Source organism: Lupinus angustifolius, chromosome LG15 (genome assembly GCF_001865875.1).
Source record: "Lupinus angustifolius cultivar Tanjil chromosome LG15, LupAngTanjil_v1.0, whole genome shotgun sequence".
In the NCBI taxonomy this organism is placed as follows: Eukaryota; Viridiplantae; Streptophyta; class Magnoliopsida; order Fabales; family Fabaceae; genus Lupinus; species Lupinus angustifolius.
Genome location: NC_032023.1, coordinates 2695010 through 2757246, shown reverse-complemented (window position 1 = coordinate 2757246; position 62237 = coordinate 2695010). Strand labels below are relative to the sequence as shown.

General features: G+C 31.5%; 6 protein-coding genes and 1 long non-coding RNA gene across 12 annotated transcripts; 4 read left to right on the top strand and 3 right to left on the bottom strand.

The window, feature by feature from the left end:
- Positions 9106 to 27629, bottom strand: LOC109328262. Its single transcript, XR_002105414.1, has 3 exons — positions 27616 to 27629; positions 18562 to 18569; positions 9106 to 9190 (listed from the first exon to the last, which is right to left on the bottom strand). It is a non-coding gene; the product is annotated as an uncharacterized LOC109328262 (long non-coding RNA).
- Positions 9187 to 14975, top strand: LOC109328259 (CBL-interacting serine/threonine-protein kinase 23). Its single transcript, XM_019561643.1, has 15 exons — positions 9187 to 9531; positions 11659 to 11721; positions 11829 to 11900; positions 12020 to 12127; positions 12234 to 12314; positions 12397 to 12450; positions 12528 to 12653; positions 13233 to 13322; positions 13452 to 13571; positions 13666 to 13791; positions 14053 to 14169; positions 14338 to 14394; positions 14473 to 14547; positions 14637 to 14709; positions 14862 to 14975. The coding sequence occupies exons 1-15, from the start codon at positions 9334 to 9336 to the stop codon at positions 14879 to 14881; spliced, it is 1380 nt and encodes a 459-aa protein (XP_019417188.1). The 5' UTR covers positions 9187 to 9333; the 3' UTR covers positions 14882 to 14975.
- Positions 15727 to 16947, top strand: LOC109328261 (transcription termination factor MTEF1, chloroplastic-like). The gene has a single exon (XM_019561645.1). The coding sequence runs from the start codon at positions 15799 to 15801 to the stop codon at positions 16720 to 16722; it is 924 nt and encodes a 307-aa protein (XP_019417190.1). The 5' UTR covers positions 15727 to 15798; the 3' UTR covers positions 16723 to 16947.
- Positions 18743 to 21258, top strand: LOC109328260 (DNA-directed RNA polymerase II subunit RPB1-like). Its single transcript, XM_019561644.1, has 4 exons — positions 18743 to 18928; positions 19577 to 20281; positions 20724 to 20763; positions 20861 to 21258. Exons 1-4 carry the CDS (start codon positions 18871 to 18873, stop codon positions 21129 to 21131), a joined length of 1074 nt encoding a protein of 357 aa, XP_019417189.1. The 5' UTR covers positions 18743 to 18870; the 3' UTR covers positions 21132 to 21258.
- On the top strand, positions 38954 to 45930 carry LOC109328336 (protein MEI2-like 5). 6 transcript variants are annotated; one of them, XR_002105428.1, is made up of 15 exons: positions 38954 to 39107; positions 39203 to 39289; positions 40819 to 40863; positions 40947 to 41093; positions 41179 to 41648; positions 42035 to 42193; positions 42311 to 42427; positions 42519 to 42670; positions 43189 to 43280; positions 43388 to 44339; positions 44430 to 44514; positions 44619 to 44687; positions 44919 to 45098; positions 45344 to 45531; positions 45633 to 45930. XR_002105428.1 is itself a non-coding variant. In XM_019561753.1 (14 exons), the coding sequence occupies exons 1-14, from the start codon at positions 38969 to 38971 to the stop codon at positions 45470 to 45472; spliced, it is 2823 nt and encodes a 940-aa protein (XP_019417298.1). In that variant the 5' UTR covers positions 38954 to 38968; the 3' UTR covers positions 45473 to 45930. The 6 variants fall into 6 exon arrangements, 5 of the variants coding, with proteins under 5 accessions (XP_019417298.1, XP_019417299.1, XP_019417301.1 ...); XM_019561753.1 differs by having other exon boundaries at positions 45344 to 45930; XM_019561754.1 differs by lacking the exon at positions 45633 to 45930 and having other exon boundaries at positions 45303 to 45419.
- Positions 49011 to 50656, bottom strand: LOC109327505. Its single transcript, XM_019560679.1, has 3 exons — positions 50623 to 50656; positions 49632 to 50305; positions 49011 to 49577 (listed from the first exon to the last, which is right to left on the bottom strand). The coding sequence occupies exons 2-3, from the start codon at positions 50297 to 50299 to the stop codon at positions 49259 to 49261; spliced, it is 987 nt and encodes a 328-aa protein (XP_019416224.1). The 5' UTR covers positions 50300 to 50305; positions 50623 to 50656; the 3' UTR covers positions 49011 to 49258.
- On the bottom strand, positions 59311 to 62119 carry LOC109327907 (mannan endo-1,4-beta-mannosidase 4-like). Its single transcript, XM_019561074.1, has 5 exons — positions 61739 to 62119; positions 61381 to 61575; positions 60768 to 60890; positions 59943 to 60145; positions 59311 to 59665 (listed from the first exon to the last, which is right to left on the bottom strand). Exons 1-5 carry the CDS (start codon positions 62117 to 62119, stop codon positions 59311 to 59313), a joined length of 1257 nt encoding a protein of 418 aa, XP_019416619.1.

The following is a 62237-nucleotide window of genomic DNA, read 5'->3' as shown; positions in this document are numbered from 1 at the left end:
TACAAGCACTTCTTCCAATTACAACACTTAGACATTCACTTGAACCCAAAGAACCTTATTCTATGGTTTGATTCCCTTCCTACCGACAAAGAAAACATTTATTTCGTCGTAGCCCCAGCCAAGAATCTCTATTCTTTCCTTATCAAGAACTCTAAGCAATATGAAGATACAACTCAATCTCTTAGGTGATACGACACCTTGAGATTTCCAATGTTACAACAATTTTTCACACAAAATTCTAGAGTAAACTTAAGCAATTACAAAGCTCATATATGACACGTAAGGCTTTACTCTAAACACCTAATACAAACTCATGCAATATGACAATGTATTAGTTTCAAAACAGAAGTTACAAAATGTAAAAACTTCACAAAAAGCATCAATAATATGCATGAACATGTAAGATGAATGATGAGAAATATATCATGAAATGCCACTCAATCCTAAAGCATAGAATTCTCTCCTTTCTAAACTCACAAATGCACTAACAACTAGATGCAACAAATATCACGAAAAATGCTCTAACTCTCTAATAAATGCAACATGTAACTTATGAGATCAATTCTGAAAACGCAGTTTATAAAGAATCAGTTCTGAAGCCCAGTTAATCGATTAAAGCCTTGGTTAATCGATTAACGTTGTTCAAAAACGTAACTGATTCTGTTTTCCATGGTTTTCAGTTTCAACAAATTTTCAAACAGTTAGGTTAATCGATTAACGTATGCCTTAATCGATTATTTAAAAGATTAATGCATATGAGACATGTATTAGGTGACCTAAGCCTTAGACTCAACTTACACTAGTTTCTAGTCTAAGCCTAGTACCAATCAAAGACTTAAGCACGTTGATTTGTTGGTGATCTTCAAGCTCTTATTAGCACAAGTTGTCCTCATCAAAACCATGACATATAAAAAGAGCTTTTCAAAGTGTTCCTCTTGACATGCACACTTTCAAATGATACCAAAAAATAAAGAAAATGTCATATGCAATAATGAAGAGGAGATTGACCCACCAACATAGTACTTGAAGAATTAATATCGACAAATCATATTTTCCTTCAAAATATGATTATGTTTATGAATAAAATATTTATCTATGTTACTGTAAATGTTTATATATAGTCAGTACATTATCTATTATTCGTTTGTATTACTTTTTTTGAAGAATCAATAATGATTAAATATGAATGATGAATGATGCAATAACAGTGTAAAAAATTGTTAAACCGTCAATGCATACTTCTTTTTCTCAAATTTTATACACAATCAATCTATTATCTAGGGGTGAACAAGACCCGTCCAAATAAATTAAAAATGACAGACCTGATTAGGGTGTAAAAATTCGGTTCGGTTTGGTTTTTGATGCATTTTAGTGATCGAACCGATCAAAAACATATGGTCCGGTTCTACTCAATTAACTGCAAATTTAACTATAAGAACCAAACCGAACCGCTCTTGAATGGTTCGGTTCGGTTCACGATTTTTCCATTTATTTTTTTATAAAAAATCTTGCATCAATTGAAAATTCAATATGTATTACAAGAGATATTGTTTATCCATAAAAGGATAAACATTACTACTATTATTATAAAAAATTATGAATCATATATAACAATACAATTCATGATTAGTAACATATATCAATTAGTAAAATATATAATAGTTACATTTATAACCTTACATTTCATAATTAGTAACACATGTAACAATACATGTATAACAATATATGATATATATTAGTTTCAAACTCAATATCATAAAAGTTGGAAAATATGTTCCAAATCATAAGACATTAGGAAACAATTTAGTAACTAATAACATATATAATATTAACTTAATAGCAATTTAGTAACATATATAACACTACAATTCACACAAAAATTTATAATTTAAGCTAGAAAATTGGTTGAAGAATTTAAACAATAATAAAACATTATTCTATAATCCCTAGTATATATTTTTTTAATATGCGGTTCGTTCGGTAAAACCATAAATCAAACCGAACATAAACAGTTCCTTAAAAAAATAATTGAACTGAACCAAACCACATTTTGCAGTTTGGTTTGGTTCGGTTCCATCGGTTTTGCGGTTTAAACCGGAACCGCTTACACCCCTAGACCTGATTAAAAGGGACAGACCCATCATCAAAAAAGGACGGATTGGGTCTATGTCTGGGTCACTTGGCTCGTCTCTATTATATATTAAGAATAGTTGAATAAGTAACTATTAATACACATTATGTTCAGCCTACATAACTCAAATACCTACAACCCCATGAATCTTGATTGAAAGAAAACTAGTGAATATTTAGTTTTTGTGTAATTTGTATGAACTCCAATTTAAGTTTCATTTTTCAGTTAATAACTAGTTATTGTATTCATTTTTGTGTGAACTTTTGAGTATTGACTTGTTATTGTCATTTCAGTTCTCATATGTTTTTATCATTTATAAGAACACTTTAGTTCATGTTGACACTTGACAGTTTAAATTGTTTTGAAATTTTCAATGGCTTCTACAATTTTCATTCATGTCATTGTGATAGTTTTTAGTTTGAATGATGCAATTTACAGTTTGTAGTTTATATACTGATGTATGTAGATGTAGATTTTAGTTGAGTTTATATATAGATGCTTAACTCGTCTCAACCCGTCTCTCGCTCACCTATACTATTATCTACCATTATTTAGATTTTTTTTTTGAAGAGTCAATGCCAATTAAATATGATAGATATATCATAGTGACAAATATAAAACTTATATACTATCGATGTATATATTTTTTATCAATTAATAATTAATTGATAAAAATATGTAGAAGAAGATATCATTTTTCAATTAACATAACATGATATAATATGGATAGTACATTTATGAACATGGGGTATGCTTTGTGTATTCAAATGATATAAATGAATGAGTCCATGATTTCAGCAGTTAAATCTACTTTAATTGGTTTCTTCTTCAATAAAATTATAATAGTCAATCAATATAATGAATTATTAACTTAATTATCCTACATCACCTGCATTGGGCATCGCATCAGGACTTGCTATGTGGCATTGTGTTACGTCTATTTTTTTGACTTTTTTCAAAGTTTAGTAAACATAATCCAACACGTCTTAGAAAATTGATTATAATAATCGGAGTTGTCTCATAACACAACTACATTGGAACACTAAAGAAAAACTGATTATAAGACAGTTATCTCGTTGGTACATCTTGACTGAAATATTAAAATCTTATTCCATCTTTTAAATTAATTATGGAAGTAGTGCTGGATTGTCGAGTTTCCTTCTTTTTATTCTTTGATATAACTCGGCATTAAACTCGACGGCTACATTACCCAGTTTCTTTTCTTTTTTCAAACCAAGTTGGAGATTTTGGGGGAAATTATTATTTTTTTACTGAAATCGGCTCTCCCACATCCGATTTTATTTACTTCTTTATCTTTGTTAATAGGCAATAATTCAATTGGCTTGAAGTGTTTGTTTTTTTGGAAGTTGGAATTGTTTTAATATAATCCACTTGTGCAGCATAAAAACAAATCTACAGTATTTCCTAGACTTTTTCAAATTGGAATTATTTTCTAGATCAACCCCTTTCTTGCTTTCACTTGTCCATATATATCCTTAACTAACTAAGTTGGGAATTGTCTTCCATATAAAGACAACATTTTCTTCAATTGAATAAATATTACATTAAAACCTCAAAGATAAAAATAACATGACTAGCTAGCAAGGTTTTATACGCCTGAGTTATAATATTAAATTTTCCAAGATTGCAACACAGGCATGGAAGACACTCTCAGAATCATGCTAGGGAAATATCTAACATAACTCCCTACATAATTCTTTGATTTCTCTTGAACATAAGTTTGGAAAATACTGCAGATTTGTTTTTATGCTGCACAACTGGATTATATTAAAACAATTCCAACTTCCAAAAAAACAAACACTTCAAGCCAACTGAATTATTGCTTATTGACAAAGATAAAGAAGTAAATAAAAATCGGATGTGGGATAGCCGATTTCAGTAAAAAAATAATTTCTCCCAAAATCTTCAACTTGGTTGCCTAGTTTGTTGTAGGGTTTGAAAAAGAAAAGAAACTCGGCAATATACACACCGAGTTTAATTAAAATATAGATGGAGAAAACTCGATAATCCAGTTGCCGAGTTTGTAATATTTCAGTCAAGGTGCATCAAGAATGTAACTTTGCCCTAATTATAACTAACAAAATGTTGATCTAATAATGTACGGTCCTATAAATTTTTAGATAGATCAAAAGTTAAGAATTTAGAGAATGATACTTGTTAAGAGGTAATCATACATTCTGAAAAAACGAATTCATTATCCATAGGGGTGAATAGAAACTGTTATAATATATAGTTTTAGAAACTTACCTAAAGGTCCCTTGTCCACGATTTTAACATACAATCACAATTTAAGTAGATAATAAAAAATATTCCCTTCATTTCTCTTAATGTTTTACAGAAAAATACGTTTTTTCCTTATTAATCTTCAGTTTACTTTTTGGACCTTCTACTCATCAATATATATTAAATTAATTCAGTCTTCACGTTATCAACTCCTTTAAATATACATTTCCTAATGTAATAATGGTGGTTTGATTAGAAAAATGATGTTCAATGTATCTATGGCAATTGGACATTGTTGTAATACTGTCCCATGTAATCATGAAACATTTTATAGTATACGTCAAAATCAGCAAATAAAAAAAAAACACCTATCACAATCTTACGTTATAAACTTATAATGCCGTTTCATCTCATATATTTTCGTATTTAATGATGGTATGATTAGAAACTTATGTTACCATATCTATCTAGGGACGGTGTTGTATATGTTTGAGGGTGTACAAATGTACACCATCAATATTTTTTTTTGAAAAGTATTTATACCACCGATATTTTTACAAATGCTAAATTTATTTTTGAGTATAATATCTATAAATTGTTACTATAAAGATTTATACATAGTCATTATATTATCCATAATATTTATATTTTAGTTGAGCTAATGATAATTAAAAATAAATTGTGGATGGTGGACTGATAGTAAGAAAATTCTTGCACTGTTCGTGCACATAATATTTCTCTTTATTTTTTTTCACAACAAACAAATAATCATTGCGGAGTTGAATTATTTTATAATATTGTGAATATACAATTTAAGGAATTTCATGATTGTTTCTCCAAAACTGTTAAAGATGAAAATGACCCATTCTTAGATAGTTTTCGGTTATGGTAGTTAGGATTAGTTTTACTTTAAATGGTAGCTTCAGTTTCAAGCAACTACCAATTTTCTTTTGTATAAATTCTTTGTAATTTGCATTTATGCATAATTCAATTTCAATAATGAAAGTTCAATATTTTCTTCTCTTTTTGCTCTTTTAATTCCCTTCTTTTCTTTCTTGCATGGTTGCTAAGAAACTAAGATGGTATCAGAGCAAAATATATATATTTCTCAAACTTTCTTTTATTTCTTCTTTCAATTTCTTGGAGCTGCTTGATTACATTGTTGAGTGATGGTTGTTCCATTTAGAAATTATATTGTTCAACAGTTGATGGAAATCTGCAATTTAGTGCAAAGGACTCTCATCATTTTGAGGATACAACTTCAAACACAGAAAATATGTCAACCTCCCTAGAGCACTCCTATTGGTAGTTGTTGGATCCTTTCTTCCATTCTCTCTTGCCTTATTCATCGACATTATCATGCATTAACCATCAAAGTGAGTGAGTGCAAAAGAATCAAAACCAAGAATTCCAGCACATACGGTTCACCAAGCTGTATCTTATATTGAGGGTTCATCAATTGGTACACTTGCTCTATCATCTTTATCATTGGGATTGGAATATTCTTCAACAAGTTTCTTTCTATTCTTTCTTTATCATATTCTTGAGCAAAAAAAAATTTGCCCATATTTCTCTTAATCTTTTGCCAAGAAACCCAAATGGTTTTCTTGAGCATTCATTGAACAAAAAAAATGTTCATATTTGATGACATCCTAGTTTTCTCTTATTCTTTAGCCAAGAAACCAATATGATATTCTTGCGATAATCTCATTTCATCCTCGTTCTATTATGTTAGTTCTTGATGAACAACTACTTTCAATTTCAATTCATTCTCTTCTAAGAATTCTTATATTTCTTCTATTAATTCTACTAGCATAATATTCCCAGTTTCATGTGCTATATTTTGAAGAATTCTTATATCTCTTGAAATTTCTTTAAGACCCTAATGACATATTTGGATCATTACTTTCTTTTTCTTCCTCTCGTTCCTCGATATTTCTTGTTTTCATCTCCAAGATTGTCACTCAAGATCTGATGACTCTAAGGCTACATGTAATTTTGCTTTTGAGTATTCAGAGTCTTCACCAAAATTTCTCCAATCTTGACATAACGAGGGATGTGACAAAGGTAGATACAACATTGGCTTATAGTATTCTTAGTCCAATATCAAATTCTGATATTCGTCTCTCTTTAATTGGTGATTCATTCTTTCATTGGTGGTTCTTCCAAACTCGGATCTGACTTTTCACGTTTTCTACCTTATACCCAAGCTGAGAGTTAATGGTATTCACTCTCCAGCTTGAGAGGGAATGTTAAAGATGAAAATAACTCATTCTTAGATAGTTTTCGGTTATGGTAGTCATGATTAGTTTTACTTTAAATAGTAGCTTCAGTTTCAAGCAACTACCAATTTTCTTTTGTATAAATTCTTTGTGCTTTGCCTTTATGCATAATTCAATTTCAATAATGAAAGTTCAATATTTTCTTCTCTTTTTGTTCTTTCAATTCCCCTCTTTTCTTTCTTGCATGGTTGCTAAGAAACTAAGAGAAACAATTATCCAATTATTTTTTGTATATCTTTTCTGAGTCTAGCCAATTTTTTCTTTAGTTTTAATATGATAAAATTGATTGAACTTACAAAGTTTTAATCACATAATTTTTGTTCAACTAAATTGGTGATGTTTGACAATCAACCTGAGACTTACATAATTGATATGCATAATAATATTGAATTTGATTTTTTGAAATGAATCAATCTTTCAAACAAGTTGGTAGAGAGTGGGAGACGTATTGTTTACCCGTTAATTTATATTCTTTTGAATTTAGCAATACAATTGTAGAAAGAGTTTTTTCAACTATGAAAATTGTGAAAAATAAGTTGCGTAATCGAGAAAGATGTATCAATGAATGTTTGTCTAGTGATTTATATTTTGCGAGAAATGTTCAATAACATTTATAACGAATTGATAATTCAACAAATTCAAAATGTAAAATCACATAGAAATTAATTAAGAAATATGTAATTTATTTGATTAAGTATATTTGAATTTTGCAATTTTAACATTAATGTTCTCATACTTTATAATTAATAATATTTATTATTTAGTTTTTAAGCTATTTTGCACACCCTATCTCAAGGTCCTAGATTTGTTATTGATAATAATCCATCACAATCGGATACAATATTTTTGTACATATTTCCTTATTTAATGCTCAATTTGCTTACCCTAACTCGAACCTAAATAGTGAGACATGTAAATGTTAGTATATGGATGACAACCGAATTCATCGAAACTTAACTATTAATTTAATGAACAAATCTCGTTTAACTGAGTTTGGGTTTTTCCATTTTCAAATAATAGGTTAGAGGATGTTTCTAATATAGGTGATACTTGATCCGAGCCCAATTTATATGCTAAATGTCAATCTAGAAAAATATTCTATATACAAATAAATAAATATATATATATATATATATAATAAAAAAAGAAAATGTACCAAAAAATAATATATATTTATATATATAAAATACTAAAGGGTAATGAGAATGTTTAAATGATTAGAGTGGAGGTTTAATATATGGGTGAGCATGACTTTATCCGCTTTGGTTTGATTATGATCGGTCCAAATATGATCAAGTTTAAAAAAAACTAAGTAATATTAAAAAAACTTTATCGAAAAGAAATATACATTATATTTAATCAAATTTAGGTCGAGTTCTAGTTCAAAGGTTAGTCAATCAGCATTTGTGGTCGAGTTAGCTTTGGGTTGAAAAAATAAACCGACCAACATCTAGGATCTTGCAAGGGGCATCTTACCCGGCCCAACTCACCCCATTCTCACCCCTAGTTTATACAATCAGAGATAATGATTTTTTTTGCAACCTTATTGCATTCAAGATCAGGTTTATGAATTCGGATTTAGAGATGGGTAAGCAACCTTTTTGTAATGAGCTAATTGAGAAAGACTTGTGTGGAGACATATGTATATGAAGACAACCAATAAAACATTGTCAATACATTAAAATTTTTATTCCAATTAAAATTTAACCACAAATGATAGCATAAAAAATTGTAAATACAATTATATCTAAATATGACATAAAGTCCATTTTGCCAATAACAATAAAATGGTATGACCCATACCATATATTTAAAAAATTAAGGGTTGAATCCACCTTTTTTGACCTATAGTCCGATGGTAGATGTGCCTTCCCCATAAGGTACCCAAAGCTCACGTGAAACTACATTTCTTCACCTCTCCTTTTCCTCTTATAATAATATCATTTTCCTCTTATAATATCCTTTGCATAAACCAACAACCAAAAAATAATAAACTTCACAAACCTCTATATCTAGAAGATGGATCCTCTATCCCAAATGAACTCTATTTCTATTCTATAATATTATATTAAATAATATAAAATATTAATTTATATTTTTTATTCAATTAAATAATATATTTTAATTGGTTTGTGACATAATATTAATAAAAATTCAGAAATAAGTTGATTAAGTTCTTTCATTCCTAGATCTCAACCACATATTCCATTCAATTCCCTCTTCCAAAAAGGGAAACTAAAATCCCTACTTAAAATTCAGTGCCCCCTTTTCTTTTTTATTATTATTATTACTTCTTTTCCCAAATCTCTTACACCTCGTGAAAATATAAATAACTCATACTCCGTTTTTCTCCGAATTCATTTCTCTCTCTCTCTTCCAAATTCTCTCATCCGTTGATTCATCTGAATTCATGGGCTTCTCGTTTGATCCAACAGTCAAATTTCCCCCACCCCTTTTCTTTCCAATTCAGAAAGATTAAATCTTTCTCCCGTTCTTGATCTTCAGAATCAATCAAATATTTGTTTTTCTTCTTCTTAGAATCTAAGGAAAATGAAGATGACAAAATCTCAGGTGTGGCAACCATGTAAGAAGAAGAGGTACTTTTAACACATAGAGAGAGAGAGAGAGAAGTTTCTTCATTTTTAGAGAGAGAAAGGAGAAAGTGAAATAAAGAAGATGACGTCACGTTCAGGTCATGGTCACGGTGGTAGTAGCGGTGGAAGGACCCGTGTGGGGAAATACGAACTGGGTAGAACACTTGGTGAAGGAAATTTTGCAAAGGTGAAATTTGCGAGGCATGTTGAAACTGGTGAGAATGTTGCTATCAAAATTCTTGACAAGGAAAAAGTTCTCAAGCATAAAATGATTGGCCAGGTTTTTTTTTTTATTAAATTGTTTATGTTATTAGATGAATGATTTGTTATTTTGTTTGAATTGATATGAAAGTATTGTAATTCTTTTCTGGGTTTCAACATTTTTTGCTTGTTCAGCACAAGTTTTTGTTTATTAATTCTTGTTTGTTTATCAGATGATTTATTTTGTGATTTTGTTGGCATATATTTTTTTTGGGTCTTGGATAAATTTTGTTTTGGAGAGTTGTGGTTGGTGATATGGGTTTTTGGGAAATTGAGAAGGGTTCCATCCATAGAAACCAGATTAGCTAGTTTGGCCGGAGAATCGCGAATTGGTTGGTGAGTACCGATTCATGACGCGAACGCTGAAGACATTATCTTCCTCATCCCTATGAGGAGGTTGATAGCCCTAGCAAAAAATACGCAAAGGAGGAGAAAAGATGAGTTGCTGACAGTGATTGGGGCATGAAGAACAAACAAATTTGGGTTAGAATGAAATTAAGGTTTTAATTCCACTTAAGTAAAAATAACCAAATTATGAAATCATATTAGATCATAAATAACTCAAATTAAAATAAATAATATATTATTAATTAATATTCAATGATACTAATATAAGGATAAATAACATACCAAACATATTAACTACATACAGCTCTAGCATAGAGGTATTTTGGCAGGGTAACATGCCACGTATTACCTACCCATATCTGTACGAAACAGAACTGCGTATAAGGTTACTATGGTTCAGTCATATAATCTTTATCCGAGAGCGGTAGCTCGATTGTTAAAGATGTGACATATAAAGTGTTAGTAATTGATTTCAAACCAGTTAACTGCACAGTTTCCTCGCATGTCATGGTTGGGGTGTTACAATGACTGTGCTAGAGCTTGTAATCTGTATTCTTTAATAATATCTTGGTTGCTCTCAACGCTCCTAGAAACGTAGGCACAATTGGGTGAATCTCGTTAACAAATTCTCTTGTCTTTTTCTCTTCTATTTACCTTTTGCACTTTATTTGATTGCTAGTGGCCATTGTTTCATAACGATCACTTCCACTGCACCAACACATGAATTGTAGAGGCACAAAATTTAGTGTCCTTATTTCTACTAAGACTTTTATAAAACAAAAGAAAAACGTTCTACACTATAATAGTAGCCATGCTAGAATGCAAATATAAATTGTTGGCAATTTGTGAGCTTATTATGTGCACATTACGTAAGTCATATATTGCGAGAAAGAGTGAACAACGTCTTTTACCACTAGATGAGATTGGTTACATGGGTCAAACAATGCCATTATCTATTCTTGAGAAGAACAATTTAAATCTAAGCGATTTTTAATGGTTTTAATTTAGGTATTATTGGTCTCCCTCTTCCTCTAACTATTGAGCTATCTTCCACCGATCTACTCTGTTAAATTGGGCGTCTACAGGTCTTCTCACATGACTAGACCATCTAATACGAGATTCCATCATCTTTTCCACTATAGGCACTACCCCTATTTTCTCTATAATGCATCCATTCCTTATCTTATCATGGCTCGTCTATCCAATCAACCAACACACTAGAGGTCCACAATTTTGCAGCAAGTCACATGTGTTGACTCTTTGTAAGCACCATCCCAAACAATGGATTCGAACTTGGAGGGAGCCATGAATTTCCAAGGTGTTTGTGAAGAAGGAGCCTTTGACGGTTTAGTGAGGTGTGCTGGAAATTGAAAGAAGGATTTTCAAAACATTGGCTCATTTCATTGGGTGATTAGATTCATGATTTGTCCAACAACTATGCTCTTTTGGGACTAGTACTAGTGGGCCTATGGGAGATCCCACCATTGGACTAGTACCTAAGGCGCAAGGGGTGGGGGATCATAATAAGTAGATTGAACCTCCTACTCTCAATGCCAGCTAGTCTCCAACTCCATTGAGCCAATGTGTCATCGACTTGGGGTTAAATTCTAAACTTGGGTGATTTCCTCTGCACTCAGCATGACATCATATTCATAATAAATCTTGCTGTGAACAGCTTTTCTTCTGCTAAATTTCTGAGTGTATTCTTTGAAGCATGAATACTCTAGTCTTACCTGATATTGTGTTTTTTATTTTTTTATATATAACCTGATATTTTTTGTTGTTCACCATTATGCAGATAAAACGAGAAATATCAACAATGAAACTGATTAGACACCCAAATGTTATACGTATGCATGAGGTCAGAAGGCAGTAAATGATTTATTCCTGTCTTCAAATTTTGCTGAGTTTTATTCCCAGTCTTTCCTAAGTGCTTTCTGCATTGCAAATGACAAATTCCTTGTGTAGGTGATGGCAAGCAAGACAAAGATATACATTGTATTGGAATTTGTGACTGGTGGCGAGTTGTTTGATAAAATTGTAAGGCAGTCTTTACCGTTCTGTTTGCTTCTGATGGCTAACCCGTATCTTCTATATTAGCATTGCCTTTTTTCTAACCCTACTACTTTGGTTCTCTTATTGCTTTTAACTTGATCCAGGCACGCAATGGGAGGTTGAAAGAAGATGAAGCAAGAAAATATTTTCAACAGCTTATATGTGCTGTGGATTACTGTCATAGTAGAGGTGTTTTCCATAGAGACCTAAAGGTTTATCTCTTGTGTAATTTTTCGTTTTCATTTGTTTATCTAGTATGTCTGTGAGAGAGACAAGGAAAAAGAATGTTAACATGTTACTGTGTTTTATCTTTTAAAGCCGGAGAACTTGTTGCTCGATGCTAGTGGATTGCTTAAAGTATCAGATTTTGGATTGAGTGCATTGCCTCAACAAGTCCGGGTGAGTTTGTTGACTAATTTTCAAAACAAAAAGGAGAATATAATTATGCACTATTGGCAACTGATTATCTTACTGTTAATAGGAAGATGGGCTGCTTCATACAACATGTGGTACACCAAATTATGTTGCCCCAGAGGTATATTAGTTGTCATATCTTTTATCTCAAAATTCTATTCTATTACCATTGTTTAACATGGCTCACTTATCATCTAGGTGATCCACAATAAAGGATATGATGGTGCAATAGCTGATCTCTGGTCATGTGGTGTTATTCTTTTCGTTTTAATGGCTGGCTATTTGCCCTTTGAAGAAAACAATCTTATGGCATTGTATAAAAAGGTGATTTTTATTCAATGTTCATTCTCTGCTTTCTCTTGATTGAACGCAGTTTATAATTCTGTTAGTAAGAATGTTATCTTTATGTTCTTTGTTGATTCGAATGCATAGAAATCTCAACCATGAAGCAGTGCATTGCCTAATGATGAAAGGAATTATCTTCATACTCATAATTCTTCTTTTCTATTTTTTATTTTTTAAAGCTATTATTTCAGATTAGATTTTAAGCATAATTTGTTTAATACCATGAAACTTTCTGGAACCACCAATCATATTAACTCCAAACCTCTGCTCAAAATTAAAATAGAATATTAGTAATATCCTTCTTGCACTTGCATCTAACAACTTACACATTTGGAGTCTTTTTTTTATATATTGTCTTGAAGAATATGCTTTTCGGTGGGAGAGTTGATGCTTACAATTATGTAGTTTAGTTTTAAAGCCTGAAAATAAAATATTACAAATGAGATTCTTGCAAAAAGAGTAAAGCAAATTTAGCATCTTTTCCTTGCACACAGTCCTTTGGTTTCTGTTTCTTGATAGTTCTGCCTCATATGGTTTAGCTTATGTTGTATTTTGCAGATTTTCAAGGCTGAGTTCTCCTGTCCTCCATGGTTCTCTTCCAGTGCTAAGAAACTAATCAAAAGAATCCTTGATCCCAATCCTGCTACAGTACGCCTTTTTGTTCATTCTCATTCTGCTATCCTACTAATGTTGTTTTTAGCAAATACTCTTATTTTTGCTTCATCACATAAAATATATGAAACCAATCTGTATTTCTATTTTACTGATATGAAACAGCGAATAACAATTGCCGAGGTCATTGAGAATGAATGGTTCAAGAAGGGATATAAGCCTCCTAGATTCGAGCAGGCTAATGTTAGTCTCGATGATATAAATTCTATTTTCAGTGAATCTATGGTAAGACTTTCGTCTTTGCTGTTATCTTTATTAAACTTTGTTCATTTGAGTTTTGAATTTGAACATTGATGTCAATGTTCATTCTGGAGCACAGGATTCACAAATTCTTGTGGTCGAGAGGCGCACAGACGGGCCTGTGGCACCTGTGACCATGAATGCGTTTGAGCTTATCTCTACATCTCAGGGCCTCAACCTAAGTAGTCTTTTCGAGAAGCAAATGGTATGTTCAACTTTATTAGGAAAAAGGAATTGTATGTTTTTCTTTCATTTGAGTTTTGCATCCTAAAGAAATTGATGTGGATTGGGTTGAGGGAATGAAAAAGTATATAAATTTTTTAATACCATGATTAGATGACAGTACTGTTCATATTCCCTTTTGACACTATTAGGCCATGTTGTTTGTTGATTACGGGTTTCACGAATTAAGAATACTCAATTAAATTTGTGATGATTGAGATTAGTTCATATTTTTGACTGCTAGGGACTTGTTAAACGGGAAACGAGATTTACATCCAAATGTTCAGCAAATGAGATAATTTCAAAAATTGAGGAAGCAGCAGGGCCTCTGGGTTTTGATGTTAAGAAGAACAACTGTAAGGTAAAGAAAGCTATGTTTATTCTTTGTTTCAAGTTAAGCCAGTACATTAGTTCCATTATTCAATGTTTTAGGTATTTTGATAATGTATTAAGATAGTGCTGATATGTGACAACATTAACATGCTGTGAAGTTTCCACTTCTGATAATCTTTCCTATTCTGCATTTCAGTTAAAGATTCAAGGGGAAAAGACCGGTCGTAAAGGTCATCTTTCTGTGAACACTGAGGTATATGATTTGCCAATTTTCTCTCATGATCTGTGTTGTCCATTATTGTTAATTTATTTGATAAGTGTTGTTTTCCAGATCTTTGAGGTGGCCCCTTCGCTTTACATGGTCGAGTTGCGTAAGTCTGATGGAGATACTCTGGAATTTCACAAGGTGAGTTTATCTCACAAGTTAATCTCCCCCCTCTCTCTCTCTCTCTGTTTATTAGCTTGTTTGGACTGAAGTTATATCTTTCTTTGCAGTTCTACAAGAATCTAGCTACTGGGCTGAAAGATATAGTTTGGAAAGCAGAACCTATTGATGAAGAAAAAGATGGTTAGTTTTCTACCTATCATGAATACTTTTAATACTCTAAAATTGTTTTGGGTTGGTTGGCAAGTCTCGATCGACATAGCAGTAAGGTTGTCTGTCTTATAAATACCTTGTTCCCGTAAGATTGTCTTCTAATTGTGAATTTGTACTTACAGGTAGCAGTGCATCAAAATAAATATTATTTGTAGAAACACACCTACCTGTATTCTTGATAAGAGTGTGCAATAGCTTGAAGGATTTTGTTATGACTTTGTTTTCTCCCCTTAATAATTTATAAAAAATTGTCTTTATTGGAATTTATGGGGAGGCTTTATTTTTTTTTCATAATTTCATGGATGTAAGGTTTGTTTGCAAACATTTGAAATTAATGACAATAATATTGGAAAATTTTAGAATATTAGTCTTTAGATAATAAATTTTTTTTATAACTTATGTGCTCTTTCAAGTCTTAACTATTATTTTTATCATTCATAATAATGAAGGTACGAATAATATATTGAAATTGTAAAAATAATTTAAAATGACAATATAGTGATATTAAACTCATGCAGAATGTACTTTTATAGTTTTATGTTCTATATCCAACCAACAATAGACATTTTTAGAATACAATTCGGAAGATATAATCTTTATATACTTATCTAATTTTAATTCAATTCTAATTATAATTTTTGAAAATGAATAAAGGAAACATCATATAATAGAGCAAGTATCACGACTGTTACGAATAATTCATTAGGCCTGTCCTATATTCCGATGATGTTATTTAACTGATCTGAGGAATCCATAGAGGACCTATCTCAAAAAGTAGTTTTTTTTGTTGTAGAAACTAAAAAATAAAATTGAAAGTGAAAACAATAATTTTTTTTTTTTTGATATACACATCTCTATAAATTTTCTCCTTCTCTCATTCATAGTTGGAAGTGAAAACAATATCTGAAATCAGTTTGAACCAATGAAATTTCAAACATATCCCCACGTGTCATTCCATAAAGCCATAACATCTTCATATCCATAATAAAAAACTCACTCTTCCATCTTGTTCTTTTTCTCTCTCTCTCTCTCTCTCTCTCTCTCTCTCCATTCTCCACCATGCACCCAGTTTCTGGATCCATAACTCTTCATTCTTCACTATGCACATTCTCTTCTGATAAACCATCATCATCATCTTCTTCTTCTTCTAGATCAACCAACAATCTCTCTGTTGCTTCCAAACCCAAAACACTTCTCCAAAACCACCCACTTTATACACCCATCAATGCAAAACTCTCCATTCAATTCAAAGAAAAAATCTTGTGTCTTGAGATATTGGGCATTGATGCAGGTAAAGCATTGTCCCAAAACCTTGAACTTCATGCAGCTACAATGGAATCCATTCATTCCATTATCTCATTCCTTTTATCCAAAGGTATCCATCAAAAAGACTTGCCTAGGATATTTGGCATGTGTCCAAAGATTCTAACTTCAAATATCAAAACTGATCTTAACCCAGTTTTTGATTTTCTCTTACAAGAACTTAATGTCCCAGATCATAGCTTTAGAAGGGTTGTTAAAAAGAACCCAAGATTGCTTACTTCAAGTGTTATGGATCAGCTTAAACCAGCTTTGTTCTACCTTAAGAGACTTGGGTTCAAGGATTTGGAAGCATTGGCTTATCAAGATTCTATTTTGTTGGTGTCTAATGTTGAAGGGACTCTTATTCCTAAGCTAAAGTATTTGGAAAGTTTGGGATTTTCTAAAGATGAGGCTAGGATTATGGTTTTAAGATGTCCATCATTGTTCACTTTCAGCATTGAAAATAATTTTCAACCAAAGTTTGAGTATTTTTCTGTTGAAATGGGTGGGAAATTGGAGGAACTGAAAGAATTTCCTCAGTACTTTGCTTTTAGTTTGGAGAAAAGAATAAAGCCTAGACATTTGGAGGTTGTGCAAAGTGGAATTCAATTACCTTTGTCAGTGATGCTTAAAAGTACTGATGAAGCTTTTGTGGAGCTGATAAATCAAGTAGGTGGATGATTATGGTGTTAACATTGTTTTCTATGTATTTATTTATGTAAATGCATACCATGCCAAGGAATTATGAGCTTTAATAATTTGTTTATAAGCTGTGTTTTCAAATTTGTTTATACATAACTGAAATTGTTGAGTTGCTATTGTAAATCTTTTGCTGTCTTTTTATGTTTATATTGATTATACCTATCTTGGAAACTTTCCAGTGGAAAGCAAAGAAAGATTAAATGTAATGTTACTATCAATAAGGTTTTAGTAATTTCATATTTTCAATGAAATTTTGACATTAGAAAAGCAACTTCTGCAAGAATGGAAATTTGATAAATTTTCAGAGATAAAAGTTCAACAATGAAGAAATTATTACATGTGGTTGGTCTAAGAAGTTTCCTTATTTTTCTTTCTATCAGTAGGTTCAAGAATTGAAATTTCTTGTCCATATGCAGACACAAGATTCTCTATCTTTGTTTGTGAGTTGGGTTTTGGAAGCAAAGAGAAATGACAGGTTTCAGAGCATCTCACTATATTTAATGACTCTCAAGCCTTCATTTCACTTCCTTGGTTTTAAAAATTAACTCATAAACAGACCCCTAAAAGAAGAGTTAAGGATAAAGTGTTAAACAATTGAATGGCTGCAGTCAGATGAGTTTGGAATGGAATAGGGTTTCATTAGAATAGCAAAAAACTTATTTCAGTATTGATCCTTAGACTATACTTTATTTCCTGAGAAATTTAATAATAAAATTGCAATATATGGTATATATTTTACATACCTGAAGAATGGAGAAAGCCTTTTCTGCTATAATGCTTTATTATAAATTATGTTCATCAACAAAATATTGTCTATCATAAATGATTGAATCATAATGATGCAATTGCATTGGACTCGAACTGTAGTTCAACTGCATCGAATCGCATTTAATTCAAAAGTATATTTTAATCATAAAATAATTCACATCGCAATAACCGTCATTCACATTACAATAGCCACAATAACCTCAATTATAGTAACTATAACCATAACCCGCAATTCGAACATGAGCCACAATTTAAAACACTATATAACATTAATCCTACACTTTCATTTAGTAGCACTTACATCATTGTGGTTTTGTAGGATCCCTCTCTTCTTCATAGCTTGATAGATAGGCATTGTAGGACCCCTCTCTTCTACACTTCATGAACACACATCCATACTCTTAATAGTCACCCCTCTACCGTTTTAAGGTTCGTTTGCGAGTTGATTTTTTGAGGGGAGTAAGGGAAATAGAAGGCATCCAAGCCATCTCACATGTGTGTTTCATGGCTCTGAAGCCTTCTATTTCCCTTCTTTCCCTCCAAAACTCAACTCGCAAATGGACCCTACAAGTGTGAGTTCTTCAATCTTTTTCATTTTTTTTACTGAACTAATTAAAGTTCACCCTGAAAATGGCTTCAATGTAGCACGGTAACCAAGATTAGTTCGATATCCTTACATATGAGAATGTTTGTGATCAAGTCCTAATAGCATTTTGATGGCAGTCTCGTGCACTGGACTTCCCTTTCTCCTATACAAGATACAATAAATCATGGAGACAAGGTAACTTAAGAATGACATGTTCAAGCCAAATTCTTGCTGGAGAAGGCAACATTCTTCATTACAAACCTAGAAAGGCAACAAAGTATAAAACCACAGTTTAACTTTTGGTTTAGGAACATGAAGCTAACAGTTGAAAAAGAGAAGCACAAAAGACCAAAGACATTGTGCAGATATCATAATCTACTTTTATATTTATATATTTCAGCTCCTAAGTATCATCAGAATTAATACTAAACATATTACACTTTTTGCCTTTTACCTTCATGAACCTTTTTCTCTCTTTTTGAAACTTCTCTTGCTTCCTAATTTCAACTATCCAATCCCTCTTTTCTCAAGTTTTCTTATATTCTTCCTTCTCTCTTTGATCCAAGAAAGCTATGATTCTAATTCTCAAGGTTATACATACATATATATATAGTAAACATGTTGATAAAAAGATAAGTTTTTCTTTCAGAGAAACACAATAGGTGCTTCTTTTGTTCAGCAAAACTCAGCTTCTCAAACACTTCATATATATATATATATACATAACTGAGAAGGACAAATCTAGAGGCAAGCATAGAAGCCAACCTGCAAATATGAGAGTTAGATGTTGGCACTTTATGCTATTCTGCTTGTGTCTTTTCATCAATTCAGGTGATTCTGAAACTTAGCTTCTTTATATTCTATTACTTACATGATTGCTGACAACAAAAACAAGAACACTTGATTCAAAATAGTTGAGTTTCAATGTGACTTCCAATAACCAAGTCCAAGGGTCTTCAACCAAAAAACAAGAGTGTTTGAAGTGTATAACAAAGATGCAGAGCCACAAATACTGACAATTATTAATTCAGAGTCAGAGAGAGTTTCAAGCATGAATGATGATGTTTTCCTATACCACAATCATAGTCACACACTTTAAGTTTCATTGCAACTAACCTCATTAGGTTCAATTAAAGATTATGGTAGGCACACAATTATATTACAACAACAACAGCAACCAAACTTTTATGCCACCAGGTCGGCTAAATGGATCGAACTACGTCGTAAACTCGTAATGCTATATCATAAATCATGTTCATTGACACAATTATATTACAACAATAACAACAACAACCAAACTTTTATGCCACCAGGTCGGCTAAATGGATCGAACTACGTCGTAAACTCATAATACTATATCATAAATCATGTTCATTGGCACAATTATATTAGCGCGTGCACACACAAACATATATATATATATATATATATATATATATATGCAGCAAGAAAGTATCCATTACTTGGTTTCTTTTACAGGTCTAGGTACAGCCATAATATCAAGAGACACAGAAAACAAGGAAACTTCATCATATGAATTTAGTACTCAACTTGATTCAGTTCCTATTATCAACCCTACAACACCAGACACAGATAATCCATATCCTACATTAAACCCAACATCTCCTCAACCACCTGACACAACAGGGCCAGTTCAAACCCCCACAAGTCCTTATACTAACCCTACAACTCCAGATACAACCCCCACAAGTCCATATAATAACCCTACAACTCCAGATACAACCCCTACAACTCCAGATACAACCCCTAAAAGTCCTTATAATAACCCTACAACTCCAGACACAACCCCCACAAGTCCTTATACAAACCCTACAACTCCAGACACAAGCCCCACAAGTCCTTACACAGACCCTACAACTCCAACAAACCCATACACAACCCCAACTACTACAACTCCACCCATTCCTGCTACTGCATCAGCAGGTGGTAAATGGTGTGTTGCAAGCCAATCAGCCACTGAGAAAGCTCTGAAGGTGGCTATTGACTATGCTTGTGGATATGGTGGTGCAGATTGTTCAGCACTTCAACCAGGAGCAAGCTGTTATAACCCAAATACTATTAGAGACCATGCTTCTTATGCATTCAATGACTACTACCAGAAGAATCCAGCACCTACAAGTTGTGCATTTGGAGGAACAGCAACACTTACAAACAAAGATCCAAGTAAGATTTTCATCAAACATACCTGATCATGTTGTTTCTATCTCAAATATACCTTTGTAGTACAACTTGTATGATGCATCTTATAATTCAGACTTTTCTATTTGCATAATACATAATTATTTTCATGCAATCTATATATCATATATCTTTCCTTACCCATCCAACACTTTTTCTAAATGTTGTATCCTGCATATGCTACCAGTTGAGGAATTCATACATGTATGTGTGCAACATAGTAACTAATAGTATACGACTAGAAAAACGTCTTGTCGGTCTTGAATGCATCAATTAATGTCATTTTGTAGAATCTTATATGCTGAAAATTGTTTCCCATCATTTAACTTGGACATGATTTCAAAGTCCATGTGGTGAGCACTTTGTCACTTTGCCCTTTGTGGTTTTTTCTGTTATCACTCTGCCTAAACAGTTAACATTGTTTCAGGTAATGGGAACTGCCACTATGCATCATCAAAAACAACAAGGTGAGAATTTATATCACATATACATTATCTTATTCACCCTATAATGAAGAAAAAAACATGATGATAATCTTATACATTATCTACATTATTCATGCAGCACAAGTCCACCAACAATTCCACCAAGTACTATGACCCCAACTGCACCAAATACTATGACCCCAACTGCACCAAATACTATGACTCCAACTGCACCAAGTACTATGATTCCAACTACACCACCAAGCATGACAATTCCTGGTGGAGCATCAGTCTCTAACTTAGGACCAGAAGGAAGTCCAAACATAGCAACATCTGATTCTTATTCATTGTTGCTGATGTTTACCTTATTTGGTCTATGGGCTTCACATTATGTTGAAAATTACATTTAGATCAAAACCAAGCCTCAGCCATTTGTTATTTGTCACAGAGCCAAGAATGCTATATTTGTTGTTTGAAGTCTGCCATTAAATTTAGTACCATCTTACATCAATGTATATATATAGGTTCTTGGAGACAGATTTCTTACAGTATTAGCACAATAAATTATTGGATCAATCTACTCTTATTTTCCATTTAGATTGTAGAAATATAATATGCGGTCCTCTTTGATACGAGTATGGATACCTGATATGCAGTATACTACCCTATCAAATATATGATACGTTAATATACTTAGTTGATACATTTTTATTTTATTTTAGTGAGTACACTTTAATTTTTTATAAACTCATTTATATTTTTTATTAGTAATTTAACAGGTTAAAATAAATGTATAAGCAATTTTAAAGGATAAAACCATATATTGCTAACACTATTTTATATCATCAACTTAAATAAAACTCAAATCTATTAAAAAAATCATATTAAATTAGAATTTATTTTTCCTCACCTTCTATAATATTTTTGCTCTCTGTTAGAGAACATGGTATCCCATATGAAAGAAGAGAACAATCTTTTGAATTCTTTGTTTAACTGAATTTTCTTGTTGTTTACAAAAGGAAGAATATGGGTCTATATATAATAATATAAGTTGGTTAGAATAACCAACTAAACAAACTGAAACTTAACAAATTACTAAAAGAAGAAAATAAAGGAAAAGGGCTTCCCAAAATAAAAGCCCAAACCAGAGACATTTGCACAACTCTAGTTTATTTATAATTTCTTTAACTTCATTCTTCTTTGTCTTGCTTCTTCCTTCTTCTTGATTTTCCAACTCTAACACTCCCCCACAAGCTGGAATGTGGATGTCTAACATTTCTAGCTTGGAATCTAATTTCGTGAAGATGCTGGGAGACAAAGATTTGGTGAATATATCAGTAGTTTGAGACAGAGTTAGGATGGAGAGTAAATGAATGAGCCCAGATTGAATCTTCTCTCTTACTGAGTGACAATCTACTTCGATATGCTTAGTTCTCTCATGGAAGATGGGATTTGCAGCTATATGGATGGCAGACTGGTTGTCACAGAATAGAGCTATGGCTTCTGGATGTGTTATCTACAAGTCCTTCAAGAGATATGCTAGCCACTGTGCCTCACAGGCAGCTAAAGCTATGGCTCTATACTCTGCTTCAGCAGAGGATCTGGCCACGACTTGCTGCTTCTTGCTCTTCCAGGAAATGAGAGCATTTCCAAGATAAAAACAATATCCAGATACAGATTTTCTAGAGTCAGGACATCTTGGCCAATCTGAATCAGTATATCCCTTTATCTTGAAATCAGTTTCTGCAGGGAAGAAAATTCCAGCACTGATTGAACCCTTAAGATACCTTAGTATCCTTTTGGCTCCCTCAAAGTGAAGATTAGTAGGCTTAGCAATAAACTGGCTAAAATGCCCAACTGTGAAGCTTAGATTAGGTCTAGTATGAGTTAAGTAAAGAAGTTTATCCATGAGTCTTCTATAGATAGTAGGGTCATTTAAAAGCTCTCCATCTTCAGAACTGATCAGTCTTTTAGCATACTCCATTGGAGTAGAGCATGGTTTTGATCCCAACATTCCAGTGTCTTCTAGGAGATCAAGAGTGTATTTCCTTTGATGTAGGGAAATTCCTTTGTTTGATCTAGCCACTTCCATACCTAGAAAAAAATTTAATTGACTAAGGTCCTTTATACTAAATTCAGCATCAAGAAGCTTCTTGATTTTGTTAATTTCTGTGATGTTGTTTCCTGCCAACACAAGATCATCAACATATACTAGAATAGATGTAAAGTCAAGATCAGTAGATTTAATGAACAATGAATGATCATCAAAAGATTTTTGGTAACCAGATTGGAGAAGGAAACTTGTTAATTTGGCATGCCACTGTCTGCTAGCTTGCTTAAGTCCATAAAGAGACTTTTCAAGCTTGCAGACCAGATGAGGATTGTCAACACATAGCCCTTGAGGAATTTTCATATACACTTTCTCCTTTAGATCACCATGGAGAAAGGATGTGTTGACATCTAATTGATGCAAATGCCATTTGTTGGCTGAAGCCAGAGCAAGAATGACTCTAATTGTTGTCATTTTGATCACAGGACTAAAGGTTTCCATATAATCTATCCCATCGGTTTGAGTAAAACTTTTGGCAACAAGTCTTGCCTTGTGCCTCTCAATAGAACTATCAGATCTATATTTGATTTTAAAAACTCATTTGTACCCTATGGCTTTCTTGGTGCTAGGTAAATTGGTCAATGTCCAAGTATTGTTTTCATTGAGAGCCTTTAGTTCATGTTGCATAGCAGTTCTCCAACAAGCATGCTTAATAGCATCATTATAAGAATTAGGTTCTTTATGAGAGGATATATTAAGAGAGAAATGCTTATGAGCTAAAGACAATCGGTCATAGGATATGCCCTTTGATAAATGGTATTGTACCTTTGAAGACTTGGATGGGGATGAATGATAGGTGGAAGTATTTAAACTACAGGGATAGTCCTACAGATAGTGGGGTTTGTGTCTGTTCCTAAGTGATTTTCTAGTGTTGTGACTCTCACTTTGATGAGTATTGTGTTCAGTAGCAGGAATGATAAGTTGAGCATCAATATCATCATTGTTCATTCTGTGTTCATCAATCACAGTAGGGTAGTTATGTTCAGGTGCATCTTGTATAATGCATCCTTCATTAGAGTCATCTAGCCATCTTGAATCAGTGTTATGATTGATAGGTATGGTTATATTGCTATCTAAATCATTATTGGCAATCTCTGCAAAGGGAAAAACATGCTCATAAAAGGAAACATTTCTAGAAACAAAAATTTCATGGGTTCTAGTGTCTAAAATTACATGCCATTTTACCCCTGCTTTTAATCCTAAGTAAACTCGTTTTCTTGATCTAGGATCAAGCTTCTTTCTATGGGAGGTAATGGTAGTAGCATAACATAGGTATCCAAAAGTCTTTAAGTCAGAAATATTTGGCAACTTTCCATATAGCACATTAAAGGGGGTATCATTGGATAAGTAACTACTTGGTTGCCTATTAATCAAGTAAATAGCATGAGCCATAACATAGTTCCAAAAACAGATAGGAACTTTAGATTGAAAAATCAGAGATTTAGCAACACTAAGAATGTGTTGATATTTTCTCTCAACCACCCCATTTTGTTGGGGTGTCTCAACACAGCTAGTTTGGTGCTCAATCCCTTTCTTAGCATAGAAGTCATGCAAGGAAAATTCATTTCCATTATCACTTCTGATGCATTTAGCTGTCTTTCCAAATTGAGTTTGTATAAGGGTGATAAAATTTCTAATAAGGTCAGGCACTTCAGACTTAAGTTTTAAGAAATAAAGCCATGTAAATCTAGATTTATCATCAACAATTGTTAAGAAATATCTGTGACCAAAAGTACTTGGAGTGGCAAAAGGCCCCCATATGTCCATGTGGAGCAAATAAAAAATGCAGGCAGATTTAGAAATTCTATTATCATAAAGTAAATTTTTCTGTTTTGCCATGTGACAAATATGACAAGGATTAGCAGTTTCAATACATCTAATGTAAGGAAAATCTTTTTGCATTGTTAACATCTTGTTGGGAGATATATGACCTAGTCTAATGTGCCAAATATTTGTGTCATAGGTATTGAAACTGTTAGCAACATTACTGAAGTTTTTCTTATGAATGATAGGCGAAGTCTTCACACAATCCTTCATTGCATGTAGTCCACTTCTCAATTCAGCTACACCAATCATCTTCAATGATGGGAGATCCTGAATATGACAAATGGTTTTGGAGAAAGTTAGTTGACAGGGAATGTTCTCAATCAACTTGGAAATTGAAATCAGATTATATGTAAAATATGGTATATACAACACATCTATCAAGTATAATTCAGAAGAGAAAATAACACTCCCTGAGATATTTGTAGAAACTTGACTACCATTTGGCAAGGTAACAAAAATGGTATTGATTTGCTTGAAAGTTTGAAATTTTGAAAGTGTATGGCATATATGATCAGTGGCTCCTGTGTCAAGGAACCAATCAAAGATTTTAGTACAAGAACTCAACATATGCTTCATACCTTTCTCATTGGTGCTGTTGTTGGCAATGTGTGTAGTGAATTGATTAGTGCTATGAGTGGTGTTAGGCTGTAGGATTGACAACAAAGTTTGTTGTTGTTGGGGAGTAATACTAACTCCTGAAGTCCCCTCACAATTTTTATTGCTTATGGAATGCTCCTTCCCTTCATCTTGATAGCCAGAGTCATAGGACTGAACATCACTTGCTCCAATGTTGTTGACAGAGTAATTCTTGAAATTTCCAGGTGGGAATCCATGCCTTTTGAAACATTGATCAACAGTGTGTCCAGTCTTATGACAGAAGGTGCAGACTTTGGAGCTTCTGCTAATTGAAGATCTACCTGAGTTCCTTCCTCCTTGGTATCCTCTTCCTCTACTTCTTCCTCTATTGCTTCTTGTGTTTCTTTCAAAATTGTTGATATCAGGTTCACTGCTCACCGTGTTCATCAGGGCCCTTGGTTCAACAAACTGAGAATTGACATGTCTTTCTTGTTGAACTAACAGGTAGAAAGCTTTATTGATGGTAGGGAGTGGATCCATTAACATGATCTGCGACCTCACTCCCTCATATTGATCATTTGGACCATTAAGGAAGCAAATGACATAGTCATTTTCCCTGTACCCTCTTATAGTAGGAATCAAGTTACATCTGCATCTATATGTGCAAGAACATCCAGGAATTGGTCTAAAATTATCTAATTCTTGCCAAAAACCTTTTATGTGATTGTGATAAGTTGCTTTGCTAAGGTTACCTTGTTTATATGTGTAAATTTCTCGAAGCAATTGTGAGATTCGGTAGGCATCTCCTTGGTAATATCTCTCACGCAAATCTTGCCATATTTCTGTAGCCGTTTCCATCCAGAGAATGCTTTGAGCAATTGAAGCATCTATTGATTGAGTTAGCCATGAAACCACCAATGTATTTACTTTGTCCCATGTGCTGAAAGTTGGATCTTCAACTGATGGTTTGAGGAGGGATCCATCAATAAACTGAAGCTTATTCTTTGTTTTGAGAGACATCCACATAGCACGAGACCAAGAATGATAATTGTCGCCATTAAGAGGTTTGGATACGATTATTGCACCAGGGCTCTCATTGGGAGACATATAGTAAGGCGAAAAAGGATCTTGCATTGGATTCAGTGTGGTTATGGCTCTTTTCTCCATCTTAGCATAAGCAGTGGGATTCTGAAAAGAAGATGAACTTTGAGGATGAATGAGGGAGAAGACGAGTTGATTAGAGTGGAAAAAATTTTTTGCCAGCGAAAGGTGGGATATCAGGGCTTTATGCAAGCTCAGATACCATGTTAAAGAACATGGTATCCCATATGAAAGAAGAGAACAATCTTCTGAATTCTTTGTTTAACTGAATTTTCTTGTTGTTTACAAAAGGAAGAAGATGAGTCTATATATAGTAATATAAGTTGGTTAGAATAACCAACTAAACTAACTGAAACTTAACAGATTACTAAAAGAAGAAAATAAAGGAAAAGGGCTTCCCAAAATAAAAGCCCAAACCAGAGACATTTGCACAACTCTGATTTATTTATAATTTCATTAACTTCATTCTTCTTTGTCTTGCTTCTTCCTTCTTCCTGATTTTCCAACTCTAACACTCTCTCCTTCTTTGAGTTTGTAACCCACTACATTTCAAAAACACAGAAGAACCATGAATCAGTTCTCATGAATACCGAGTTATCTTACTCATATTATATGCAAGTTTTTATTCACTATTGCTTTATCTTATCCTAGTCTCCAAACCGGTCTCAAGGTTATTTCATTAAAAAATAAAGTTTATTTTAATTTTTTATTTGTTGTTTTTAATGTTTTAAAAATTGAATCACACATTAGAGAGGAGTGGTTTCACTGTTCATTCTTTCTATCATTCATATTTATATGAATTACTTTTTTATGAAAAGAATTAAATATGAATGATAAATAATATACTGACAGTATATAAAATTTATACATTATTATTACATACATCTTTTTTCTACTTTTATTTAAGAGTTGATAATAATTAATATATGAATAATGTAAAAAAATCTCACATTATGAATGCAATGACTATTTTATCTAAATTTATAGCTATGAATAATGAATAACATATTTATCCCATCAAAAATTCCAATCACCAATACAAAACTATTCAACTCTTTTTAAAACAAGTTTTGTTACATTGTTCATAAATGTGATGAGAAATAATGGATAAATTTATTATTTAATATTTGATTTTATTGTAAAAAATACAATGTTCATTGACTTGAAATAATATATTTATTTGTTATATTCAAAGTTTAAGTGAATTAGATATTGATGGGTTACCTACAACTCTAAAACTAAGTATTTACAATTATACTTGTAAATTAGCCTCAAAGAACTCTTCATGTTAGAAATGAGAATGGAATCCTATACTTTATAAAGTAACCAACTTGTCTACGTTAGATAGACAATGAAAGGTTTAATTTAATTTATTCTACTGCTTAATGTCTTTTACAAACTTTTAAATTTTCTCATATTCATAATTAAATGACTTAAATATTGTGTGACAATCAGCATTGCATCATGATTTTTTATATTCAAATGATTTTGTTTAGAAAGAAACATCATTATTTTTATAAATCCAATAGGGTCCTTTTATTCTATAAGTAATGTAATAGTCTTTTTTTTTAGATACATAAATATCTCTTTTAATAAGTTTCGTGTCAATCTAAGAAATAAATAATAGACGTGTCATAAGATCATTGATCACATTCAAAAAAAAATTTCTAGGCAAATAATTGCTCCTTCAGTGAACTGAACTACCAAGCTATATGGGAGTAGCTTAGTTACTTTATTGATTTTTTTCATTTATTTTAAGAAGTTAACCTTACCCGAGTATTTTATTCTGGAATCATATTTCCTTGTCCAGTTGTCTAATCTTGCTTTTGTTTAGCCAATAACAATTTAAATTGTTATGGTGGCTTGTGTTACAAATCTGTGTTCAGGTGTTGGTCTAATGGGGTAAGGTCATGTAAGATACTTATGATTACCAGTAAGAATTTAATTTCTGATAGCAACACTTGTTGAGAATGGTAGTCACGCACTCAAAATAAGATTAGTTCCTTACCCAAAATTGTGATGGAATACCCTCGATAGTTCCAAAAAAATCAATATGCATATGTACTTTGTATTTTACTTTCATGTGTTAGAAACCAAAATAAGTATATGAGAAACTCTTAACTTGTTGGTTGTTTTTTGGTTTTCTACATGTACCCTCGTATTGGATGCAATCTTGTCCGAGCCAGGAACATCTACATGTATGTGGGGCTAACTATTTCAGCGGATATTTTTTCCATCCATAAGACTCAAACTCGAAACCTTATGAATGATGTATATCAAATAATAACAATGACATTATTATTGCTATGATAATGGTAGGAATGATCTTTATGAATGAGTATATGATGGACTATAACATAAGAATTGAGAAGGTAGACTATCCTATCTTGTCCATCATACAAGGCATACATGATCATGCCTATATTATTTTAACATACAAGATGATATGTCCTATCTGTTTTAAAATTGACTAACGGAATGCAGGCAATTGCGAGTATTGATGACTAATTTAAAAATAAAAAAGTAATATAAAAAATAAAAATAAATTAAATAAAGTAGTTAAAGAGCCCAAAATAAATAAAAAAAAACTTTGATATTTTGTATGAAGCTGTCCAAATTATATTACATCACAATTTTTTGAGACATTAAATCATATTACATCATAATTTATTTGATTTTTTTATTTTTCCTTTCCTTATACTGCCCATGGGCCGCCTGCTTTGCCCAATAGAAAAAAGCTCGTAGGCTTGGCAGACAAACGAGTCAGGAAAATGAGCAAAATTTGCATGCGCTGACCACAAAAAAATTGCAGGCTATGCGGACAGGCCCACGTGCATTACCCGTTTTGTTATCTATAATCTACAATTAATTGAGTATGAAAATCCTTAAACAATTAAGGTGTTTGTATATTGCTCCGAATAACTGAAAGTCCTCAAAAATTAGTGTTAGATGAGGTTAATTTAGGAAAATATTATAGTAATTGAAATTAACCTCACTAGAAATATTAAACTATGAAGTTCTTTTCTCGGTTTCTCCTTCCAAATGGCTTGTATAAATATTATTGATAATTGGGAAGTCCAATAGTCAAAGAGACATAGATCCAATGGGCTAAAGAACAATTATAGTAAGGGAATGAACACTACATCTTAATTCAACCTTAAGGTATTAGCCTTATATATGGACTCGTCCATTTATGTTTTCTCATTTTATCTAGTCCTTCTCGATGCTGGACTTATCTCACTAAAACTTTTGTTAAGTATCAGTGACAGAATACATCTAGAATGGGTGGTTGAATATGTGTTGCGGTTCCCACTTACTGTTATTCGCACCAAAGCCTATTCTGGAAAATCGCCTAGTTAATCGATTAAAGTACTACCTTAATCGATTAAATCACATTTAACAGATAGTTGTTGAATGACTCAATTACACAACCACTTACAGATTATATAGAAACGATATAACAGATATATTTGAACATAAATAATCTTTATATGGCAGAATTACTATATTCAAATTATCAGCTACAATAGGCAATTAAAAACAACTTAAAACAGTAAAGAAATAAGGGTAAAAAACAGTCCGCAACAAGGTTTTTATACTGGTTCGTTTTACAGTCCACTGCAAAACTACATTCAGTCCTTCCTTCCGATTTGGGAGATTTTCTTCACTAAAATTGAAGTCAATGTATCTTACATACACACTTCAAATTACAAGACCTTGAACACTACCTTCTTGAATTCCCATAACTTCTACCTTGGTTTGACCTTACCAATCACCTAGGAAAACCTTTCATATGATCCAGCTCCAGCCAAGAGTATGTTCTAAACTCAAGACCTCCAAGTCTTGGTGAAGACTCTATGTATCTCGTTGGTGGTACGACGCCAAGAGACGACTTTCCTTGTTACAAAATTACAACAAAAACAGAGTAATGTGAAGCACAAAATAGCTCAAATATTACAATTAAGAACAAGCTATAAACCCTATACAAATCTCACAAATTATTATGAATATGTATAAGATCAAAATCATGAAGAACATGTAATATCTACCCTAAGAAATATCTAAAAGAATTGAAAGAATCATGCAAGAAAGATAGAATGGTGAACACATTTAATCACATACAATGGATGATATTTTGATCTTTAAGCATGATACTATCTCTCACTAATCTCACATGCAACTCTCTCTGCCTATATGACATACAATGGGCACGAAAATATGCAACTTAGCAATTCTAAAAATGAATGAATGTATGAAGCATGGTGTATAACACAATTTATATAGAAAAGTTGTTTTATGTCCAGTTAATCGACTAAGTGTCATGTTAATTGATTAATGAGATGTTTAGAATAACTGAATTCTGTTTTTCACGTTAATCGATTAAAGACTTACTTAATTGATCAACTGACATATTTTCAGTTAAGATATTAAATGGTAAACTGCTTATATGTTATGCTTATCAAATAACATATATGATTAATGTTGAACATATAATTAGCTAGATGGCATGTCTCATGTAAATGATATGATAGTTTTTAGAACTTGTGAGATTTGCATCTAGGTTTACCTAACCTAGACTCTATAACTAAGACACATATCTAAGACTCTAGTTTAGACATGAAGCTCTTGAATCTTTGGCATGTTGATTTGTTGAGTTGTCTTTAAGCTTTCACTAATTCTTTTGTCTTCATCAAAATATAGGCAAGCTAAGTGTTATCTTAACACTTTGCACTTTCAACTTGGTTCCTAACAATCTCTCCATCAACTATAAGTCTTCTGCAAGATAATACACTCCTCTTTGAACTCAACTGTTTTGAATATTCTCATGGTGTAAGAACCGATCTCGAATACACCCACCACAATATGACTACCAGTGCCAATTCTCGAAATTTCCACAATATGGCTAACAATGCCAATTTTCGAAATACCCACAATATGGCTACCTGTGCCAATTCTTTTCCCTCAATACTGACTACCCGTGTCAGTTCTCGAAATGCCCACAATATGACTACTTGTGCCAATTCTTTTCCCTTAATACTGACTACTTGTGTCAGTTCTCAAAATTTCCACAATATGGCTACATGTGCCATTTCTTAGTGCCACAGAAAGAAAGGGGGAGAAGTTTACCAAAAATGCATCGGCGGAAAATATGAGAGAGAAATACAAAGTTGAATGAAAGCGCATTCAACTTGGGACAAGAAAATATGAAGATAAAAGACTTCTATTTATAACATTAGATTTTTTTCATGTTCCTAATCTCTCCAATATGGGACTTGAGAGTTGTTTTTTCAAAACTCTTCCATGTGAGACTTGTGAGTTTTTTAGATTTCACACCCACAACCAAGTTCCAAGAATATGTGTACCACCATCATCTCCAAAGAGACACACCACCTAGATGCCATGTATTTCTAGGAAGACATTAGTCACAAAAGACCCTACATTAGGGTCACTAATGATTGCTCTCACTAATACTCACCTTGATTGAGACGTTGGCTATTATATTACTTGTTATGACCATGGACCTTTACTCCAAGGGTATTTGCAACAATGGGCCAAAGAAGAACCACAATAACTGGACATACGTGTGAGTCCTCCACTTGGCGTCATACTTCCCCTTGAGGATAAGCCTTTGGAGTATTCCAATAGAGTGGAAAAGATCTTGGCCCAACTATCACTATCTAGAGGGTCATGTGTGCTCTTCTTCGCACCTGTATCATCGTTATCTTGAACTAGACACATCATTTTGCCCCAAATACCAAGAGGAAAATATTCATCTCAAGGACCCCACACATGGGTCCACCTAGAGGTGTCAAAATGGGTTATCCGGAGGGGTTCGGGCTAGCCCACATCGAGTCCGGGCTAAACCGGGTCGGGCTAAAAGCCCAGATACAATTTATGCATATCAAGTTTTAGTCCAAACCCATTTGATATTAATGTATAACTTTTTAAACATATTTGTCATGCCAAATGCAACCAAACTTATAGATCTAATGTCTTGTGTTTGAGTTAAGACGTGATGTTAAGTCCACGTGTATGATTTTTAACATAACTCTTTTATTAAATCTTTCATTTGTATTGGACCCTCCTTTAACACAATATAATTTGTAACTTCACTTTAATATATAAACATTTAGATACTATCAAAAATATTATCTTTTGTATGTTCTTTGTCAATAATTTCATTGTGAACTATTATATTATATTTCGTTATGTGGAGTTCTCTATGATAAACAATTTATGTTGATTTTAGTTTTGTTGTAAACATTATTTTCTTTATTATGTTTTTGTGGTAAAAGTTAAATCTAATTAGATACACAATAACATAATACTTATTATCTATTTTTTATTATAAGTTGTTTTGTAAATTTTCATTTAGTGCTTATTACCGAGCCAAAAGTCACAAAAAAGATTAAAACAAATAAGTAAAACGGGTAGCCCGAACACACCCAGGTAAGCCCGGTCCAAGCTAAAAAGCCCGAATTCAATAAAAAGTACCTAAAATGATACTCGAGTCCTATAAATTTTCGAGTTTTAACGTGTCGGCCCATCTGGGCCCACCCACTTTGACAGCTCTAGGTCCACCAATGAACGTCCTCTCTAATATTCAGCATACTTGAACCGTCAGCTGATTTCACTTGCTACGACGAGGAAGCTCAATCGCAAGGGAAATATTAAAACAAATAGGTCAAAAAAAACTATAATAACCAAATTGGGCACCATATATCTACTGAAAAATAGATTAGCAAATGGAGAAAGTTTATAGCAAAAGTAAATACAATGTTGAGATTGTGAGATGAAAATTCCAAAATGTTTTCTTTCCAAGACTAACTTGAATTTAAAAATCAAAAGTAAGTTATCTTCGTAAATGTTATGAAATGATTATGCTATATAATATAAAGTACATGTCATGCATCCACCAAATACAATGCTTCGGAAAGCCCCTCTATGCATCCATCTGAACACAGTTACATGTCATGCATCAACCACTACGATGTAATTTATTGGTGTTATCATCATAGCCACCATCCCAAGCAGGTTTAAAAAAGGGTAAGCATGATCAAAGTTACACTAAGTCAGAATAGAAAAACAATACTTAAAATTGTTATTCAACAATGCTTATTGGATGTTGTCTATATGAACGCAGTAGAATATAGGGTTATATTCAACAGCACTTTTGAAGCGTCGTAGGAAATAAACATTTAACCATGCTCATTAAAGTAAGTGTTGTTAAATGTCTACTTTTAGATAAGGCAAAATATTTCTCATACATTATATCAAACATGTAACAAACATGTCTAATTCCACCATATTTACTATTGATTTGACAATATAAACATCATTTTAAAACCCCAATTCATAAACCATTGCATGAATTGATCTCCTTTAGTTCAAATCTATTAACCTAGAAGATTATATGCACTAATGAAAGAGACGAATATGATGAAGACGTAAAGGACAAATCTATGAATTTCTTTTCTCCCTTAACTGAAGAAATAAGAAGACAAAAATACATATTTTAGATTCAACATAATAAGAATCAAACTTACATAGAAAATATGGATGAAAAAATAATAGTCAAATGCAAGAAATACATACAAAGATTGCAAGTTTGGTAAATCACCAACAACTCCACCTAACTTCAACTTTGACATTTCCTATATTATAATAAACAATTAACATAGATGTAAATGCAAGCAACAAGAGTAAATTAAAGAAAAATAAATAAGGTAAAATAAGATAATACCTTGTACTCAAAAATAGAAACCAAAAGCTAATAAATTGTTTGAAGAGAGAAACTAAAAGGAGAAGAAGAGTAAGAAAAATAAAATACTAAATAATAAATATATTATTATGTGTGAGGCTTTGTTTTTAAATCTGCAAAGATTCGCACTCACTAAAATAAACTTTTTTGAATATATGATTTTTAATATCGCTCATTAAAGCAAGTCTTGTTAAATGTGTAACTTTTAGCAAACAATGTTAAATAAATTCAAATAAACAACATTTGGTTAAAAAAATATTGTTAAATATCAGAATTCTTTAAAATTATTTAGTTGTCATATTATGTTCAACTATTGATAATGGAATGACAAATAACATAATTTACTTATCAAATATGAGTTTTTGTTGTATCAAATCACATACCTTAATATTCTATTTTAATAATATTGGTTTGGGATTAGAATATTTTTTTGAAGTATTAACCAATGAGAAAAAGATGTATGCACTGACAGTGTACAAGATTTATACACTGTCATTGTATCATCCACCATTATGTTTAATTATTGTTGACTTTTCAAAAAAAGTAATTCAAATGAAGGATGGATGATAGTATGCATGTGTATAAATCTTTATACTGTCAGTGTACAGATTTTACACTCTTAACCAATTATATTTTTCGTGTATGTATGACAAGTTGTATTATATATGAAAAACTAGCATATAAGTTTTTGTTAACAATTTGATTATTTTCGTATAATATTTACTCAAGTTATATCTTTCAAAATAAAATAAAATAATTTGATAAATACATGTTAAGTAATAACTAAAACAAGCATTTTTTAATGTATGACTTTTAACAACACTCCTTAAAGCAAACACTGTTAAATGTGTGACTTTTAACATCACTTATTGTTGTAAGTGTTGTTGATATGTCACCTTTAACAACGGTAATTTAAGCAAGCGTTGTTAAATAGATTCAAATTAATAACACTTGCTTAAAAATGTTGTTGAATATCTTAGGCAAGCATACAATAGCACTCCTTGAAGAAAGGTTGTTAAATTAAAGTTATATCCAATTATCAAATTTAACAATGCTTATTTAAAAGAACGCTATTAATTATCTTCCATATTATATTTAACAACATTATACTAGAAATTACTATTAAAAAATTGTTGTTAAATGCGAATTCTGAGTTAATATCCGATCATTAGTTTATTTATAAGATTCAAATGTAAAATATTATTTGTGCATGGAGAAAACTTGTCAATCCATCCTAGAAGACAAGAAGATATCATATTTTTCAACACTTACTCAATTTATTTTACACTCTTATCCAAATCTCTTAATTCCTTAAGAAAATGCAAAACTCTTAAAATTAGTATTAGAGCCAACAAGACACCACTTATCGGAGTTAGTGCACTAGGACACAATTTTACAACATGACATTGACCTCCAATGACGAGTCATGTCCTGCATGACTTCATGTCAGAAACATATCTTATTCAAATACAATTATGTAGTTATAGTTAATAGATACACCAAACACAATTATGCTTTGTGTCTTTATAACATTTTCTCAAGTTCATCTTTTTTTTATTTGTAAAAATTCATCATTGAGAAAGATCTAAATTTATATTTCTAAGACTTAAATCAAAGTGGAAGAAATTCAAGGGAAGTGGAACTTGACACAAAATTATTAATCGTAAATCTTTTTCCAGGGTTTTCTTTAAAAAAATTCATACTATATATATTCATATTCAAACATAATTTGGATATAATTTAATTGTAAGGTCACACGTCATTACTTGCTTTCAACAAAGATCCAAATATAATGATTGTATTCTATTACAATATTAATTGAAAAACTCACTCAACATCTTACTCAAATGTAATACTCGGTGCATTCATCAATAATGTTATTACCGTAACTTGCAACAATTCTGAATAACATGAAATAATCATTACTAGCTGAGTCACAACCAGATTGCTCACTTTAAGACGTTTTGTCGTACTACTAAAATTGTGCAAGCAGATTATCAATCATGTCATCCCCAGGATAAAATAGTTCAGTTCTCTATTATACGATATTTTACTGCACTATAAGAATCGCTCTCGAGTGCACCCACAGTTTAGCTACCAATGTCAATTCTCGAATTCCCATAGTATGACTAGCTATGTCAATTCTTTTCCCACAATACTGACTACTAGTGTCATTCTCAAAATTCACACTTTGGTTGTATGTGCCAATTCTCAAATGCAACGTAAAGAAATGGGAAGAAAATTGTCGGAAATACGTCAACAAGATTTTATAGGGGAAAGAAGAAAGTCAATGAAGATTACTTGACTGATGCGAATTACAATAAGGAGAGGAGGCCTCTATTTATAGCCTGAGGCCTCCAACGGCTCCTTCATCCGATGATCACTGTGGGTGGTAAATCCCACGATCCAACGTTGGAAATATCCCACCCAATGGCTCTATCATAATGGTCGAGATCTTCTCCTCCAATGGCTCTATCACCCAAAACGTGTTGCATGTGTGTGTTGACTTGGTCAACACACCGTCCAAGCCCAAAAGGCCCCAAAAAATAATGTTGGGCTCAAGCCTGACCCGAACCCGAACACGAGTTGAGCTAGCCGGACGGAGGTAGCAGAGGAGGTGGTGGTAGTATGTGCGTGCGTGTATGAAGCGGTTTTGTTTGTTTGAGTCATTACCCACTCACAAAACACATCCTTGGAGCACACCCCAATATTGCAACTTAAAGCTTATAAAGTTTTTCAACTTCCCTCCTCTAAGTAGGACTAGTAAGTTTTTTACTTCACAAACTCAAAAGTTCGTATAAATAGTCACATTGATGTGCATTAATAAAAACCACTTCAAAATATTATTATTTCAACAAATTCCAACAAATAATATTTCATTTATAATTCTAGTACACGTACTTACGAACACATGTATATTAACATAGTATCAAGTGAATGAACGCCAACCATCATACCAAAAAATCACCCACATAAACTAACACACTTTTTATCACACATCCAGCCATATAAAAGAAGTTAATGACAAATGGACAAGTCTTAGTCCTTACGGCCACATAAATAATATACTTAATTACATTAATATTCTCTTATTTTTAGTGAAATTACATAATTTACCTTTCATTTTTTACACTTATACAAACCTCTTATAGTTTTTATACTTTTATTATACTGACTACCCCGCATGATAAATAAGTGTAATATTTTAAACAAAAAATGTGATAAATGCAATTAAGTTAAACAAAACATGGTATATTGTGAGGAGAAATCCAAATAATATACAAATCAATGTATCTTTATTATTTTTTGTTATAAAATGCATCAACAATTCTAAAGAAATATTGTTTAAATCGCTCTTATACTATATTGTAATGAACCAAAAATAATAAATAGGCATCGACACATATATTATTTGGACTTGTCTCCACAATATACCATATTTTGTTTAACTTAATTGCATTTATCACATTTTTTTTAAAAAGATTACACTTATTTCTCATGCAGAGATAGTCAGTATAATGAAAGTATAAAAATTAGGAGGGTTTAGGGTTTATGTAGGTGTAGAAAAGTGAGAGATGATTTGTGTAATTTCGGTAAAACTTAGGGAGTGTCGATGTAATATACTCTAAATAATATTCGACTAAGTCTATTTCAGTCCGACTTATGTATGTATGACTACCTTTGACATATTATTAAGCCTATATGCATTAGCATTTATCTTCATACTTGATATCGAAGACACCAATCTAATCAGTGTCACAAAATCAAAGTAACTACTGCTGGAGGGCCCACTAAAAATTGCTCTAAACTTCGACTAGGCATAAATGATCAAAATTGCTCCAAATGACCTAAATTGGCTCAAGGAAAAGAGTACGACTCAATAACTTCACCTATAAGACACAAAACCTAATGAGTAAAACATGGCAAAGAAGTGTATATAGGCTTGCAAATAGTAAGCAAAGATAGACAATAGAATAAGATCATGCGATCGAAATACAATAATGATGAAGATGGATAAGTCTTGGTGATTGACAAAGATATTAATGAAAGATTGAAAAACTATTTTTACATAAATTTCAATGATGAATTTGATTCCTTGTTTTCTAATAGAGTAAACATAAAAGATGAGGATCTAGATTGTGACATCTATCATAGAATCCAAGATGAGAGTGATAAAATGATTGAACTGGATAATATATCTATTGATGTCTGAAAGTTCTAGGAGAATAAGGTATAAGTTGACTCACAATTTTGTTTGATAATTTTAAAAGGTCTAATGTCATACAAGTGGATAAAAACATTTTAATCTTTATTTATAAAATCAATGACGATATACACTTTTATAAACTATATGAGATTAATCTCATAAGTCATGCCATAAAGATTAAATAGAAGAAGAGATAAGTGAGGGGAGATTGAGATAAAGATATATATAAGTGAAAATCAAGTTAGTGTTATGATGGGGAAGTGGACCATAAAAACAATATATAGTTACTATTGACAAAGAGATATTGAATGATCTAAAGAGAATTGTACATAATTTTCATTAATTTGTGGAAGACTTACAATAAAATGCCTAAAAAAATATCCAAATAGTGTAATATTTATGTATAAAAATGTATACATAATCATTGTATCATACACCATTTATTTAGATCAATTTCTTTAAAGAAACAATAAGAATTAAATATGAATAATGATGAATAATATAACAACAATTTATAAAACTATTCATTTTTTTCTCATTTTGAAACTCTCTACATCCAAACAATTAAAAAATATATTATGCAATGAAGATTAGGATAAAAATACATAAAAATCAAGTTGTTTATGTAGGTATTGGAACTAAAAAAAGCTTTAAATAAAGTTCAATGATTGAAGCCAAATTTGTCTCTCTTTGTCAATCATTCTCTACTACTTTTCACTTCTCTGGGACCAATCATCATCTTCATCACGTTCTTGCTCTTCCACACTTCTCTAAAGATTCCCCATTTTCTCAAAACACTGCATGTAACAACACACCCTCCTTTTTCTTTTCTTTTCACTCTTTTACATTATAACAAAGACCTTTCTCTTCAATTTGTTGCATACCCATTTCGTTTTAGGTGCCCAAGGACCACTTTTTTGCGTCAAAGGACCCTCTCTCTTACCTTCAATTTTAGGGTTTTTTTACTTTATTTACCCTTATTTAGGTAATTCATGGGTTTTTTTTGTTAACTATTTCTGTATTTTCCAATGCTAAATTTTGAGACTTTTGATCATTTTGTTTTCTGGGGTTGATTGATTTAATTGATCAATGAAGTTTTTAGTTGAGTTTGCTTTCATTATTTTTTAATATTTTAAGTGCAATGGTTATGGTTACTCTAAAGTCTGATGTCACTGAAAATGCTTGAATTTATGCTTTTGGTTTTGAGTGTAATGAGAAATTGGGTTGGTTTTGTAGTTTCCATCACTTGCTTTATTGTTAAGGAAACCGTTTATGTTTTAAGAAATTTTTTTTTGAAAATAAGAATTATATGGTATTATGGTAACTTGATTTATGGATTTAAGGCATGGGTGCACATATGCTATCATCACAGTCTGCAGACACTAGATTTTTTGGGTTTGATTTCTTTTGCCAAAATCGTTTTCTTTGTTCTTTGCTGAGTGGATTATATTGAAGCAACATCTTGTTTGACCGCTAAGAAATTGTGCGAAAATGGTGTCGTTTTCTCTGTTTTGTTTGTGGACTATCTATATGGAGACATTAGTTTTATCATGATGCCCTTTGATTGACTTTATTTATAGACTGACTGGCTTTTGCTCAAGGGTTTTGATCTATAGACCATTGATTTAGTTGAATTTGATTTTCACTTATTTCTCTTCCTTGCAGCAGCACTGTTTGCCGTCTCATGCATCTTGCTTTGAATTTTTTCTTCAAATTATGGGTTTAAACTTTAAATTCTACTGCAACTAGAACATGCAATCACCAAATGATTTCCTTTGTTACTCCAAAACTCATTCGAGTCAGTCATATTGTGGGAATTAGATTATTAGCATGAAATGGGTCAAGGGTCTTCTTGGAAATGGAGGAGTGAGAGCTAATGGGAACTGAGAAGGGACCCCCTTCGTATTCTCGAGGAGATAATGACCCATAATAGAGTGATGCCTATCTTGCTGTCACAGCTAGGGTTCATGAATCTGAGATCTTGATAACATTGGTCCTACATATTTAAAGTTAAATTTATGTCCAACTTAACTTTTCATCCCAAAACCTTAGCTTCCCATTCTCCAGCTGCTTCTGAACTTAGGTGGGAGCTGGGAACATTGTGTGGTTGTGTGTATATTAGATCCCCATTTTTGGAGTCGACAAACACAAATTTTTACCTATTATTGTTTTCAGGGAACCTTGCAGGCAATGGTGGGATTAGGGTGGGGAGGGAGTTGGTCTGTTTAGAACAACACACATCTGCATTGGTTCCTCTTATTGGTTCAAAGGGAAAAGAAATATATAACAAATGGAATTCTCCCTCTACCAATATAATTTGTTATTGCAGATTTCTCCAAAATCTTTTACTATTATTGTTGATGTAGATGCCGAATTTTCTTAATAATTCCCATTTCTGGTGTAACTAGTAATCGTTCTAAGTTTTATGATTGACTTACCTCTTGCAAGGGTGTATTATTTATCTGCTTAAAGTAAAAAAATTGCTCAATATAACATTTTTTGTGAAGCAGGCAGAGAACGGAGATACAATGAAGAAGTCTTTGGATCCTTCATCTTTGGGTAACTCTCCTAATTCTTTTTTGTTTTGGTTATCATAACGAGTTACCATGTTGAATTAACTATAATCTTTTTATTGGTAATAGGCTCTTCTAAGATTCGATCTATAATAAATATGCCTACAGAAGCTGGACGGGCTGCATGGGATGTTTTATCTGGATCTGATTCCTACCATACCTCATCTGATGCTAGCCTCTTTTCTAGCTCGTTACCTGTTCTTCCACATGGGAAATGTATGTGATTGCTATTTCTTCACTGCTCTGTCATTTCTTTACTATTTTTAATGAAATCTCTTGACCTGGTTTTGCTAACCCGCAGTGAACTTGAATGGCACCGAAAACAGTTATCAATCAGTTGATGACATCTCATCTGGCTTTAAAAAGCTCCATGAAGATGTTGAGGACAATGATTCACCTGAAGATGTTGATAGTCATGCAATTGGAACCATGCTTCCTGATGATGAGGTGGAACTTTTAGCTGGTATAATGGATGATTTTGACCTAAGTGGTTTGCCTTGTTCCCTTGAGGATTTGGAAGAGTATGATCTTTTTGGTAGTGGTGGAGGCATGGAGCTAGAAACTGATCCACAGGATAGTCTCAGTGTGGGTATGTCTAAGTTAAGCTTCTCTGATAGCACTGCTGGCACTGGTTTGCCCCTTTATTCTTTTCCTAATGGTGTGGGAGCTGTTGCTGGAGAACATCCGTTGGGAGAGCATCCTTCCCGAACATTGTTTATTCGAAATATTAACAGTAATGTGGAGGATTCTGAGCTGAAAGCTCTTTTTGAGGTAAGATTAAGTTAGAGTGATCTGAATCTAGAAGTTAGCATATGCTTTTATCTTGATATGGTGCCTATAATTCTTCATTGCATCTACTCTGATCCATGTTAGCATATATTTGTTGAGAAGAAACAAAATTGAAACATGGTAAAATGGTTTAGAATTTAGACATACTTGCGATAGAACTGAAATCTGATTAGAGTTTATGCCTTTATGGTAGTATCTTTCAGAATGGATTTTGTTTCTGCCACTCTGATACCTTCTCATGGAGTGGTTGTGAAATAACATTTGACACCGATGGAAATTAGAATGCTAATTAACTGACATTAATATTCTTTACATTTTGTAAATAACATTTTTCTAATTAATAATTTTTTTCCCTATGTTCTTTTCAGCAATATGGCCATATTAGAACCCTCTATACTGCCTGTAAACATCGGGGGTTTGTAATGATATCATATTATGACATCCGTGCTGCTCGAACAGCCATGCGTGCATTACAGAACAAACCTCTCCGGCGCAGGAAACTTGACATTCACTTCTCAATACCAAAGGTTTTTTACCAACTTAAAAGTCATTGTGGTTTATTCTTCTATTTATTAACTTATTCTTTTATTAATTGAATGCCCGGTATTCTTATCCTTTTGCATTTCTTTTCCTGTGCATCCCAGGACAATCCATCAGACAAGGATATCAACCAAGGGACCTTGGTGGTTTTCAATTTGGATCCTTCTGTTTCAAATGAAGATCTCCGTCAAATATTTGGGGCTTATGGAGAGGTCAAAGAGGTGATAATTTAATCCATTTTAAAAAAAATTCATTGTTGTCATATATTGTTTTTGACTTAAGATTAATGGTTAATGTCTGATATCTCTGCAGATAAGGGAAACTCCTCACAAGAGGCATCATAAGTTTATTGAATTTTATGATGTCAGAGCTGCAGAAGCAGCACTTAAGTCGTTGAATAGGAGTGACATAGCTGGTAAACGCATAAAGCTGGAACCTAGTCGTCCTGGAGGAGCTCGTCGAACGTGCGTATATTAATAATTTGACAATCTGTATCTTTTTGATATTCTGTTTATCTTTGAGATGAGAATCGTTGTTCTGCATTGTGTAAATATAAGAAGAAACTGATGAGTCATTGATATGAACTGATATTATTACTAGAAAATAGTAGGGCTGGGGAGGGTGGATTAGATGCAACAGCCTTACCCTCTCTAGGAAAGAGGTTGTAACCCATGACCCCTGGATCACAAGGCAAACAACCTTACTGTGGCGCCAAGGCTCATCCTTTAAATTCTGTCTAAATTATTTGGAATTATTATTAGCATCATTTCAGTAGAATGAGTTTTACCAAATACTCCTAGTCCGTAAAAAATTGTTATGCGAGAGTAGAAAAACTCTTCCAAATTATTACTCAGCGTAAGAATATTCTTATCACAAACTATTGCATGTGTAACTTCCATATGCCTCCCAGGCTCCCACTTCTGTTTACTGGTACCATTGTTTGATGTGAAATATTTAATTGATAATACCTTTCACCTTGCAGTTTGATGCTCCAACTTAATCAAGAGCTTGATCAAGATGAATATCGGAGTTTCCTATATCAAGTGGGTTCTCCTATGGCAAACTCTCCACCAAGTAGGTTTTTTTAGTAGCATATTTATTAGTTCCTGACTTTATAATCGTTTTCCCCTTGCATTTGTTTTCTTGCTAAAGGAATTAATTTAATAAAAACTTCGAAACAGGTAATTGGTTGCAGTTTAGCAGTCCTGTCGAGCAGAATTCAATACAAACTATGAATCATTCTCCTGGTTCAAGGATCATAAGCCCAACAACAGGCAATCATTTACCAGGATTAGCTTCAATTTTGCAACCTCAGGTATCAAACAATGTGAAGGGTGCAGCTATTGGCAAGGACTTGAGAACTAGTAGTCATGGAGAGAGCATATTTACGAGTATGAATTCAACACATGGTGCTTCTTTTCAGTCGCATTCACTTCCAGAGCCAAAGTTCAGACAACATTTTGGACCATTATCCTCTTTTGGTCAATCAACATCAAATGGATCGTCAATTGAAACCTTGTCTGGGCCACAGTTTCTATGGGGAAGTCCAACACTCTACTCCGAGCATAACAAGCCTTCAGCTTGGCCAAGACCATCTGTGGGGCATCCATTTACATCGAATGGAAAGAGCCATGCCTTCCCATACTCAAGTCGGAATAATTCCTTTCTTGGTTCATCCCAGCATCTTAACCATCATCATGTTGGCTCTGCTCCATCAGGTTTGCCTTTTGAGAGACACTTTGGTTTCCATCCCGAGTCACCTGAAACTTCCTTCATGAATAATGTTGGTTATGGAGGCATGAGTCTGGGTCACAATGATGGAAATTACATGGTTAATGTGGCTGGGTCTGTTAACGCTGGCATTAATATACCAAGAAATATGCCTGATAATGGTTCACCGAACTTCAGGATGAGATCTTCTCCTAGGCTTAACCCTGTGTTTTTGGGTAGTGGTCCTTACCCAGGACTACTGCCTACCACTATGGATAATTTGACTGACCGTGCTCGTAGTAGACGGATAGAGAACAATGGAAGCCAATTTGATAGCAAGAAGCAATTTCAGCTTGACTTGGACAAGATTAAAAATGGTGAAGATACAAGGACCACGTTAATGATAAAGAATATCCCTAATAAGTATGATGAACTCTAAGAATACTGTTTATTGACCTTAATTTTTTCAGTGGATGCTTGGATATGATACATTATTTGTTTGATAACCTGCAGATACACCTCAAAAATGTTATTAGCTGCCATTGATGAAAATCACAAGGGTACCTATGATTTTCTATATCTGCCAATTGACTTCAAGGTACTATTTTTTGTTATAATGGGTTGTTTATTTTTTCCCTTGAGTTGCCTTTTTATACCTGACTTGCAAAATTGTGAAGCTGATTTTTTTCCTTCTAATTGCAGAACAAATGCAACGTGGGTTATGCATTTATCAACATGCTTTCACCTTTGCTTATTGTTCCATTCTATGAGGTTTTTATGCGAATTTTTTACCTCAACTATTTTTGTTGCATATTTCTATCATTTCCTCACCCAAGATTGTTGTTTGGGTCATGTTTTCTGACCTTTTCTTTGTCATTATTATAATTTATTTAGCAGTTAATGATATATTGTTATTTATTAAAGAAAGGATAATCGGAAAAGCCAAATGATTTTCCTTCCCCAATTTCAATGAAAAATTCACTTATGTTTCTAATTATGCAGACATTCAGTGGGAAGAGATGGGAGAAATTTAACAGTGAAAAAGTTGCTTCTTTGGCATATGCTCGAATACAAGGAATGACTGCCCTTGTGAGCCACTTCCAAAATTCAAGTTTGATGAATGAAGATAAGCGCTGCCGCCCTATTCTCTTCCACGCAGAGGGTCCTGAAGCTGGTGATCAGGTAATACTATACATACTGTATCTCATGGTTGAGCAATGCTGGAAAAATACAAACTGCTGTATTTAGTGTGATTTCCTTCACAGGAAATTGATATTCCGAACTAGTAGCTTTTTATTATTTTTCTTTTTTCGGTTGCATTTGTTGTCTCCTGAAGTGTAATCATGACTTAGGTTATTAATTATTCATTTTCATCTTTTCTTATAGTAATGGCTTAACTAACTGAGTATTCTCATACCTCCTTGTAGATCATTCAAGAGCATCTTCCCTCCAACAATCTAAATGTTCATGCACATAGGCCAAGTGAGTTACATTCAAGTGATTTTCCGGGCACAACTCCGAATGATGGCCTTCCTATGAGCTTGGAGACATATTAACATTAAATAAGGTGCAGAGTTGCATGGAACAAATCTGGTTGTTGCTGTTTGTGAACTTTTGCATGTATGTCTTGGTTAATATCTAAGGTGCTGCATATATTTAGGATGTAGATTTTGCCACAAAGCTTCAGAAGTTGGAGCATTTTGGTGCACAGTTACCTGATTTGATTATGTGTATTCAAAGTGGTAGCAAAGGCTGAAAGGGTTGAGCAAAGTTTCCTTCCAGGGTCTCCACTTTTGCTCATTTGTTATTAAGTAATTTTGTTGTATTTATTATATTTTTTGTTGTGAAAATGTTTACATGGGTAGTTTAGTTAGGTTTGAGATTAGAGTTTGTAAGTTATCATGGGGAACAAAGTTGCTGCAAAGGGAGAAATAAAAACACTTCTTCCTATTTTGCTCTTTTGTATATCAAATGCTTATTTAAATATGGTGTACAAAGTTGATCTGATTGATAATTGAGTTCATTTTATGTTTATTTTCTTACAACTATATAGAATGGTACTGGCTTGTTGATAAGTGGTTTCCTATGTTGTTTTGCAAAATCAAAATAAGTCATTACAATCACAAACATAATCATGTATAGATTTCTTCAAAAGTTCTGGTGGCCTAGTTAGAGCATAACAACAGTTCAAAATGTATATGACCTTTTACTTTTTTGGTATAACTAAAGGTATCTACTCATTTTATGGGTAAGAAACTAATCTCTTTTTAAGGTTCATGATTGTTTTTCCCAATAAGCATTACTCATAGAAATCGATCATTTGACAATGTAATATTTTGAGATCCTCCAGTAAGGACTTTCTAGAAATATGTTTACCAAAATGTAAAACCCAATTTATTTCATAATAGGATCTCTGGGAAAAGATTTCTGTCTAAGTATATACAAGGAAATATACTTCATTGACTTTAAAGAAAATGCCACTTTAGATCAAATCATATTCATGCATTCTTTAAATCTAGTTTTTTTTACAAACAAACTTCTGTTCAATTCCAATTTTACTTCATTGTTGAATCTCAGGGTATAGTTTTGAGATCAATCAGCTATTGAAAGAAAAAGAGGGGCTTTCTTGTCTTTTTAAGTGGTTAATCTAGTACTAATGAGATTTTGGTTGCTTGTACTAAAAGATACAACATTTATTCTTTAATGTAGATACTCAAGTGGATGAGATGATTCTAAACAGTGATAAGAAAAAAATGTTCAAACACACAAGAGTTTTGCTCAAAGCCTCAAACTCTTGTTCCATCCATCCAAATCAAAGAACTTTGAGAACAAATTCACATTAAAAAATATGCGATGCACAAAAAGCAAGATATAGCCCACACGAAGAGGATGTGTTTGACACAATAGTAAGGTTGTTGCTTAGGGATCATGAGGTTATGAGTTCAAATCCTGGAAACAGTCTCTCCGCTTGTAGGGTAAAGTTGCATACATTTACCCTCCATATACTACAGTAAATGAGAGTCTCGCAAATTGGGCCACCATTTTTTATATGAAAAGGACATGTTCAAACCCTTTGCATCAAAGTCTTAGGAATCAACAACATAAGACACAAATATGGATATGAGAAGAGAAGATAAGTGAAGAGGAGCTGCAAGCAAATACCTTCGGATTTTTATAGGTAATTAGCATTTCAGCCTCAAAATATGAGCTCTGAAAGCAAAGGGAAAATGAAAGACACAAGCTTCTCAACATCATTTGGAAGCAACATGAACACAAACACCAATAACAAGGATAAAGCATTTGCTCAGTACAGTGCAGATGCTGGGATTGTAGCTGAGTTTGAGTATACTGCACATGATTGTTGTTCGGGTCGTGATTGATTCGGAGCCTGCAAGGTCAAGTGATCCTGCACCGTCACTTGCTGAGGCTCTTCAGGCCCAGAATCTAGCTGTCAGAGCTAGCTCAATGCTGCAATCTCTTCCTGGAGAAGATATATGTTTGTTGTGTGATAAAGTTGTTGAAGAAGTGCAGAAACTTACTGGATATGACAGGGTTATGGTTTATATGTTTTACAAAGATGATCATGGCGAGGTTGTATCTGAGATTATGAGGCCAATTGCTTCTTATCCATTTAACTACTCTACCTTAGATTCATATCCTATGAAAAGATACAGGTGACCCTGTCTTTTTTGTTGAAAACTTTAGTGTTTATCGTCATTTCCCTACAAATTTGATGTTAAGATAAAAATGGAGAATCAAAAGAGGCTTATATAACAGCAAACAAGAGGGTTGATGCAGGTGGGAATATGATCCATTGTTTCTGCTTCTTGCAGATTGTATCGGCCGATTCGGAGCAGCCCTCTGAAGGGCATAGGAAAAGCATTTCTGAATCTAAGGAGTTGGCTTATTTACTACAAGAGATGAAGAATTCTGAATCCTTTAAATGGTATATGATTCACACACAAACTTCTTAGAAAATCAGAAACAATGTCTTGACACTAGTAATGCATATCAAAAACAGATAATGGCAATTATTGCAGTATACATGAATTCAATTGTACCTTCCTTTCTTTACTTCTTCTTATTGATGTTTAACATATCATATGTATTAATATTTCAATTATACAGGTACAAGCATGCCTACATAAATGCATAACTGAATATATACATTCATACACATGCATACAATCATATCTACAAGATTTCAAGATTTCAAATGGCTGGATATAAATCAAGATTTCATCTGGCTTAAAGAAAATAGAGGCTGGCAATGAGTTTATCCATTTGAAGTTCAGGTATACAAACTAAGAATTTATTCTTGTCTAGACATTATTAGTAGCTGGTCAATTTGGTTGCTAATACTTATCCCATCTAGTGATGTGTGTATAACATAGGGCATGCTGAAGCAGCACAACAGGTTGTGTTTGCATTTTTTTATAGCATCAATTATTATGTAATCCATAAATAAAATAGTGACATTTATTGTGTTAAGAATGCATCTACTTGTCCATTAACAGCACTAGATGTTTTCATTTAATGCATTAACTGTTTTTCATCTTTCGGGGTGAGGGTTTGTTATAGTGTTTCACTTTTAGACCTGCTTGGCATCTTTAACAGACATGTCAACTTACCCAATTGCTTCTAGTTGAATTGTTTCTTCTTCTGTTTTAAATAATTGACAATAATCTTCTTTGTCAGATAATCATCACTTTTTTCTGAAGGTTCTTAGTAAGGACTTTTGTGCTAGTTTTCCTATGCTAATAGTTTTTAATGGACTAATGTGCTATAGAAATGATAATAGTATTTTCATGAAGAATGAGCCATTCTGGCCAAGGTATTCCTTCCACTATTTTGCAGGACATGTTTGAAGGAAGGGATTAATGGACTAAACAGGAGGTTAAAGTCAATAGTTACATAAGCATACATAAGTAAAATTCTCTGCATACTTCAAGTTTGGAATCTCCAAACTTAAATATACCAATTTAAAGTTGATAACTTTACGAGTCCATGATTATATCTCTAAAGATTCTCATTCTAACCTATTAATAATTCATAAAATCTAGATCAAAAGCACTAAGAGATACAGCAGAAGAAACATATAGAAAAACTACTTGCAGCTTTTATTATTCACATGAATGCATACTTTCATTATGATCAAAGAAATGCCCAAAACAAACTCATATTTCTTAGCATAGTAGCCTCCAAATCCAAATGCATTCCATCTCAATGAAAAAAACAGATAATCGAAATATATACGGAATAACAAGCCTAACTAGTTTGATAATGGTAACTATAAAAAAGGCATAATTTTTTCAAGAATGCTGTTCAACTATCATCTATATTTACTTGTCTTGATTCATGTGGTTGAATAAATCGGCTTGAACCATATTATTGTAGTCAGGTATCTGAAGTTCATCGACCAGTGGTGTCAAGGTATTGAAAGCTGCTCCTTGTTGTTGCACATTCTGATACCCCAAAAAGTCATCGTATAAAACAGACTCATGAGGTAGAGTACCAAAATCCATAAGCCCATCAATCAGACTATCCCAATCCACCTCATCAAGTTGATTTGTAGAAACTATGGCAGGATCACTGTGTATAGTAAGATCCGGGGGAACACCAACATGATTAGGAGAGCCGACTTGTGTAGCACAATCGAAGGGCGAACCAATTCCATTAGCAGAATCCATCATCCCAGTATTGTTTGCCATCAACTGCAAAGGATTTGGATCAAAGTGAAGCATCTGGGGTTGAGAATCCATATTATGCTTAAGCGGGGATGAGGCGATGTGGTTACTATCATCAAATGGCTCCAAAGGAGTAGGGATAAGATGGGTTTGAAAATTGTTCTGCATGAAATTGACTTCACTTGAGTTTAAGGCATCACTACTCGTTAGAGCCGAGTTGACTTTAAGTTGTTGCTGCAATCTCAACATGTTCATTCTTTCACCACAAGCTCTACCCTTAGCATCCAACACAGCAATGAAATTCCTAATCTGCTCATCTCCGAGATTATTAAAACATGGGTGGCTAGTTGGATACTTAATCTTGAGGATTTCCTTTCTCACTTTGGAAATATCAGCCTCAACCTTCTCTTTCTTATTGTTGAAATAGTCTTGGATGCCGAACATAATCGGAGGTTCCTCATTCTTTTCACTTTCGTACCTTCGAATGAGGGAGTGCTCCGTCTTAAGCTTTGCAGGCCATGTCACTGGTTGAGGATCACCACCATCCGTATCGTAAATTATCAAACAAGCTTCACCTTTACACAAATTAGAAAGTTCTTGCATTTTATTCAAAAGTACATCCTTTCTTTGCCTGAAAGTTGATTTACGGGGTGCATCATTCGCTATGTGTTTCAAGGTTAATCTTGATCGACCCATTGTTATCTATTACATTCATAATAAACTCAAATCAGGAAATAAAACAGAACATAGTGTCATAAAATTCATACATAATCAACCATACCCTAATTGCTGAAATTTAAAAAATAAAAATAACACTAATCAACTAATAGTTGCTGGGATACAATTAGGTTTATCAAAAAACAGTTTGGTATATTGTAAACAAAAATTGAACTTCAACAATTTCTTTTATCAGATAGGAACAAACAGAAGAAGATTGCTATTACATCACTACTCACAAACAGAAAATTGAATGAAAAGACAAAGAATTAGGATATAGAAGAAGAAGCACAAGAACTAACCAGAAAAAGAATAACAGAAACAAACAAGACTTTGCAAATTATGCTCCGAGGTTTAATGTGACGTTAAATATTAGGTTTATGTTTTTTAACAATAATTGGCTGGGTATTTACTTCACTACTTAATTGCGCTTTTTTTTATACATATGACCAAAGCTATTCTTTTATCTTTTACATAAAAAAAATTAATCTCTTTTAAACTACATTGTTGTCTATTTTGATAAATGTCAATCTCAATTTGGATGTAAGCGATTCCGGTTTAAACCGCAAAACAGATGGAACCGAATCGAACCAAACCTCAAAATGTGGTTCGGTTCACTTTCGCAGTTTGGTTCGGTTATTTTTTGAAGAAACTGTTTATGTTCGGTTCGGTTTATGGTTTTAGAAATTTAGGAACCGTTGGAACTGAACTGTATATTAAAGAAATATATAATAGGGATTAGAGAATAATGTTTTATTATTGTTTAAATTCTTCAACCAATTTTCTAGCTTAAATTATCAATTTTTGTGTGAATTGTAGTCTTATATATGTTACTAAATTGTTATTAAATTAATATTATATATGTTATTAGTTACTAAATTGTTTCCTAGTGTCTTATGATTTGGAACATATTTTCTAACTTATGTGATATTGAGTTTGAAACTAACATATATCATATATTGTTATACATATATTGTTACATGTGTTACTAATTATGAAATGTAAAGTTATAAATGTAATTATTATATATTTTACTAATTGATATATATATATATATATTACTAATCATGAATTGTATTGTTATATATGATTCATATTTTTTTATAATAATAGTAGTAATGTTTATCATTTTATGGATAAACAATATCTCTTGTAATACATTTAGAATTTTTAATTGATACAAGATTTTTTATAAAAAAGTAAATGAAAAATCGTGGAACCGAACTGAACCATTCAAGAGCGGTTCAGTTCGATTCTTATAGTTAAATTTACGGTTAATTGAGTAGAACCGAACCATATGTTTTTGATCGGTTCAGTCACTAAAATGCACCAAAAGCCAAACCGAACCGAATTTTTACACCCATAATCTCAATAATTAAATTATTCACCTTTTAATTTTTTTCTCAGGATCTAACCATAGGGAATTGTCTAAGCTTAAATCATTACGGACATTGTGATGGAGACATTGATATTTGATGAATATATATGATATTTTTAATGTTTTTTCATCTTTTGCTTCAAATATATGATTAGTCATTCTACTAACAATCAGTCTTGTAACATACATAATCCTTTATATTGGTCTAAATTTTGCACTAATTAGAGTGTAATATTTATCTATTATCAGTTTAGAAGATTTATATACAATCAATTAGCATTTATTTGTATTATTTTTTAAGATTCGATAATAATTAAATATGAATGATGAATAATGTAATAACATTATATAAAACTCATATATTATATGGGAATAGAGTATTTCCTGGTATAAAGGAGATAAGTTATCTCCTCCTGCTAGTGAAACTATGACATGTGTCATGTTTCATCATTTTCTATAAAAATATTTTTAAAAATAAACAAAATAGCACACATGTCACATTTTTACTGACCAGAGGAGATAAGTTATCTCCTGATATGAGGAGATACATTATTCTCATATTATATTATATACATTTTTTTCTTTTTTAATTATCGTATCCATTTTGACCAATATTCTCATGATTGGACAGAACATTAAAATAGAAAAGGATCAAGATTGTTTGGTTTAACTGGACATTAAACTAAAAAAGGTTCTAGTAAGATTTGATTGGTTTAACAACTATATGACATTATGCGTGAATATATATCATTTATGATGCAACGAATTACTTTTCATTGATAATAAGAAGTGTTTAAAATCTATGTATATTGTCAGTTGTTATTTACTTATACTATTTTTGTTTGATAATCATTATTAGATAATACACGAATGATGAATGATTTATACTGATAGTATAAAAAAGATATAATATTAAATCCTAATAAGAAACATATTTGAGATGCAAAAGATAACATTAATGTAGTAACTGATTTCATAACTTTTTATATTATATTTTTATAGTATATATTTGTTGTCTATTAAATTATGTCATTGTATGTATCATAAATTTGGTTGATCATAAAAATAATTAATTATTATATTTTAAACTTAAAAATATTTTGCAACCAATATAGACTCGTGGTACATCAAGTAATACAATTTGTGGGACAATATATATTGTCCATTTTTATAATATCTTATATGTTGCATATTGGTTTTATTAAAAGCTTATCAAGCTAGTCAGCTAATTAATCAATTCATACCAACCCGGTTGATATGTTGAATTGAGTATATAACAAAACTAGTAAGTTACTCGTGCATTTGCACGGGATAATAGTTTTTTGGCACATGGTTAAGAACAAACATGTTATTCGTGTATTCGTATATTTAATAACACATATGTTATTCTTGTATTCGTTTTGTTAATAACACATATTACCCGTGCATTCTAATGGTTAATAACACACATGTTACGCGTGCATTCTAATAGTTAAGAAGACACATGTTATTCGTGCATTCATTCATATGGTTAAGAAAAAAATGTTACTTGTGCATTCATATGGTTAAGAACACACATGTTACTCGTGCATTTGTGTGATTAAGAACATACATGTGTACATTCTAATGATTAAGAAACATACATGTTACCTATGTATTCATATGGTTAAGAACATTCATCTTACTTGTGCATTCATATGGTTAAACAATCACATATTACTCGAACATTCTCATCAGATATTGATTTTGACGAATATTTAGAAGCACATAAGTATGAATATTATTAAATGTATATCTGTAATATTGTGTAATAATTTGATAAAATAAAGCGAAATATATAGAAACACAAAAATTGAGAATTAATTTCATTAGATATGTTTCTAATGTAAAGAGACAATGTCTTCATAACTTTTGTCGCATAGTAAGACATAATAATATATTAATCGTTCATAAATTGATAAATTATGCAACATAATGATCAAATATATAATAAGGCATGATAATATATAATTTAGTATAAACTATTATTATCATAGTAATATGAACTTATATGATATAAATAAATATTTGATCATAAAAATCATGAGTTTCATAATTATTGTTACAAAGTATCAAAATATATAAACTAATATTGTTATATCTGCAATGTTAATAACAAAGGTACGAAACAAAATAAAATAAATCAACTGTATTCAATTGTCTATATTTAAATATTTCATGTATTTTGGATTCCCAAAAAGGGTTTGCTATAAATTAGTTTTTTATTTCTTTTTTTTATAACAACAAAATAAATAAATCTATGAAAAATAAACAAAAAAAATAATAAAAATGAGAACTGGTCTATAAAATAAGAACAAATCTAGAAAATAAACATATCAAATCTACAAAATAAACACACGTCAATAAAAAATGCACTTTAAAGAATATTTTTATTTGTCATTTAATTTTATATTAATTCTTTTAATTTGAAAATATATTTTCTCTCTCAACTAATTATAAGTTATGAAAATATATTTCCTCTCTCAATCAATTGTAAGTTATAAAACAGTTATAATATATTTGTATTTTGCTTAATATATTTGTTCCTTAAAAATGTAACTCCTATATATGTATTTTATTTAAGATTTTATATATATATATGAAGCTACTCAATGAGAACAAATCTCATATTAAAATCGTGAGAATAGTGAATCTGACCTTATAACCAATCATGTATGGTTCATAGCTATATAATATATATATATTAAATCTTATGTTTAAGAAGAATGAATGAGATGAGAGACTTTCGGCAATTTGAGATTTAACTAATAAGAATGAGGACAAAGGAGTTAAGAAGAGTCAATGAAATCAGATTATGCTCATAAATATGACATTAATGTTGATATATCATTACACAATTATTATCAAAATTACTTTAAGTTTTAACTGAAATATAATCATAGCATTTAAGTCTTTAATCAATTAAAATTATTATCAATTATAAGATAACAAATGACAAACATAAGATTAAATTATAAAATAAAAGAGTGCACATGTTACTGATGCATTTGCATAGTTAAAAATATAGGTGAACATATTTACATAGTTAAGTGAGAAAAATATACAAAACGATCTCAATTATTTTTTCTTTGTTCCAAATCTTAACTCATATATTAATCATCACTTGCAACTTTCTTAGAATCAAATTGAGTTATTGTGCATTTATTCACATTTAAATTGCAATGAATGAAATCTAATTTTGCTAATAAATATTACATTAATAATCATGTATCATTACATAATTATTAACAAAATTATTTCAAATTTTAACTGAAAGATAATCATATCAAATTATTATTATTACAATAAGAAGACATATAGAAAGCATAAGATTAAATTATAGATTAAAACACAGTGAATGAATAAGGAAGGGAATAAACAAATGTAAAGTCACATTCCTAGTTTTCAATACAAAATGATCCTAAGTATTATTTTTTGTTACAAATTTTAAATGATGCATTAATCCTCACTTATATTTTTTTAGAATCAAATTGAGTTATTATCCATTTATTCACATTTAAATTGCAATGAATGAAATCAAATTTTGCCTTATGTTTAAGAAGAATGAATGAGATGAGAGACTTTCGGCAATTTGAGATGCAATTGATAAGAATGAGGACAAAGAAGTTAAGAATAATCAAAGAAATCAGATTATGCTCATAAATATGATATTAATGTTGACCTACCATTACACAATTATTATCAAAATTATTTTAAGTTTTAACTGAAATATAATCATAGCATTTAAGTCTTTAATCAATTAAAATTATTATCAATTATAAGACAACAAATGACAAACATAAGATTAAATTATAGAATAAAATAGTGCACATGTTACATTTATTCATATTTAAATTAATTTATCAATTGCAAATTTCTTAGAATCAAATTAATTTATTGTCCATTTATTCATATTTAAATTACAATGAATGAAATCAAATTTTTCTCATAAATATTAAATTAATATCAATATATTGTTACACAATTATTATTAAAATTATTTCAAATTTTAAGTTAAATATAATCATAACATTTAAGTTCATCATAAATCAAATTATTATCAATATTACTACAAGACGACAAATGACAAACGTAAGATTTAATTATGGAATGAAATAGAATGGATGAGTAAGAAAGTGAGAGAACAAATAGGAAGCCACATTCCTATTGGTGAATGTGGGTAAAATTTGATGAATCATAACCTGAGTTTTCATTATATTTATCTATTTGTGTAATGAAGTATGAAAAATTGTATGATGAAGAATGAAAGAATGAATCATAACATAAGTAACATAATTCATGTTGTACAAAAAAATAGATGAACCACAATGCAAAATAAAAATAAAAAATATAGAATCAATATTATGCTACTTTTGCTCAAGATTATGTAGCAAAATGGCGTTTTAACAATTTTTTTAGAAAATTAAGGAGAAATGATGAAAATACCAAAGTGTCAGAGATTATTTACTTTTTTCTTCTTCTTTACGATCTCGTCACTGTTCATGTCGTTTTCAACATTACAATAATGATTATTTTGAATAGAAAATTCTATAAACAAATCAAGAAACAACAAAGAAATATAGAAAAACTAACGTGCAATGATGCTTCAAGGGTGAACAAACAATAAGAGACATCAGATGAAATAAAACTATCATCAATGTCATTGTCATTAAAGACATCTTACTCCTCTAGTTATCCAACAATAATAACATATCTACAAAATAAACAAATTTTTTTTAATACAACATCTTCAAAGAAAAAAAATTAATGAATAAATCTACATGCATAAAATCATTTTAAAATAAGAAATTTTAAAATGGAAGAATGATATAAACCAAGAAGAGAGAAAAATGGTTGAAGAAAAGTAGAGTAATGAAATGAAGGAGTGAAAGAGAGATGAAGTTCTCTAATTAGTAATAAAATGAGAGAGAGAAAATATGAAAGAAAGAAGAAGAATAAAGGATAAAGAGATGTATCAAGAGATCATAACAAATGTTATGGTATGATGGGGTGTATTGGATATGGTAGAGTTCTTTGAGTGAGAAAACTTTTGTTATGAGTGTGACATGTGACAATTCAAGGAGGTGATGACACGTATATGTGAAGGAACGTTTTTTGTTATATAGGTAATAGAATATTAGTTTGGCTTAGTTAGTTTGTAACCATACTTCTCAAGTGTTTGAGGTACATTCTATTTATTGACTCACAAAAGACAGACGAATTATAGGGAGCACATCTGTTGTTTCAATATGTGTCATTGATTATGATTAATTGAAAAAATATATTTACATTAAAATTGTTTTGGGATATCAGATGTGTTTCAAGGTTAATCTTGATCGACCCATTGTTATCTATTACATTCATAATAAACTCAAATCAGGAAATAAAACAGAACATGGTGTCATAACATTCATACATAATCAACCATACCCTAATTGCTGAAATTGAAAAAATAATAATAACACTAATAAAAGACAAAGAATTTATCTCAAATTCTCAATTCCTTTACAGTGTTGTGTTAAGTTGGATATAGAAAATATCTGATTATTGATATAATTAAGATTAAGAAATTTGGTAGTATGAAGCATTGCATGTGTATTGGAGAAAGCAATTGTTGAATTTAAAAGAGAGAGAACACTAAAACAATACCTATTTGTAAAAATCACTTCTTTCGCCTATCCCTTCAACGATGATGAATTCACCATCCATGACACGGTGGCGCGTGGTCACACGCGCCATCTACTGGAACCATTTCTGGTTTCTTTAATACGTTCAATTCTTAAATTCTAAAATAATTTATAGGAAGAAAGCTATGAACTTTGAATAAAGAAAGAGAGAGAAAAAGAAGAACATTTACTTAGATAATAAAAAGGGAAAAGACAAGAACATAGGAAAACAAAGAAGAAGTGTTAAAGATGTTGGTACCTATTATGTTGTGTTGTGTTGTGTGAAATTGAGTGTGAGAAAGTAATGCAACTAAGACTTCAATTTATAGAGTGGGAATCATAACATTGGTACATTGGTTTTTTATGTATCTTTCTATTTATGAATCATATCAATATTTAAACTAAGACTTAAACAAAAAATCTATGATTCACAAAATATTTAAAAAGATTCATTTTGATTCGGTAATTAATGGATTTGCATACTCTCCAGTATGGTAATGATTTATAAATTAAAATGTTCACAATATTTTAGTTTAACTTGTCATGTTAAATATTTTTGCCACGTGTATTTAGTTTAAGTAACTCTAACATGGAAATTAAAATTATGTTTTGTTCTATTATTAAGAAAAACTTTGGTAGAATAAATGATATACTTTTATACATATTGATAGAGTTATTTTTATATTATTTTTTAAAGTATTTATCTTGAGTTTAAAATCTATGTACTGTAAAATGCATTATCAGTGTAATTTTTTTTGCATTGTTAGCATATTACTAACATTGATTTATATTTTTTATTTGAGAATCAATGATACTTAACATATAAATGATGGATTAGATACTGATATTATACAAAACACTTGTATTTTTTGTGTACACATATCAAATCCATTTATTTTTCATAAGCTTCATTTTGTAATATATATATAATAACCCTAAACTATATAAACTTAATCAAGGTATCTTACCTATGAAATTTAGTAACAAAGCATCTAGAAGGGAGAAAAAGATGCTTACAGTAAGATATTTTATACTGGGCACTCCATCATTCATTATTTATTTTCAATTATTGTTAACTTTTTTAAAAAGATAGTTCAAATAAACAATTAATGATGCATTAATTATATATATATATATATATATATATATATATAATTTTTTACATTGTCAGTATATAAATTTAAACTGGAGTTGAATTTATAGAGAGTTGTACATTAACTTTAATATTTTTAAGAAATATATTGTATCTTACAATTCTCTAATTATATTATTAGTAAATAAATAAATGTATCTAATGTAGGAGTTTTATACATCCTAATTACAACATTCATCATTCATATTTAATATTATTGACACTTAAACAATTCAATAGTTAATAATATATTGATTGTATATAAATTTATACATAAATATTACTTCCTTATTAGTATTATTTAAACTATTAACCATAATTTGAGTTTAGAAAACTTCTTAGTGTTTTATTGACCAAATATATCATTCCATTAAAATCTTCACTAAAGCTGAGCTACATCATTTAATAAAGATTTGCTTTGATTGAGTTAATAATATCATACAAAATTCTTGGATTAACCCTGTAATATCTTATGGTTAAATATTAAGTAAAATATAAACAATTTCTACACAATGAAAACAAAATCCAAACCACACAATAATGTATGTGGTGCCAATCATCTCTAACCTTCATTCAACAAGCAAAAAAGTGATTACAAGATTATAATCATTTCCATCAAAACTTATTACCCATCTAGGTAATCCATGTCACTCTCTAGATCAAGGGAACATAAGTAAATTATACTACAACCAATTATCATATTTATTTATTGAATGGAAATTTTATTCCCACATTCACATTTATATCTTCATTATTATATGGTGTAATATTTATTTTCCCCACTACTTAGATTATACTATTCAAGATTTGACATTCTATGAGATTGTTGAGATATAATATTAGTTGTTGAAGGACTCTCCTCAAAGATGACTTCATAACCATCTTTCAAGTTATCCATTTCTTGGGCCATAAGCTGCCAAAAAAGCCCACCCCCACATGGGCCCCCATTACTAGCACTATTGTAAATAGCATTATATAGTTTTTGAAAGTAACTATCTCTTTTGTCCATACTATACCCATTTGATTTTGAAGACTTTCCAAACTCAGTGAGGAGAATGGGCTTTTTCAAAATATCATTTGAGTCTTGGATATGAGATTGAACCCATTTATCAACAAATGCATCTTGGGCTTCTTGGTCATGGCTAGAAACCCTGCATTTATATATTATATATGTTGATACAAATCACTTGTAAAATGTTAGAGAATAGAATATCTTCTCATATCAGAAGATAATTTATATCTTTCAATCAATAAAAGTATGACATGTATATTGTTTTGTTTTGTTTTAGAAATATCATTGTAAAAAATAATTAAATATGACACATGTTATAATTTTATTGTCTATAGAATATAATTTATCTGATTATACTCAGAGATATGTTATAGTTAGAATGTTAATACATGAGAATAAATTTATAGAGAATTTACCATTGATCAGGGTAAAGATGAATGGTAGCAAAATCAATTTGTGGAATTTGATTGTTGGAAATGAAATCAGTTCCAACTTGGTATCCAGGATTGAATTGCTTCTTTTCAGGCATTGATTCACCATAGAACCCTTCAAGTCCTATTTCTAATAAATGATTTTTATCTATTGATTTGACATATGTAGCCATTTCACTCACCCAATCCTATAATATTAGTATACATATTACATTACATATAATATCAAAACTTCAATTTCATAGAAGATGTTGGTTTTGTGGTGTAAGGTTCTACTAGATCACTCAGGTTAAGGATTCGATTTATGATAACGATACTTATTGGGAGGGGCAGCTACAAACTCTGAAAGCGATTAGTTTTTTACCCTAAAATGTGAGGGGATACGCTTGGTAATACCAAAACTTATATAAGATATTTGAGGTTAAGGTTTCATCGCAAAACCAATTGGCAATAAGAGAAATAACTCAACATGTACTTCGGACCAGGCGAATGGTATCTATGACTTATAACTAAATGACATCTTTTGACTCATGACAACTAGAAATAAGTTAAGTTCTGACTTTGATGTCAGGTTAAGGTTCCATCTCAAAATCAATTGACAATGAGAATAATAGTTTAACATGTATTTAAATCATTCTCAAGACAATGGGGTATGTGATGTAGGATTTACTTTCCAACTTTTGAAATGTAAGAGACTATAATTATGTGATAAGCTCAACTCTAGCACAATCACATCACATGTTTTACAATTGAATACCTAATGTTAGTAAGAGTATTGAATAAGTAGAAGCAAGTAAAAATGAAAAAGACCTGAATTGATTTTCCAGAATAATCACTTAAGGAACGAGGTTCATTGATAAGCTCCCATGCAAAAATGAATGGATCATCCTTATATACTATCCCAGTTATACTATTTTTTCTTGTCAACACAGCCTGCAATATTTGTCAAATTAGTTCACCATATAACATCAAATTAATGGAACAGTTTTCTATGATTGTTATAAAAAGTTACTAAGGTTCCAAACATATATATATATGTGGTCTTCTACACTAATCATCAGAATATATATTACTAAATACAAGTGTAATGAGAAATAAATAATATTCAAAAGCCAGTGTTTTAAGAAATAATATTCTGAATAATTTTATTTTTTTATATTTGTGAAATACTACTAAATTATATAAGTATTTAGTGTATAAAAAACTATATAAAAAATTATTTGTGTAGAGAGACTAAATACTTAAAAACAACGTATAGAGGCTAATAGGTAAACAAAAACTGTTTTGTTTTTTTTATATATTTAGTCTCTTCATGTGATGAAAAAACATTTATGCCTAAATTGTATTGCGTGGGAATTATGAATTATGGAGATTTGTATAAGAAAAAAGTGTGAAGAAATTAGAGTGTTAAAATGCACTATACCTTGATATGGTCTTTGTAATATTTCTTAACAATGGGGTTTGTATAAAAGTCATCATCATTCTTTATATTTTGGCCTCTATCTTTTGCCCATTCAACATATCTATTTTTGCCACCATAATCTTTCCAATTATTCACCAAACTTAGAATTAATCTCAACCCTTTTTTTCCAGCTTCTGATATCACAAAATCTAGTCCCTTCAACAAAAATAATATAACTCTAAGATAATAATGAATATTTAAATAACAAGTTAGTATAATGCATGAATTTATGTTGAAAACTTGCATTTATATACATATTTAAACAAAAGAGAAACATTTTTATCTAACATGATTAATTAATCGATTAAGACAAGTATACCTTAAACACATTTTCATCATAATAACCAGGTGAAATCTGAAGAGCTCTATAACCTCCATCATTGAAAGCCCATGTTCTTGCTACATTTAAACCATGCTTTGATGCTTCTTTGAATATGGAAGTGACTTTGTTACTAGTAGATGAATTTGATGCCTCATACATTAACCAATATGCATTAAACCCATTCACAAAATGTACCTTCCCATCTAAAATAAAATGGGTGTCACTTCTTTGAACAAAATCACAATGATATCGTTTGCTATTATTATCTAAATGGTTGCGATGGTGACAATGATGGTGATGACCGATCCTGCAATTCCCGTGTCGAATAATAATCGGGGCAACTATGAAAGCTATCAAAATCAAATTTTGGAACCTCATAATTGTAACCAAAACCTTTTTAGTCACTCCTTATAGTAGAAACAAATCAAAGGAACTTTTGAGAGAACCCTAAGAGGAAATAGACACAAGAATTTGAAGAGTTTTTGGTGTGGATGAA

Bases quoted from the DNA above. Each gene is read 5' to 3' on its own strand.
- LOC109328260 (XM_019561644.1), top strand. From the start codon at position 18,871: ATGAGAGTTAGATGTTGGCACTTTATGCTATTCTGCTTGTGTCTTTTC. The intron at 18,929-19,576 runs GTGATTCTGAAA...TTTCTTTTACAG, and splicing joins GTGTCTTTTCATCAATTCAG to GTCTAGGTACAGCCATAATA. The intron at 20,282-20,723 runs GTAAGATTTTCA...ACATTGTTTCAG, and splicing joins ACTTACAAACAAAGATCCAA to GTAATGGGAACTGCCACTAT.
- LOC109328261 (XM_019561645.1), top strand. From the start codon at position 15,799: ATGCACCCAGTTTCTGGATCCATAACTCTTCATTCTTCACTATGCACA.
- LOC109327907 (XM_019561074.1), bottom strand. From the start codon at position 62,119: ATGAGGTTCCAAAATTTGATTTTGATAGCTTTCATAGTTGCCCCGATT. The intron at 61,576-61,738 runs GTATACTTGTCT...TTTTTGTTGAAG, and splicing joins ATGATGAAAATGTGTTTAAG to GGACTAGATTTTGTGATATC. The intron at 60,891-61,380 runs GTATAGTGCATT...CAAATATTGCAG, and splicing joins ATTACAAAGACCATATCAAG to GCTGTGTTGACAAGAAAAAA.
- LOC109328259 (XM_019561643.1), top strand. From the start codon at position 9,334: ATGACGTCACGTTCAGGTCATGGTCACGGTGGTAGTAGCGGTGGAAGG. The intron at 13,792-14,052 runs GTATGTTCAACT...TTTGACTGCTAG, and splicing joins GTCTTTTCGAGAAGCAAATG to GGACTTGTTAAACGGGAAAC. The intron at 14,395-14,472 runs GTATATGATTTG...GTTGTTTTCCAG, and splicing joins ATCTTTCTGTGAACACTGAG to ATCTTTGAGGTGGCCCCTTC.
- LOC109328336 (XM_019561753.1), top strand. From the start codon at position 38,969: ATGATTGAAGCCAAATTTGTCTCTCTTTGTCAATCATTCTCTACTACT. The intron at 39,108-39,202 runs GTAACAACACAC...ATTTCGTTTTAG, and splicing joins ATTTTCTCAAAACACTGCAT to GTGCCCAAGGACCACTTTTT. The intron at 40,864-40,946 runs GTAACTCTCCTA...TATTGGTAATAG, and splicing joins TTTGGATCCTTCATCTTTGG to GCTCTTCTAAGATTCGATCT.
- LOC109327505 (XM_019560679.1), bottom strand. From the start codon at position 50,299: ATGGGTCGATCAAGATTAACCTTGAAACACATAGCGAATGATGCACCC. The intron at 49,578-49,631 runs GTTGATGGCAAA...AATTGGTTCGCC, and splicing joins TTTGATCCAAATCCTTTGCA to CTTCGATTGTGCTACACAAG.